Here is a 69,375-nt window from a genome sequence, read left to right as displayed (position 1 = left end):
TTTTTTTTTCTTACTTTTTTCATGTTCAAACTTGTCTAGACATGTGATGAACATGTGATTGGTTACGTCAGAGAAGGTAACCAACAAAGTCAAACATGTCTATGCATGCACTGTTCGCGAAGCGCTATATAAGTCTGCCCTCCATGACGATTCTTCGCACAGATCCTCACAGGAGGAAGGGTATGTTACACTTTTTCCCTTTCGCTCCGATATGTGGGAAAGTGTGCTTATATTTATTCTTATTTTCAGCTTCAGTCTGTGTGTAGAAAAGAATAAGTGAGTCAGAGTGAGAAGTCACCACAAGAGAAGGTATGACATCTATTTTGGATAAGCTCGATGAACTCAAGAAACCTGGAGATGGAGATATTCAGAAAATGAGTAGCCCACCGAAGAATAAAAAGCTGGAGGTCTTGGATTTGCGAAAGATTGACACGGTGTACGGCGAAGCGGTCTATGTAGAAGTGTTGATGGAGAATGACAAACGTGTAAAGTTCTACCTTCCTAGTCGCTTTAAGCGTTTGACAGAGGATGATCTAGAGGAGATGAGACAACTGCCAAATCTTAAAATTGAGCAAAAGAAGAGATTCAAAGATGGCAAGAGAGTTGCTTCCCCCGACATTCTATTCACTCATGGGAAGAAAAAGTGATGATACATCGACATATCGGCAGCTCTCATCCTGAGACACTTCTCTCCACATCATGGTGACCTGTCACTTATGTCCTCAACACGAACGTCAGTACTATGCAACAATAGAGGGACTCCAAATTCATCTGGCAAACGTTCACGAACTCCAGACACCCTGCATACCATTTTGTGAGACTCTCTGCACACTACGGAATTACACGAAACGCTTCGAGTTGCATCTACATGACAGAGACGAGGCGGGGCATGAAGTGACAACGTTTTTTCATGAGTATGAACACTATCTTGCTAATGTATTGCGACACTTTGGATTCCCACTACGCTACTTCACATTTCTTAAAGAAGAACTTGGGCGACATACGCCCGAGGAGGAGTTACGACTTGAGATTCATTTTGTACCTTCTAAAGTGAGAACTGTTTGGTCAGAAGGAGATAGAAAACTTAGAAATTCAAGGCTCCGGTTTTTTCTCTTTCGCATTCTTGCTTGTATTCTAAACATTGGACGTTTGGCTCCTCAACTAATTGGATGTTCCCAATTTGAGTTACCGAGTGAATTGAAACGAAAGTATCGTTCCCTGTTGAATGTGGATTACGGACTACATGAAGATGAAGAGAACATGTGTTTTGTCTTCTCCGTGATTGCTGGACTACGTCCTGCCTCGCATCACAGGCGGAGGGCATCTTCCTACAGACCATACATAACACAGTATGTATTTCCTGATACATTTCCCGTAGCTTTCCCAAAAGATGTAGAGATATTTGAGAAACGTAATGAAATTAGCATTAATGTGTGCGCATACGAAAAGGAAGGAAACTACATTTACCCCATCAAAGTTGTTGATGAGGAGCGTCAGAAACATGTGGACTTGTTACTAGTTGACTCTCATTTTGTGCTCATCGCAAATTTTAATGGATTGTTTGTTCCAAGTGGACAATTTCTTTGTAAAAGATGTACAATGGGCTTCTGCTCAGAGGGAAGTCTGAAGTGTCATTTAAGTATGTGTAAGCAACAGAAAGTAGCCAAGACCATTTACCCAAAGAAGGGAGAGACATTAGCATTTGCAGGGGAACATCTCATGTCAGAAGTTCCTTTCTACTGTGTGTATGACTTTGAAAGTGTGCTGTCACAATGTCTGGATTCAGGAAATGTGTATGAAGATCACATCCCCTCTTCATTTTATCTGTTAGTGATACGCGCATCCGACTCATATGTCCTCCAAAAGCATCTGTATCGTGGACCTAATTGTGTCACTGTCTTTATGGAGCTACTGCACAGACTCCATGACGATATTTTGGGATGGATACGTGCAATTGCCCCTCTAGAAATGACCGCAGACAATGAGCAGCAGCATGCCACAGCAAGTCACTGCAATGTTTGCCAGGAATCTTTTGCAAAGAAGCAAAAAGTTCGTGACCATGACCATGTAAGTGGAAAATTTCGACAAACTTTGTGTAACACCTGTAACTTAAAACTGAGAGTGCCTCCTAAGATTCCAATCATTGCACACAATGCCAACTATGACTTGAGTTTTCTTTTGTCTCACTTGCATTTGCTTAAGAAAGTCGACATAAAGGTGATTGCCAGTAGCTCCCAAAAATTCAAGGCTATAGACGTTGGCTCTTATCGATTCCTAGATAGTTTAAACTTCCTGAATGCAAGTCTCGAAACATTAGTGAAAAATCTACGTGAGAAAGGCGAAGACAGCTTTCGTTGTCTGCGTCAATTTTTTCCAAACGAAGAACATTTTCAACTAGTTGTTCGCAAAGGAGTGTTTTGTTACAATTTTGTCACCACTTTCAAAGCCTACAATGAGCTTTCTCTACCTCCTCGGGATCAATTCTTCAACACTTTGAATGGGACAGAAGTAAGTGAAGAAGATTATTGTCATGCACAGAGGGTCTTTGAAAAATTTCAACTCCGTAATCTTGGAGAGTATTCAGACCTATACTTACTCACAGACGCACTGCTTTTAGCAGACGTGTTTCAGAGCTTTCGCAAGTGGACACTTGACTTTCACAAGATTGAGCCTTTTCATTTTGTGTCTCTGCCTGGATTAAGCATGTCTTGCGCCCTAAAAATTAGTAAGGTAGAGCTAGAGTTGATTCACGACCCTGACGCATACCTGCTGATTGAAAATGGCATACGAGGAGGTATTACACAGTATTCGCTGAGGAAAGCGACTGCAAATGTACCAGGAACAGAGCAGTTTGACCCCAACAGCCCAAGTAGCTTGATCCACTACATAGACGTTAATGGGCTTTACGGTTCAGTAATGAGAGAACCACTACCTTACGGAGGTTTCGAGTGGCTCACAGAGGATGAAATCGCGAACTTGGATATAACACACCTCCCAGATGACGCACCAATGGGTTACTTCCTCGAGGTAGATCTAGCGTATGACAAGAAATCCACCAACGTCACAGAGATCTGCCAGTTGCCCCCGAGAAAATGTCAGTTCCCTATGATCTGCTGTCAGAGTATCAAAAGGAATTGATGAAGAAGTTTCACCTTCCTGAGAAAGCTACCGATGCAAAATTACTGTTGACATTATTCGACAAAGAGAGATATTTTCTACACTATCGCAATCTGCAGTTGTATATGCATTTGGGCTTGCGTCTCACCAAAGTTCACAGGGTTCTAAAGTTCAATCAAAAGCCCTTTCTCCGATCCTATGTGGACTTCAATCACGATCTTCGAAAACGAGCTACGAATGCCTTCGAAAGCTCCCAAGCTAAGATTGCAATTAATAGCGTGTACGAACGTTCGTGTATGCAGGTTAGAAAGTTTGTAAACTGTCGTCTCACAGTAATCGACGAACAAGTGCTCAGACTCCTACGCAAACCAAACCTAAAGGAGTTCCGACCGCTGAGCTCTCATGTCATCCTCTTCCAATTCTCTCAATCTGTGCTCCGCATGAGACAGCCACTGTACCTAGGATTCACGATACCGGAACTGTCCAAGCTGAAGATGTTTGATTTTTACCACAACCACCTTCTTCGTGTAGCTCCAGATACTAGACTTTGTATATGGACACATATTCCTTCATCATAAAGTTGAGTGAAGAGAAAGCGCTTCTCGAACTAGCTGACAAGCATCTGGATAACTCTAGCTATGACCCCGATCATCCGTTATATTCCGCGAAAAATAAGATGGTACTGGGAATGTTTAAAAACAAGATGCCTCGTGATCACATTCTCGGTTTCTGTTGTCTAAAACCAAAACTGTACGCTCTCGAACTGAGTAGCAAAAAGCAGTACAACCGTGCGAAAGGTGTGAAACATTCTGAAGCACAGAAGCTTCTTTATTCCCTGTACACCGATGCTCTTGAGTATGGCAGAATACACTCTATTAAACAGAACCTGATCGTACACAAAGATAATGTAAACAAAAGTGTCTCAGTGACAAAGATTGCTCTCAACCCTTTGGATACAAAGCGTTACATTTGTTCAGATGGAATTGAAACGTTCCCTTTTGGTTTTCACACCTAATCATATGTATGCATCGGACAAGTGTAAACAAAGATGGAAGCATCAGGATGGTAAATGATGGAAAAGCCAATTACCATCAATATAGATGTTACCCTTTCTTTATTCTTGTGTTTTTTTCTAGCAAGTGTTTAACACTAAAGGAGTGTTGATTGTACATATCTTCATTTGACTTATTCAGTGCACCTTTTTTCCTAAGTTTTTTTATGTGAATGAGAGAGTTGTCACTTCCTTAAATAATGAAACTTTTTCAAAGTGTTTGCAAAAAAGTGGAGCTGTACTTTGCAAAACAGCTTGTTTCAGTTCTCTTGTTTTCAAAGTGATGATGAAATTGTGACTGTATAATACTTTTCGCCATTTTTGTGAGCTGTCTGATGTAATGTATCCTACTTTCTTGCTAAGATGACTAAATAAAGGCTCTTATCTTTTTAAAAAGAAATTTATTCACTTTTAGAGTACACTACAACATGACATGTTATCTGTTTTTCGTGGTATGTGTTTACGCATAAGTATTGCTATCAACCTATCATTGAGTTTAAAGTTGGTGTGTGAGAACCTCCGAGTACACTCTTCAAGTAGAAACCCACAACAGAGAAGACTACCTACATAGAGACAATAAAGTCCACATGTGGCTGAGCCGCATCCCTGAAGTCGTTTCCTGTTGTAGTGAAATGAAGATGTTGGGTGTATGAATTTGTAGAACTCCTTGTATAGTGGTCGCATTCCGTAGCTATCGAAATAAGAAATGCTCCTATCGTTAGAGATATGGAATAGAGTCCAGTGTTCTCCCGGGGAAGATCTTGGAGCTGTATTCACCACATAAAGACCCGGTCCAGCTTTTTGCAATGCAATTTCATCGCGAGCGAAAGTTCCACGAAAGCATGTCCTTGTGCAATGGTTCCGAGCAAAAGCTGCATAAAATTCCCATTCTTCCATTTTGATTCGTTTATACGAATTTAACGCGTCTGTCTTTGTTGATTTCCAGAACACGAGGTGTCTGGGAAACAAAGAGCACCGTGACAGCTTCTGTGAGGTTAGCAGCAAATGTCAATGTGAGACGAACATTAGCTTGAAGCACTGGACTTAGTGACTGCAGTTCCACATCCGGTGTGAGGTGATAATAAAGCATAAATGTCTCTTTTGCATATGCAGCCGGAGCTAGAGGTATATCCTTGCTCATAAGTTTGTGAAGCAAATTCATGTATCCCTTTGCATAGATGTCTCGTTGAAAGTCGAAGTCGTCGGTGTAGTGTTGACTGCCAACGTCGAGCACTGCTCTTTTGAGTTTAAAATTTTCAAGCTTAAAAGGGTTCCGTTCTCTATGACCCTGATATGCTTCACTCTTGACCATCAATACGGTCAACTTAGAAGGAACTCGTTCACTATAGAGATCATCAAATATCACCTGAGATTGGTTTGGAGCGATTCCCAGGCAAAAATCTGGAGTGGGACCACTTCGAAGTGGATTATCGGACAGGAACCACTTGGAATGTGGAACCATTCTCTGGCTGGGACCAGTTAAAAGTGGAACCAGTTTCACGGTGGTGCCACTTGAAGTGGAACCAATGGAATTTATCCAGTGGTCCCCTCTGCTATGTGGTCTCGGATCCGACCACTTAGCAGATGGGACCACTAAATGCACGACCGGAAGTAATGCGTAGAAAAGCACATACAGTTCAAGTAACTATTGTTTATTCTGCTATGAGCATACACTAAGGATAAAGAAATAATCGATACATCTCTCACGTACTTAGTCGCACACTCAATCACTCACTGCGTTCAGACGAGGCATGTGCTTGTGTTGAATTTGCGATGCACTCACGGACAACATGAACAACAGGGAACACGGCGTTTTGTTGACCACCTGACACCTGTATTTTCTCAGAGAAGATGACACCTCCGTCCATGTAGGTCGCGGCATGTACCATTTTCCTCTTCACCAAACGATCCTAATCTCTATACTCGTCTTAACCATGTTTCTCAGGTTCCTCTAGCTCCTGAAATAAAACATATAATCAGTAGCAGTCGAAGCACCACGGTAAGCACTTATACCTCTTAACATCGGAAGAAGCATTATGTGCAGTCCGTTTGGCGTTTCATCGTCCGGTTCTTCTGAGGACGCCGTGTCTTCCTAGCGTCGAAACTTCTCCGAGATATCGCCAGTATGCTTCACATGAATCATTGTGATCACGTTGTCTTAGAAAACGCACTAAAACCACGTAAATAGTGCACAGGAGATGCCCGATCTCTGCCACGGCAACCGAAGAGAAAAAAACGACCTCGCAACGACGCGTCAAAGTTCAAACTGACGCTGACGCCTGCGCCTGCGCACTGCGCTCGCTTTGCTCCCTCTCGCCTCTCGCGGCCCGCCGTTAGAATTTGAATTGAAAGCCTCCCGCCGCACCGAAGCGCCCTCATAATTATTGCATCTGCTTTGGGTCACCCCGTGCAATTACCTGTTTGTTTTTAGTTCTTCTAATTATTTGGCGGAGTGTGTCATCTTTTGATTGTGCCTTTTGACATTTTGGTGGTACATTTTATGACATTTGCCTTTAGATGAGAATATGAGCACGAATTGAAGTTACAGCATATATTTTATCGAAGACGTAAACGGATAAAAAACAAGAAATATAGATCATACGTGTGCTAAAATACATCAAAATAATGACTAAAAAAGCAAAAAACAAAAACAAAAAAGAAACAGAAGGGTATATGGCAAGAGTGGACTCTTCTTCCCCTAACGGATCTCAAAGGGGGAAGCTGCCCAGCTTGGAACCTCAAGTGGTCCAATTGACCATTGTGGGAACAAAATGGTACCTGTGAGGCTCCCACTGTAAGTTCTGGAACCATTTGAGGCCAGAGTGGTACCACTGATTTCACCAATGTGGAACCAGCCACCCCACTTGTAATCCTTGCGAATCCAGCTGGGACCATCAAGATTCAACTGGAACCATTCCGGGACCATCCACATTCAAATGGAACCAGTCCAGATTCAAATGGAACCATTCTGGAACCAGTCCAGATTTTTGCCTGGGTTGTCCTATACTTAATCTCTAAACCTCGAAGAAGGTATGTGGCGGGTGTCGTTTGAAGTCTTCTTTCAATGCCAACGAGCACGCTTGGAGAAACCTGCACACGTCGGAGGTAGAGCACAATTCGAGAAAACTATATTGTATGCTTTTCAGTCTCGCTGGGACCAGAGAGGAGCCTAAATTCGTCAGTGGCTTGTCTTAGCACCACTCATATGTCGGTGTTATTAAGGACAAATTTCTGTTGCTGACAGACGTCGCTAAAGATAGGAGAATAAAGATCACAGAGAGTTGATCCTTTGGTGCGTTTATAGAGTGCGAAAAGTCCTTTTGCTTCGTTGGGGATAGCAAAATTTTCAGATTCTCCCACTGGATCTGGTTCGTAAAGCATTGCAGACAGGGTGTGAGTTTGAGTAACATTGTTTGCATTTGTAACAATGTCCAAGTAAGAACGATAGGCATAATGTTCGAAATTAGATACCAGTGTCGAATTAAGATAAATGTGGACATGATGAAAGAGAGAAGATGCAAATGCTTGTACAGGAATAACGTTGTCAGTTGTCACTGTACTGCCAGTTGTAGTCAATGCTGCGTCTCCATTTTTACGCACAACTCTACATTGAATGTGTAAGAAACTCGACTGGAGATCAAAGAAGCTGCCACCGAGACCTGGAACATTATATTCAATCACACCGCTCGAGGTAGGTGCAGAAATGGGGAAAAACTCCACATATTCTGACTTCTCCAGAGAAAAGTTTGTCGGTGGAACAGAAAACAGGTCCAACTGATTCGTTGTGCAGAAGCAATAATTTTTATGTACTAAGGCGATGGTAGACATCTTTTTTTTCCTCAGGTGGAAAAGTCAACCTTTCTTCATTTCTTCGTTGGTTTTACTGATCGATCAATTCTGTTGCCCTTGCTTTTATTACGTTTCCTACCCTTCCCTCTGAGTCTATGCAGCAACTCGTCACGAGTTGAATGGATGGTGCGACCAACCCCTTTCCTTAGTGCCTCCTCCAAACGTTGTTCCCTGTTTCACTTCCTCCGCTATGTGACGTCCTGTGTCAAGAAGTTTCCGACCTACATAGGGCACTACTTGTCTAGTCAGTATAGGTATAAACCGCTGCACCAACTCAGAAAAAAAGCCAGATCCAACTTGATAAAGAGGAGCTGAGTAATGTGGCAATGGTTGATCTCGTCTACCGCTGCCGAAATGCGATATACAACAGGGTGTCTGAGTTATATGCATTTTCGAAAATGTAATGTTACTCCCACACGACCAGAACCAGCAATGAAGGGAATGAAATCACCTATCTCGTTTGCCAGTTCGATTTGAATGCTAGTCAGCTCCTTGACAGTCACATATTTATAGTAAAGATTTGTGAAAGAGTAGGACATAACCTCATTCCGACTCTGCAGTCTAAATGGGAGAAGTCGAAGAAGGGGTGCTGTTATATCACCTACAGCTTCACTTTCGATGATATCGCTGTAAACAAAAATGTAATTTTGCGCTGGGGAAGAGGCAGACATCACGCTGAGCAGCTGTGAAACTGGAGAAGGTTGTTCATTTTCCAAATCCAAGCATCAGAGCTAAATATGGGTGAAATGCAATGTAACCCTCATTGGGACGTTCCAGTTGACAAACTCCATTATAGGAATTGTAAAATATGAGACGAGCATCTTCTGGTAGGTGTAAGTTTGCTCGATATGCGTGATTTATTGCATCGGCGAGGTCCTTCCCTGACTCATAATACCCTTCTGGAACTTCGTATTTGGTTGCACGTGAACGATATGTGATTAGGGTGACTTTCTCTTCAGTGTCCACCTGATATTTCAATACTTTTACTAGCTGGCCTTCATCCAATTCCGAAGAACTGATAATCTTTTCAGGAAGGCCAAGCTTAGCAGAGAGAGTTGAAAGAGTGGAACGACCTCTCCACCCCACACAATTCTATTCTGATTAGCGACGCAAGTAAACATGTAGAACCCATGGCCCAGTGGCTTAAGCTGCTCGTCTGACAACCTAAAGGACCCAAGTTCTATTCCTAGTTTGTTTCACCATGACGTCATTATTGTTTAATCTTATCATTGATATCATATCACTAAGATTAACTATGTGATGTCACTGATAGTGTATCCACTGATTAACTATCTTATCCACTGACCTCACTGATATTAGGGCGGAGCGGCTGCAGCCTGGAGTGACGTCATACGTCCTTGATGACGTCATTTCCTGGCTGTAGAGTTAATCTATAGTACTACTGGCGTCAATCGTGATCATGATTTTCTCGCGACGTAAAGCCACGAAATAATATATAAGCTAAACCTATGTAAACATCAGCTAGACATGCCCTCTAAACATATCAGCTAAACATAGGCAAGGATATCAGCTAAACATAGCTAAAGTTATCAGCTAAACATATCAGCTAAATTTCACCACAGTGTAGAGAACCCCATGTGAGCAAAACAACCCACAGAACGACCAAATGGCGTCAATCATGACCATGATTCTCTCGCGGCGTAAAGTCACGAAATATTATATCAGCTAAACCTACCTAAACGTCAACTAGACATGCCATCTAAACATATGAGCTAAACATAGCTAAAGTTATCACATGAACATATGAGCTAAATTTCATAAGTTTAGAGAACCCCATGTGAGCAAAACAATCCACGGAACGACCAAATGGCGTCGATCATGATCATGATTTTCTCGCGACGTAAGGCCACGAAATATTATATCAGCTAAACCTACCTAAACATCAACTAGACATGCCATCTGAACAAATCAGCTAAACATAGTTAAAGCTTTCAGCTAAACATATCAGCTAAATTACAGCACAGTCCAGAGAACCCAATGTGAGCAAAACAATCCAAATAACGGCCAAATGCTGTCAATCATGATCATGATTTTCTCGCGTCAAAAAGATACGAAATATTATATCAGCTAAACCTACGTAAACATCAGCTAGACATGCCATCTAAACATATCAGCTAAACATAGCTAAAGGTATCAGCTAAACATATCAGCTAAATTTCAGAACAGTGTACAGAACCCCATGTGAACAAAACAATCCACAGAACGACCAAATGGCGTCAATCATGATCATGATTTTCTCGCGACGTAAAGCCACGAAATATTATATCAGCTAAACCTACCTTAACATCATCTAGACATGCCATCTAAACATATCAGCTAAACATATCAGGTAAACACAGCTAAAGTTATCAGCTAAATATATCAGCTAAATTTCAGAACACAGTAGGAAACCTAATGTGAGCAAACCAATCCACGGAACGACCGAATGGCGTCGATCATGATCATGATTTTCTCGCGACGAAATATTATATCAGCTGAAGCTACCTAAACATCAGCTAGACATGCCATCGAAACATATCAGCTAAACAAAGCTAAAAATAGCAGCTAAACATATCAGCTAAACACAGCTAAACACTTCAGCTAAGTATATCAGCTAAATTTCAGCACAGAGTAGAAAACCCCATGTGAGCAAACCAATCCACGGAACGACCAAATGGCGTCGATCATAATCATGGTTTTCTAGCGACGTAAAGCCACGAAATATTATATCAGCGAAAGCTACCTAAACATCAGCTAGACATGCCATCTAAACATATCAGCTAAGCATAGCTAAACCTATCAGCTAAACATATCAGCTAAATTTCAGCACAGAGTAGAAAACTCCATGTGAGCAAAACAATCCACGGAACGACCGAATAGCGTCGATCATGATCGTCTTTTTCTCACGACGTAAAGCCACGAAAAATTATATCAGTTAAAACTACCTAATCATCAGCTAGACATGCCATCTGAACATATCAGCTAAACATAGCTAAAGATATCAGCTAAACACAGCTAAAAATATCAGCTAAACGTATCAGCTAAATTTTAGCACAGTACAGAGAACCCAATGTGAGCAAAACAATCCACGGAACGACCGAATGGCGTCGATCATGATCATCATTTTCTCACGACGTAAACCCACGAAATATTATATCAGCTAAACCTACCTAAACATCAGCTAGACATGCCACCTGAACATATCAGCTAAACATAGCTAAAGGTATCAGCTAAATATATCAGCTAAATTTTAGCACAGTACAGAGAACCCAATGTGAGCAAAACAATCCACGGAACGACCGAATAGCGTCGATCATGATCGTCTTTTTCTCACGACGTAAAGCCACGAAAAATTATATCAGTTAAAACTACCTAATCATCAGCTAGACATGCCATCTGAACATATCAGCTAAACATAGCTAAAGATATCAGCTAAACACAGCTAAAAATATCAGCTAAACGTATCAGCTAAATTTCAGCACAGAGTAGAAAACCCCATGTGAGCAAACCAATCCACGGAACGACCAAATGGCGTCGATCATAATCATGGTTTTCTAGCGACGTAAAGCCACGAAATATTATATCAGCTAAAGCTACCTAAACATCAGCTAGACATGCCATCTAAACATATCAACGAAACATAGTTAAAGGAATCAGCTAAATTTCAGCACAGAGTTGAGAACCACATGTGAGCAAAACAATGCACGTCACGACCAAATGGCGTCAATCATGGTCATGATTTTCTCGCGACGTAAAGCCACGAAATCTTATATCAGCTAAACCTACCTAAACATAAGCTAGACATGCCGTCTAAACATATCAGCTAAACATAGCTAAAGCTGTCAGCTAAACAGATGAGCTAAACATAGCTAAAGCTATCAGCTAAATTTTAGCACAGAGTTGAGAACCTAGTGTGAGCAAAACAATCCAGAGAACGACCAAATGGCGTCAATCATGATCATGATTTTCTCGCGACGTAAAGCCACGAAATATTATATAAGCTAAACCTACCTAAACATCAGCTGGACATGCCATCTTAACATATCAACTAAACACAGTTAAAGCAATCAGCTAAATTTCAGCACAGAGTTGAGAACCCCATGTGAGTAAAACAATCCACGGAACGACCAAATGGCGTCCATCATGATCATGATTTTCTCGCAACGTAAAACCACGAAATATTATATCAGCTAAACCTACCTAAACATCAGGTAGACATGCCATCTGAACATATCAGCTAAACATAGCTAAAGATATCAGCTAAACATATCAGCTAAATTTTAGCACAGTACAGAGAACCCAATGTGAGCAAAACAATCCACGGAACGACCGAATGGCGTCGATCATGATCATCATTTTCTCACGACGTAAAGCCACGAAATATTATATCAGCTAAACCTACCTAAACATCAGCTAGACATGCCATCTGAACATATCAGCTAAACATAGCTAAAGGTATCAGCTAAATATATCAGCTAAATTTTAGCACAGTACAGAGAACCCAATGTGAGCAAAACAATCCACGGAACGACCGAATAGCGTCGATCATGATCGTCTTTTTCTCACGACGTAAAGCCACGAAAAATTATATCAGTTAAAACTACCTAATCATCAGCTAGACATGCCATCAGAACATATCAGCTAAACATAGCTAAAGATATCAGCTAAACACAGCTAAAAATATCAGCTAAACGTATCAGCTAAATTTCAGCACAGAGTAGAAAACCCCATGTGAGCAAAACAATCCACGGAACGAACAAATGGCGTCGATCATGATCATGATTTTCTCACGACGTAAAGCCACGAAATATTATATCAGCTAAACCTTCCTAAACATCAGCTAGACATGCCATCTAAACATATCAGCTAAAGCAGCTAAAGGATTAAGCTAAATATCAGCATAGAGTAGAGAAACCCATGTGAGCAAAACAATCTAGAGAACGACCAAATGGCGTCAATCATGATCATGATCTTCTTGCGACGTAAAGCCACGAAATATTATATCAACTAAACCTACATAAACATCAACTGGACATGCCATCTAAACATATAAGCTAAAGCAGCTAAAGATATCAGCTAAACATATCAGCTAAATTTCAGCACAGTGCAGAAAACCCCATGTGAGCAAAACAATCCACAGAACGACGAAATGGCGTCAATCATGATCATGATTTTGTCGGGACATCAAGCCACGAAATATTATATCAGCTAAACCTACATAAACATCAGCTAGACATGCCATCTAAACATATAAGCTAAACATACCTAAAGTCATAAGATAAAACAAATAAGCTAAATTTCAGCACAGTGTCGAGAACCCCATGTGAGCAAAACAATCCACAGAACGACCAATAGCGTCAATCATGACCATCATTTTCTGGCGACGTCAGGCCACGAAATATTATATCAGCTAAACCTACCTAAACATCAGCTAGACATGCCATCTTAACATATCAGCTAAACACAGCTAAACATATCAGCTAAAAATATCAGCTAAATTTTCGCACAGTGTAGAGAACCCAACGTGAGCAAAACAATCCACAGAAGCACAAAATGGCGTCAATCATGATCATGATTTTCTCGCGACGTAAAGCCACGAAATATTATAACAGCTAAACTTACGTAAACATCAGCTAGACATGCCATCTAAACATATCAGCTAAACACAGCTAAAGAATCAGCTAAGGATATCAGCTAAAGCTATCAGCTAAACATATCAGCTAAATTTCAGCACAGTGTAGAGAACCCCATGTGAGCAAAACAATCCACAGAACGACCAAATGGCGTCAATCATGATCATGATTTTCTCGCGACGAAAAGCCACGAAATATTATATCAGCTAAACCTACCTAAACATCAGCTAGACGTGCCATCTAAACATATCAGCTAAACATAGCCAAAGGTATCAACTAAACATATCAGCTAAACACAGCTAAAGGTATCAGCTAAACATATCAGCTAAATTTCAGCACAGTTTAGAGAACCCTATGTGAGCACAACAATCCACAGAACAACCAAATGGCGTCAATCATGATCATGATTTTCTCGCCGCGTAAAGCCACGAAATATAATATCAGCTAAACCTACCTAAACATCAGCTGGACATGCCATCTAATCATATCAGCTAAACATATCTAAAGTCATAAGATAAACATATCAGCTAAATTTCAGCACAGTGTAGAGAAGCCCATGTGAGCAAAACAATCCACAGAACGACCAATGGCGTCAATCATGATCATTATTTTCTCGCGCCGTAAAGCCACGAAATATTATATCAGCTAAACCTACCTAAACATCAGCTAGACATGCCATCTAAACATATCAGCTCAGCATATCAGCTAAACATATCAGCTTAAAATATCAGCTAAATTTTAGCAGTGTAGAGAACCCAATGTGAGCAAAACAATCCACAGAACCACCAAATGGCGTCAATCATGATCATGATTTGCTTGCGACGTAAAGCCACGAAATATTATATCAGCTGAACCTACCTAAACATATCAGCTAAATATAGCTAAAGGTATCAGCTTAAACATAGCTAAAGGTATCAGCTAAACATAGCTAAATGTATCAGCTAAACATTGCGAAAGGTATCAGCTAAACACAGCTAAAGGTATCAGCTAAACATATCAGCTAAATTTCAGCACAGTGTAGAGAATCCCATGTGAGCACAACAATCCACAGAACGACCAAATGGCGTTAATCATGATCATGATTTTCTCGCGTAGTAAAGCCACGAAATATTATATCAGCTAAACCTACCTAAACATCAGCTAGACATGCCATCTAAATATATCAGCTAAACATATCAGCTAAACATATCAGCTAAAAATATCAGCTAAATTTCAGCACTGTGTAGAGAACCCAATGTGAGCAAAACAATCCACAGGACCACTAAAATGGCGTCAATCATGATCATGATTTTCACGCGACGTAAACCCACGAAATATTATATCAGTTAAACCTACATAAACAGCAGCTAGACATGCCATCTAAACATATCAGCTAACATAGCTAAAGATATCAGCTAAACATATCAGCGAAACACAGCTAAAGATCAGCTAAGGATATCAGCTAAACACAGCTAATGATATCAGCTAAAGCTATCAGCTAAACATATCAGCTAACTTTCAGGACAGTGTAGAGAACCCCATGTGAGCAAAACAGACTACAGAACGACCAAATGGCGTCAATCATGATCATGATTTTCTCGCGACGTAAAACCACGAAATATTATATCAGCTGAACCTACCTAAACATCAGCTAGACGTACCATCTAAACATATCAGCTAAACATAGCTAAATGTATCAGCTAAACATATCATGTAATCACAGCTCAAGGTACCAGCTAAACATATCAGCTGAATTTCAGCACAGTGTAGAGAATCCCATGGGAGCACAACAATCCACAGAACGACCAAATGGCGTTAATCATGATGATGATTTTCTCGCGGCGTAAAGCCACGAAATATTATATCAGCTAAACCTACCTAAACATCAGCTGGACATGCCATCTTAACGTATCAACTAAACACAGTTAAAGCTATCAGCTAAATTTCAGCACAGAGTTGAGAACCCCATGTGAGTAAAACAATCCACGGAACGACCAAATGGCGTCCATCATGATCATGATTTTCTCGCAACGTAAAGCCAAGAAATATTATATCAGCTAAACCTACCTAAACATCAGGTAGACATGCCATCTGAACATATCAGCTAAACATAGCTAAAGATATCAGCTAAATATATCAGCTAAATTTCAGAACAGTGCAGAAAACCCCATGTGAGCAAAACAATCCACAGAACGACGAAATGGCGTCAATCATGATCATGATTTTGTCGGGACATCAAGCCACGAAATATTATATCAGCTAAACCTACCTAAACATCAGCTAGACATGCCATCTAAACATATAAGCTAAACATACCTAAAGTCATAAGATAAACAAATAAGCTAAATTTCAGCACAGTGTCGAGAACCCCATGTGAGCAAAACAATCCAGAGAACGACCAATGGCGTCAATCATGACCATCATTTTCTGGCGACGTCAGGCCACGAAATATTATATCAGCTAAACCTACCTAATCAGCTAGACATGCCATCTTAACATATCAGCTAAACACAGCTAAACATATCAGCTAAAAATATCAGCTAAGTTTCCGCACAGTGTAGAGAACCCAACGTGAGCAAAACAATCTACAGAAGCACCAAATGGCGTCAATCATGATCATGATTTTCTCGCGACGTAAAGCCACGAAATATTATATCAGCTAAACCTACGTAAACATCAGCTAGACATGCCATCTGAACAAATCAGCTAAACATAGTTAAAGCTTTCGGCTAAACATATCAGCTAAATTACAGCACAGTCCAGAGAACCCAATGTGAGCACAACAATCCACACAACGACCAAATGGCGTCAATCATGATCATGATTTTCTCGCGGCGTAGAGCCACGAAATATAATATCAGCTAAACTTACCTAAACATCAGCTGGACATGTCATCTAATCATATCAGCTAAACATATCTAAAGTCATAAGATAAACATATCAGCTAAATTTCAGCACAGTGTAGAGAAGCCCATGTGAGCAAAACAATCCACAGAACGACCAATGGCGTCAATCATGATCATTATTTTCTCGCGCCGTAAAGCCACGAAATATTATATCAGCTAAACCTACCTAAACATCAGCTAGACATGCCATCTAAACATATCAGCTCAGCATATCAGCTAAACATATCAGCTAAAAATATCAGCTAAATTTTAGCAGTGTAGAGAACCCAATGTGAGCAAAACAATCCACAGAACCACCAAATGGCGTCAATCATGATCATGATTTGCTTGCGACGTAATGCCACGAAATATTATATCAGCTGAACCTACCTAAACATATCAGCTTAAACATAGCTAAAGGTATCAGCTAAACATAGCTAAATGTATCAGCTAAACATTGCGAAAGGTATCAGCTAAACACAGCTAAAGGTATCAGCTAAACATATCAGCTAAATTTCAGCACAGTGTAGAGAATCCCATGTGAGCACAACAATCCACAGAACGACCAAATGGCGTTAATCATGATCATGATTTTCTCGCGTCGTAAAGCCACGAAATATTATATCAGCTAAACCTACCTAAACATCAGCTAGACATGCCATCTAAATATATCAGCTAAACATATCAGCTAAACATATCAGCTAAAAATATCAGCTAAATTTCAGCACTGTGTAGAGAACCCAATGTGAGCAAAACAATTCACAGGACCACTAAAATGGCGTCAATCATGATCATGATTTTCACGCGACGTAAACCCACGAAATATTATATCAGTTAAACCTACGTAAACATCAGCTAGACATGCCATCTAAACATATCAGCTAACATAGCTAAAGATATCAGCTAAACATATCAGCAAAACACAGCTAAAGATCAGCTAAGGATATCAGCTAAACACAGGTAATGATATCAGCTAAAGCTATCAGCTAAACATATCAGCTAACTTTCAGCACAGTGTAGAGAACCCCATGTGAGCAAAACAATCCACCGAACGACCAAATGGCGTCAATCATGATCATGATTTTCTCGCGACGAAAAGCCACGAAATATTATATCAGCAAAACCTACCTAAACATCAGCTAGACATGCCATCTAAATATATCAGCTAAACATATCAGCTAAAAATATCAGCTAAATTTCAGCAGAGTGTAGACAACACCATGTGAGCAAAACAACCTACACAACGACCAAATGGCGTCAATCATGATCATGATTTTCTCGCGACGTAAAACCACGAAATATTATATCAGCTGAACCTACCTAAACATCAGCTAGACGTACCATCTAAACATATCAGCTAAACATAGCTAAATGTATCAGCTAAACATATCATCTAATCACAGCTCAAGGTACCAGCTAAACATATCAGCTGAATTTCAGCACAGTGTAGAGAATCCCATGGGAGCACAACAATCCACAGAACGACCAAATGGCGTTAATCATGATGATGATTTTCTCGCGGCGTAAAGCCACGAAATATTATATCAGCTAAATCTACCTAAACATCAGCTAGACATGCCATCTAAACATATCAGCTAAACACAGCTAAACATATCAGCTAAAAATATCAGCTAAACACAGCTAAAGAATCAGCTAAGGATGCCAGCTAAGGATGCCTAAGATGCCATTTAAACATATCAGCTGAACACAGCTAAAGAATCAGCTGGATATCAGCTAAACACAGCTAAAGATATCACCTAAAGTATGACCTAAACATATCAGCTAAATTTCAGCACAGTGTAGAGAACCCCATGTGAGCAAAACAATCCACAGTACGACCAAATGGCATCAATCATGATCATAATTTTCTCGTGACGTAAAGCCACGAAATATTATATCAGCTGAACCTACCTAAACATCAGCTGGACGTACCATCTATACACATCAGCTAAACATAGCTAAAGGTATCAACTAAACATGTCAACTAAACACAGCTAAAGGTATCAGCTACACATATCAGCTCAACACAGCTAAAGGTATCAGCTAAACATATCAGCTAAATTTCAGCACAGTGTAGAGAACCCCATGTGAGCACAACATCCACAGAACGACCAAATGCTGTTAATCATGATCATGATTTTCTCGCGACGTAAAGCCACGAAATATTATATAAACTAAACCTACATAAACATCAACTGGACGTGCCATCTAAACATATAAGTTAAAGCAGCTAAAGAGCTAAACATATCAGCTAAATTTCAGCACAGTGTAGAGAAGAACATGTGAGCAAAAGAATCCACAGAACGACCAAATGGCATCAATCATGATCATGATTTTGTCGGGACATAAAGCCACGAAATATTATATCGACTAAACCTACCTAAACATCAGCTAGACATGCCATCTAAACATACCAGCTCAACATAGCTAAAGATATCAGCTAAGCATATAAGCTAAACACAGCTAAAGAATCAGCTAAGGATATCAGCTAAACACAGCTAAGGCTATCAGCTAAACATATCAGCTAAATTTCAGCACAGTGTAGACAACCCCATGTGAGCAAAACAATCCACAGAACGACCAAATGGCGTCAATCATGATCATGATTTTCTCGCGACGTAAAGCCACGAAATATTATATCAGCTGAACCTACCTAAACATCAGCTAGACGTGCCATCTAAGCATATCAGCTAAATTTCAGCACAGTGTAGAGAATCCCATGTGAGCACAACAATCCACAGAACGACCAAATGGCGTTAATCATGATCATGATTTTCTCGCGGCGTAAAGCCACGAAATATTATATCAGCTAAATCTACCTAAACATCAGCTAGACAGGCCATCTAAACATATCAACTAACATAGCTAAAGTTATCAGCTATACACAGCTAAAGACATCAGCTAAACATATCAGCTAAATTTCAGCACAGTGCAGAGAACCCAATGTGAGCAAAACAATCCACAGAACCACCAAATGGCGTCAATCATGATCATGATTTTCTCGCGACGTAAAGCCACGAAATATTATATCAGCTAAATCTACCTAAACATCAGCTAGACATGCCATCTAAACATATCAGCTAAACACAGCTAAACATATCAGCTAAACACAGCTAAAGAATCAGCTAAGGATGCCAGCTAAGGATGCCTAACATGCCATCTAAACATATCAGCTAAACACAGCTAAACCTATCAGCTAAACACAGCTAAAGAATCAGCTAAAGCTATCAGCTAAACATATCAGCTAAATTTCATCACAGTGTAGTGTAGCTAAATTTCGGCACACAGTAGCGGACCCTGTGTGAGCAAAATTAATCCACGGTCCGGCCACTGTGACGTCAGTCATGATCACGGTTGTTTCACGAAGTTAAGCGACGAATTATTATAGCAGCTACCGAAACATCAGCTAAAAATATAAGCCAAACATAACATCTAAACATCTCAGCTAAACATACCAGCTAAATTTCAGCACACAGTAAAGTATCCCATGTGAGGAAAATTAATCTACAGACTGACCATACTGACCGTCACTCATGATGATAGTTTTCTCGCGACGTAAAGCCACTAATTATTATATCAGCGAAACATATACGCTAACTATAGCTAAACATATCAGCTAATCATGTCTGCAAATTATACCTGAACATAGCTAGATTTATCAGCTAAGCATCGTTAAAGATATGAGCCAAATTTCAGTACACGTTAAAGAACCCTCAGGTGGGCAAAATTAATCGACAAACCAACCACTGTGGCGTCGCTGATGATCATAGTTGTCTTGCGACGTAAAGCCACGAATTATTCTATCAGTGAAACATTTCTAAACGTATCAGGTAAATATAGCTAAACATATCAGCTAACCATAGTTAACATATCAGCTAAATTTCAGCGCGCGTTAAAGAGCCCTCAAGTGGGCAAAATTAATCTATAGACCAACCACTCATGTGCGGCATAGTTGTCTTGCGACCAGGGTTGCGGAGTTGCCACCCTGAGTTCGAATGATTCCGAAATCATTGGAGATTGATCAGAGCCCGGAATGGAATCGGAATGGAAGAAACTGTCCTAGGAATGGAATGGGAATAGAATTACTTTTTTCGCAGGAATGGAATTAGAATGTAATGGTCTTGGCTCCCCGGTGGTAGTTTTGGTTGCAACCCCGTGGTTTCACCCTCGCACCTTTTGCACACACGCACCACACATGCACAGGGTCAAGAGTGAGTGAGTGAATCAGTGTGTGAGTGCCTGGTGGTGGTCATGTCTGCCTCGACACGACATGTGAGGCAAAGAGGAGAATGCAGTTTGCTTATCTTAAATAGGAGTAGAGTTCGTGCCGAATTCAGCCGCAGCCGATGAAGCAACGTCTCCTCGCTGCCTGGGAAGCGGCCATGCACAGCATGCGGGTAATTAGCGGGTCAATCGATCGCAGGAAGGTATTGGTACGGATAGCTTCTTACTGAAAGAGTTGCGTGCAGTTTACAATCAAGCAGTGGAATTGCTGTCTGCATATAGATGGTGGAAGGGGAGGGACAGCTGGGCTGCTCAGCGTGGAGGCACGCTGCGGTAGAGTGTGAGCACGGTCGTTTCCAGAAAATCCGACATGGCTCGGAATCCACAGGAATACCACGCGGTGTCCCAGGGATAGAATTAAGTGCGGAGTGTGATAAAAGTTCGGATACGAGCATACGCTGGAGGATATCCAGGATACACGTTCGGAGGTGGTGATCATGGTGTACGTGTTGTAGGATTCAGACTCCCTGAACCCCACCCGGGTGTAGGACACGACCCGTCTCTTCGCACGCCGAAGAACCCAGACATCGATTCATGCTGTACAAACATTGTTTAATGAGAAAGGCAAAACGGGGTCGAGCTGCATCCCAAGGCACAGCGCGACCAGCATTAACCGTTCCCAGCGGCTGTGCATCGTCCACCAGGCACGTACGTCCACAGCCAGAGCTCGCACATCGAAGCACACCCACACTCTGCGTCTCTCGCCTCACATTTGACCCTTTTTATCAGTTCTGTCTCCCGCGATAAGGTCGTGCGCGTACTGTTGCGCCCCCCCCTCTAGCGGAATGCATCCTCACATCCCTCCGCCCTTACAGGAGCTGTCCACCAAAGAGTCGCACATCGGGGGCATCAGGAAGGCTAAAAGTACGCTCATCCGCCGGGCAGCTGGGGCCAAGGGGACCAACCAACAGATGCGGCTGATAAAGATGGATCAGCTCCAACGCGGCTTGGATGTCTCTCGGGCCTAAGGGAGTGAGAGCTGGATGGACGACTTGTTGCTGAACACGAGCAAGGTGGAGGCCACCAACACGATCCTCCTGGAGTATTTCAAGAGTGGACAGGACAGAGGTGGGACATTTCTACCGAGGTGTATACAGCGGGGGCCTCGCTCGTGTGTCGATCAGATAGCGTCATTTCACGAAAAGTTCCGGAAGTGAAGCAGAAGCGTCGGTCCGCAGAGGGTGGGGTATATCCCGCCACTGACGCCGTGAAGAGAATCCGGCGCCAGTGTTGCCGTCCGGAACCGTCCATGTCGTCACATGATTGTTCGCCACAGGACGGAGCTCCCTCGGACGATGGAAGACCCGAACGTCATGAGCGGGAGACGAAGGAACCCCAGGGGGTCTGGAACCTCGACGGAGACCTGAAAAAAAAATGAAAACGTCACCTTGGTTGCTTACGTGGGCGAAGGTTATAGCGGGTAGTCCCGGGAACCCAGCCCTAGGCAGTAGTCTCCTCAGGGGATTGGTGAACAAGCCTGGGTGGACTTGAGGAAGGGCGGCCTTCCGATGTTGGATCGGGTTCCTCTTTCCCACCTGCCGTTGTCCGAGATGCGCTGTCGAAAGGCCTTGAGATCTTGTCCGGACCTGGTCTCCTTCGCGGCGAGTGACCTGACGTTGACCTTTGTTATACTGGAGGGACTGCTCCAATCTTGCTACCTCGCGACTTTCTCGTGCCAAACGAATGGCAGTAGAAATTCTATCGCGAAGATCATTAGCATACTTCGCGTACGAACGACCAGGCTGTGCGTCCAATGTTCGCAAAGTGTTTTCGAGGGGAACACAATTTCACGCCCGAAATTCAAATAAGCCGGGGTTAATTCTATCGACCTATTTTCCGCCGTACGAGTGGCAAAGACAAGCTTCGTAAGACAAGCGCGGCCCAATGTTTACGCCGTTGGGTAAAAGATACCAACATCATCTTGATGTTACAATCGCTGTTATGTTCGTCTGAGGATGACGAGGTATACGTCTCCTGACGGTATACGTCTTTACGTGACGTATGCTCAACGCAGAGCAGCTATCGACAACACATTACTTGTGAAGTACGAGACCTGTGTTATCCACAATGAGCTGGTCCGGGAATCCAAAACGGGAAAAAATGTCCAGCACTCTGTCCCAGATCCGAGCTGACACAAACTGCAACAGCGAGCAAAGCTCAACCCACTTCGTGAAGTGATCTGTAACAACTAACAGATACCGGTTACCATGGGGACTTCAGGGATAAGGACCCATTATGTCACATGCGACTACCTGCAAAGGTTTCAGGCTAACAATCGGTTGCAGCAAGGCGGGAGGCTGCCCTCCGTGTGGTATAGACTTCTGGCATATCGGACAGCTGCGTGTATATCGCAAAACATCCTGTCTCATGCCAGGCCAAGTGTGTACCGTGTACCCAACATTGCAGAATCACGGAAGCATTTGAGGAACAACTTACGTAGCTTCCTTGGATCTACGATCCGGAAGGGACTATCACCAACATGTTCAGGTTCAGGTTCAGGGGCGCCTAAACCCTTTGTAATCAGGGCGGGCTCCGCACGCGGGCCACAGGCAAAAGGACAACACAGAAACAACACAAAAAATGAAGTCACTGTTCCATAGGGTTCCACATAGCTGGCAAACACCCTTCATCTTCTAGGCGTCGTTGTGCATTGTGTTTCGAGGCTCCGTCGATAGATGTCATTGGCTCTGGCAGTTTGTCGTTCCTGGGCTGGGCGAGCGTTGTCGGCGCGTTGTGGGATTCCTTTCCGTTCTGGTCGCTTGGGGCGTTGCTTGTCGTTGCAATTTCCCTCTCCCGCTGTGGCTTGGCTGAGATGGCGCGTTGGTCCCCGTTTGTTTGGTCATCTTCGGGGTTAATGCTGGTCAGGTCGTCTGTTCTGGTCCGTTCGTTGGTCTTGGCCATTGCCTTCTCCCACGCGATGAGGTGTCTTTTTGTGCCGGCGATTGTTTCCACTTCACATTCGGGAGTAAAACCCAGTGCTGCTTCAAGGGCCTCTGGCAGGCTGTCTCTCGTCTCCTGTAGCTCCGGGCAAACCGAGAATATGTGTCGTATGTCTTCGTCCTGACCAGTATCGCATAGGAGACAGTGGGCGTTGTCAGTGTCAAAGAGCTCGCTTCGTCTCTTCCTTGTCAGGAGGGAACCAGTTCGGGCCCGAAAGAGGAGGCCGCTTGCCCTGTCTCCTCGGTAGAATCTTTCTGGTGCTGGTGCGCACTTGTTGTGACTGTAGAGGTTCATGCTCTTCTTTTTAGCTGTGGATGTGTGCCATCTCTCCTCTTCTATCGATCTCATCTCCTTCCTGATGATGTTATCCCACTCCCGTCTGGTCCTTGCTGTGTGCAGTTTCGTATTGATGCTGTAGATCGTGTCTAGTTGGCTTATTTTTTTTTTTATCCAGTTAGTGAGGATGCCACTGAAGCGGAGGTAGCGAAACAGGCGAGCGGTGTACGCCAGGTCTGCTCCATGTATTAGTCTTCCAAGATACCGCGTTTTTGAGCGGGCTTCCCGATACGAGAACGTGGACCAGCTTAGTTCCCCTTCAACGGCTGGGTTGGGTGTGGCGAAGGATCCTTGTCAGAGCCATCTACCCACTTCCCTTTGTTGGCGCTCCAGTTGATCGACTGTGGTCTTGCGGAGGCAAATTACATCGTTGGCGTACGTTGCCACATCAGTGTATGCCATCAGGAGTACAGCTGCTCCACCAAAGCTGCAACGTCCTTACCTAGAACGCGCACCACGATAAACGGTCCAACGTTGCATATATGTCATCCTGTGCCCGACATGCGAGCGGGACCGAGGTCACTACGTTATCAGAAAAGATTGCATGGTTAGAATTCGCTTGCCACTTATCATTGTTTTCAGCAGCCGACAACAGAACTGAGTCATTCCCAATTACTGCCGCCGGCATCCCGGGTTTCCCTGCGGGGGTTGTCTGGGGGTGCTGGTGATTTGCCGCGTGCAGTTACGACGAAAATGACCGCGTTCGCCACAACCGTAACAACAGGGTTGCGTTCCTGTGTTATTACCCGTTCGAGAGTCGCGCCTGTCCTGCCGCGGTGCATGACGTGCATGGCAGACTTCACGCGGCTCTTCTCGTGCAGACCTCGTCCGGTCCCTTTGCTCATATGCAAAGGGGTCCAAGGAGCGGTATACCGCTCCGGCGAACGAACCGCCGTGCGTCCCAACAGTCCCGCGGCGGTTTAGTTCCGCGTCTAGCGATCGTCTCGGCCCGTTCCATGCACAAGTAGGCTCCAGTGTTTGCTCCGTCCTAGGCGGTGGGCGGTACTGCAATTCCGCCAATAACTCTGCATGAATGACACGGGCTTCCTTAGCAAGGTCATCAAGCGAAGAAAGGCTTCGCCCTCGCAAATAAGGCTCAAAACGAGGGTGGCACTGTCGGATTAGCGCGGGCCACTTCCTCGCTTTCTTCCACGAGCGGTTCAGCTCTGCGATTGCCTCGGTATATTCAAACAGGCTCTCCTCCGTGTGCTGCGTTCGGGCCATGAGTTCCTTACTCATACGTATTACGTAATCTGGGGCAAAAATTCCTCCCGAAACAACTGCTTAAATTCAGTCATGGACAGACATGGGGGTTGAGACCGGTGCCATAAAGCAACTGAGCTTACCAATGGAGCGGGAAGTATCGGTCGCAGGACGCCTTCGTTGGTTGCTCCAACGGCTGTTTGGACAGCATCCAAGTCCGCAAGAAAGGTGTCGCTGTAGCCCGAAAATGTTGGTACCGTCAGGTTCAGGCGAATTGAGGTTGCCGAGGACGGTTGAGCGGCGGACGTGCCATTACCAAGCTGGCGCATCAGCAATGTACAGAGGTCTGCCATCTGCCGAAGCAGGTCCTCTGCGACTGGCGGTTCGTCCTCTTCGCTGTCGGGGTCGGCCTTTTCTTGGGCGGCATGGCCGGCAAGAACACGGAGCCAAACTAAACAACAACAAACGAAAACAACACGACAGCAAACAAACGCACCGGCAGAAAGTGATACAAAAACAAATGCACTAGCGGTCCGTGCTCCTGGGCGTGCGGCAAGACGGGTCGGCCACACGTTGGGCTCCAATTTGCAGGGTTCTGGCCCCCCAGAACCCCACCCGGGTTTAGAACCCTACCCGTCTCTTCGCACGTCAAAGAACCCAGACACCGTGTCATGCTATACAAACACTGTTTAATGAGAAAGGCAATGCAATACACTTACATCACAACGATGTCGAGCAGCACCCGAAGACACAACGCGACCAGCATTAACCGTTCCAAGAGGCTATGAATCGTCCACGAGGCACGTACGCCCACAGCCAGAATTCGCACATCGAAGCACACACACACACACTCTGCGTCTCTTACCTCACATTTCCCCTTTTTATCAGTTCCATCTCCCGCGATAAGGTCGTGCGCGTACTGACGCGACACCAGCGGAATGTATCCCCACTGTGTCAATGATTCTAACGTGAACATATTCCGCACAACTGTACCTGGTTGGGTAAGGCATAAGAGGATGAACGTGGCTCCAACGTTCATCCTCCTAGTGTCAATGATGACAGTAGTGGAGTATGAGGCCAATGCCTGCAGAGCCTCTTTATTGTCGGTCAAGATTCTCCAAGCTCTGGGCGACAAGGAGGAGACGTGTCTCAAAGCGGCCAGTATTGCGAATGCATCGGCCTCCGCAGATAACATGAGGGGGAGTTTGACTCCGTGCTCAGTTCGGTTCTCTAAGATGCAAAAGGCAGCAGACGACCTATGTCCGTAGACTGAAGCATCAGTGTTGTTCAGTTTGGTGCCGGTGGTGGGTATGGATGTGGTGCAGGGTCATTTGGAGGCCACAACCGTCAGCACAGCGTTCTTTGTCCGAAGCCCCGGAATGGACGTTTGCACATTGGGGTGATGAAGTGTCCACATAGGTGACGCAGAGGAGGTCAGGGCCCAAGTTGAGGGGATGTCGCCCCGCAAACGAAGAATAGCTTGACCGAATGTAGACGCGGGATAACGTTGGGCAATGTCGCAGAGGTGATGAGCCGGATGGCTGACAAGATAACGCCAGTACGCGTGCAGGGCGACACTATCACAAAGGACAGGCATCGATGATTCCCGCGCCTCCACCAAAACAGAGAAGGCTTCCGTAGGCTTCGGCACTCCCAAGCAAAGGCGAAGGCTTCTTGCATGAATATTGAGCAGCTCCCCCTCGTGAGTGCTGGAGATCCCATACAGAATAGGTAGGCTATAGCGCATGGTGCCAAGCAACCGTGAACAATGCACACGATGCAGGGCATGTTTTCGTAACGTCAATGAAGACAGCGGCCGTTAGGAGCCCATCAGACTTTGGATAGGGGAAACGAGATCGATGACATTGTCAATTGCTTATGGCGCTTGCCGAAAGCCGGTTATGGTCTCAGAAAAGAATCGGGTGCTCTCAAATTACTAGTTCAGTCGAGCGGACACCATCCCTTCTATAATCTTTCCGAGATTCCGACATAGCTCGTGAGAGGAGGGCATCAATGGTGTGTGGAGACTTGCCATGCTTCAGGAGCGGCTCTACCTGCATTCCTCCATTCTGCTGAAAAAGCATCATCAGACCAATAACCATTGTAAAGTCTCAGGAGGGCGTGACGGCCATGCAAAGGGAGAAATTATGAGCGCCTTACACGTAATACAGTCAGGCCCAGGAGATGTGTGAGGGGGTGATTTCCTTAGGGCAACCTGTAATTCCATGAAGGAGAGCGGTAAATCCAGAGATTCCTCCTGTGAAGATTCCAGGACGACCGGGATGGCACGAGCTGACGATCCCAGTGACACTGAGATCCCGGAGATGTTCGTTATGCGGGCAGAATAGCCGTTTGCAACGTGTATTCCCGAACGTGCGGTTGCAAGCGCGTGTGCTTAAACGTCCGAGTTCACTACGAATACTATACTATTCGCATAAGTATGTAAAACATTAACTATTCTATAGTGTCACCGTTCTCAGAATAATGTGTAACCTTGCCAGCCAACATCGTCTGCAATGTCGACCACCCACCCCACAATAGGAGACCTGAAGGTGATGTTTCCTTTCGTTTCGCTTAGATTGTCAAATAGGGACACCGGAGGCCTCGTGATGTACGCTATGAACTGCCCGAACCACCAGGCGTAAGGGTCTGTGTCAAGCCTAACTAATTCTGTCGCAATATCGTCAGGAATACATATAAAGCTTCCACGTGTGTTACTTATGTTCACAGATTGAAAGGTTTTAATATGGAGAAAGAATTCTCTCTTCGTGGTAGCGCTATTTTCCCTTTCGAAGGGAGATGCTCTTCGTTGTGTGTTTCAAAAGCAACGTCCTCAGCGAACTCATATCAAGCTCAGAGTGCGCTGTATGCGCTTCAGATTAAGGAAACAGTGTCCGCCATATGTATAGGGCCACAGGCTCACTTCACGATACTGAGAAGTTTTGTCGACGTGCATGTTGCGTATTCGTTTCACAAATATCGAACTCTTATTTGGAGTATACCCAGATGACTCACACCAACTCAAGCTCCAATAATATCAGTCATGGTACGATGGGCTATTGGACTTTAAAAAAAAATGCATTTGTCGCTATACTGCGCAACGGAAAGTTTTACTTACCAGTTGAGGAAGAGCTAACGGTAAAAGGGCTAGGGCACAGACGAGCCGGTACAGCCGTCGCCCCACTTAACCGTAACGCGCGATCGCGTGGCCCCACAGGCGTCAGCGTCGCCAGGCGTGGACACTGGGTTCGAGACACTAGATAGTTCCACACAAGCACCCCCTCTCGACGGTGGCTTCAGATTCCCGCATGTTTCACCTACTGCCCTTACCTACTCTGGGCTAACGCTCGTTCCGGGCGCGCGCACCAGCTGCGACTGAAAAGGGACATTGGGAAGGGAATGCGCGCTTGCTCCATGCGGAGAATAAATTAAAAACTAAAAATGAGCCTCCAAAGACGTCACTAGATATGCTTTCAGCACCAAGGAAGGAGTCAAAGATTCAGGAGCGGTGATAACGGACAAGAGCTGAAGCTTCGTTCGTCTCAAAAGAATGTTCATAGAATTATATCAAACCTATAGCCCACTCACAACACTTATTTATTCCTTTTATCGCGGCAAGGTAGAGTGCATCAGATAAGCGCGTTCACATTCGCAATCGTTCGTGGCCGAAGCACCCGTTGGGTGAGGGCGCACAAACACAACATCAGAAGGTGAGAGCATATCGAGACATTGCCGAGCCACAGTCGAGAGGCGGCGCCTCTGTGCAATGATTCACATGTCTCGAACACAACGTCGAAGGTTGGCCGCTTGTTGGCCGGATATTTTTCGTTTGTATATAAGCTTAGAATAGATGTCAAAACGTGTATCCTCGGGAATATTACGATACCTTGGATAGAACAGCTGCTGCAGCACTTTTCTATTGTCTTGGCGGCAAGTTTCACTCAACGGCCGCGAGAGGGCGCATGGCGTCGCTGTCCACGAAAGCTGGGAATGTGTGCTTGCAGCTCCTCGTTCCCTCACTCATTGGGTGCGTTTTCTTATTCAACTCTGGCAACTCAGAGTTACTCTTAGCCGGCGAAAAATAGCCAGAGTAGCCAGAGTAGCGGAAATGACGTCATAACTCTGCGGCGAAAATTAGCCAGAGTATAGCCAGGAAGTGACAACCCTACTCTACTCTGAAGAAGGGTAGCCGTCGTTCTGACGTCACACACAAGCTAGCAAACGACGATGCGTCGTCTGCTACCAACCGTCCTGTTGACAGACAATATGGGTGGTGTTCAATTTCGAAATGTAGGACAGGTTAAAAACTGTCGAGCATTTTCAAAATCTGTTGGAGTGCACGCATCTGCGTTAAGTTGTTAAACAGAGTGTCTGCCAGCACTTCCACATCGTCTCGCCAGTCCGCCATTTTGAGCGCAGAGTAACTCTAGCCGCTCGAAAATTACGGTCAAAGGTGGCTACTCTGGAGTCACGTGATGATAAAGTCTCTCACGTCGTTACACATCTCCCTGGCTACTCGGGTTGAATAAGAAAACACGCCCATTCTCGTCTATTCGTTTACTCTTTCATACTCACGAGTGAGTTTTGCTCATGCTCATATTGGTGTCATCACAGGTAGTCCTGATACACCGTTTCGGAGTGCCGGTTGTGGGGCTGTGTGCTGGGTGCGGAGTACTCAGACCTGAAGGCACATGGAGATCGCGCAAAGCACAGCAAGGCACTGAGACATTTCACGCCCAGTCAACAGACAGTTCGCATGGCCCCGAGGAAAGTCGAGCCAGCGCACGAGGCTGAAGGTAGGTCAGAGTTTTTTATTGCTGAACACGGTTCAGTGCCGACCGCCGATCATCTCGGGGAAGTTCACAAGAAGTCTTTCCCGGACAGTGCTATGGAAAAAGAATACACAGACACAGAAGACGACACACGCACGTTCACAGCAAGTTGCTGTGTCTGAGAACTTGCGTGTGTCGTCTTCTATGTCCGTGTCTCTCGGTCTTCTTCACGGATCTACATCAGCTAGCCTGCACCCTTTCCCTTGTTTCATAGGTCCAAATGTTCAGTTATATGAAGAACGTGCTTTTCCCGCTCTTCAAGGAGGAGCTTCACCGCGCCTTCAGGCAGCTGAGCTTGAAAGAGAACAAGTTACGCATAAAATGAAGCCGGACATTGTCGAAGCCATTCTCGCAATCCGCTCCGGTGTGAGACGGCACGCGAAGAGCTGCTTCGAGTACGACCTCCCTCCCGAAGTTGTCAGGAACATTGTAAAGAAAAAATGAACGAGAATGCGAAGCAAGCTCCTGAACACCATATATACAGGTGCAATCTACATCATTCACAACATGTACAGGCACTTTTCAGCGTTTAGCCGATTTTAGCGGCTTCTTCGCAAAATTTAGCGGATTCTGGCGGAATCGGTTGGCTACTTTGGCGGATCTTTCGTTTAGAATTTTGGCAACACTGGAGCATGCAAAAGGGCCCGCAAGATGGGTTCCCAGGTGACTTATACATGAAAGGAGGGAACGCTGTGTCGACGCGTGAACAGGGCTTCTGAGATGTTATGAGGAGGAAGGGGAGACATTTTTGAAACTATATCACAGACGAAAAAGGCAAGCACAGAATGACGTTGCAGCTTGTCACCGAAACCGAAGAAGTTTCGACTTCACGGGAGTGTGGGGAAAGCCCTCTTGATGCATATTTTGGGATCACAAGGGTATCACTGTTGAGCATTATATGCATAGGGAGTATAAGGTGAATGCTAAAACATAAAGTGATATGCTAGTAACAAATGTGGAGCCCGCTATAAGATTACAATGCTGTGGAAACAAAAAACAACAATGTAGGAAATCAAAGGAATCTGCAGCACAGTACCAGCTCGCAAATGAACGATTCAAGATGGCTCAGACACACACAGGGGCACGAAACAACCGATCAAGGTACTTACGAATGAAACGTTATTCCCGTGACAAAGCTGCATTCAGTTGAACGAGAGCCGCAGCCGTAGTAAGAACACGTTAACATAACGTTGTTTCCGGTATGGTGCTCGCATTTTAGCAGTAAATGACTCTGGAAAAGTATGAAAAAACACGGAAAGCAGCGAGAGCAACAAAGCGTTGGAAAACCGAAACTTTAGAGAGGATCACGTGGTGGACAGCAAGTACCCAGTCAGAACATTCTGTCCTACGGGTGTCCATAGGATATACTTTCACGGAGATACGGATATCCGCAGAATAATGAAATTCCTCCAGCGGAGATACTACGGAGATCCACTTGGCCGTGCTTCGAACTTGCTACGAACGTGCACTTTTTGAACATAACTAGGAGATACGGACAGAAACAGGAGCTCTCTGGGATGTAGCGTGTATCTCGAGCGCGTGTTACTTTTTTTATTTTTCAGAAGTCAGTATACGCTTTGTAGTAAAATATAAAGCGTGTTTCCGACATGTTTTTAACATCTGCCACCGTCGCCACTCGTTTCACTTTCTGTTGCTCCGCTTTACTTCCCATGAGGGAAAATCAGCGCGGCGTTTCAAAAAAATAATAATAATAAAAAGAAAAGAAAGAAGACACAGCAAGAAGAGATTGGGCCACTCAGCCGAAATGCTTTGGAAATGAAGTTGCATTCACTTCCAAACAGGGAACAGACACTGTACATTGGTGTTTGGTGGTTCTACACAATCGAGAGCCCTATTCGCCTGTTTGTCCTGTTCCCCTGTTCGCACATTGTTTGGCGTATTAAGTCGGCGTAGAGGTAATATGTCTGTTTCTTACTCATGTAGCTTGAGAAAGTGAGTTGGTTCATGGAAAGCCGAATTTCTGCAGTGCTACATCGTCCCGCGTTTCTCTCTCCCTTCAAATACGTGATCCGTACAGCATCCCATCACGGAGCTGATTCGGACAATCCGTGAAACGGCCGCAACAGGACCTCCTGCGGATATACGGCTACGGATTTCCTTCCATAAATATCCGAGGAGAGTCCCACGGAGGTCAGTTTTCGGATATAGACATTGGGATCTATTTCGGACGTTCGTAGGAGATGGTGTTCTGTCTGAGTAATGGCGGTGTTGAGATGAGCGACTGCCATGGGGGTCCCGCGGACATATGTTCGAAACGGCCGTTCCAGTGTTTCCTTCCTCCATGCTTCTCCACCACAGCTGCTGGCAGACTTCAACATTAAGAAAGACATTGAATAAAGACCTTCTAGCCTACTCTCGAACCGTGTTTCCGTACCCTCGGCAACAGATGGGTTTTGTTCTGTTCTTGGCTGCCACAAACCGTGGTTGCTGCCGTGTTTGACAGGGGTCGTGTGTTTAAACTCTGCAGTTTTCGACTATGTGGAGTGCGGGGTGTAGTACGCGTTCAAAACTGTCCGCAACGCATAGCGTTCTCCGTGAAAAGCAGCGGGTGGCAGCCCAGCGAGGGCAAGATGGCGGATACCATGGTTTATGTCGATGACGTCACCGACTCTTGGTGGCGTTTTGCGGGTTATTTCGAAAATTCTGCAAGCGCGTTATGTTCACTGACGGCATTAGATTGTACATCTTCAAGTGAAGTTAATAATAGTACGAAATAAAATAAATTTTCTAGTTCGTATTGGCAATTTATCAACGTTGATGCTTCCAAGTTTCGTCCAGCATTCATCTAGTTTTGAAAATAACAGATTTTTAGCTGCACGTATGAATATGTTTATTCTTTGCAACGGCGAAAATGATAACGCCTCTTCGACAGCGCGGAGGGAGGATCGCTGCCACCCGACAACGTATCTGTTCTGCCGACGACTCGCACTGGCCATCCTTCAGTTCTATCATGTGATACTGAGGACGCATTATGTTACTAAGCGTCCGCGCATTATGTTTACTCATTGCAAATGAGTGGACCTAACCTACGAAATGGCTTCTCCCAGACACATTTTCTTTTTTCTCACTATGCTTACCACTCGCTGGCTGTACTACTTCTACAGTACACGGCTTGTCTTGTACTGCTTGTCTTGTAGTCTTGTACACGGCTACAGTACTTAAAATTTGTTAATGCTTCTTGCCATAATCGTACGTAACCATGAGGACCAAATAGACGGAGAATAGAAGAGTTGAGGTAGAACACACAGTGGTCCTACGTGTTTATTTCTAGCAACAGTTACAATACTTTGCATCTTTGTCCCTTCATTGGAGATCTTTCGCTACAAGAGTAGAGGGCAGAAAAAATACTATCATGTCGAAGAGGGCCATTGCAGAGTTCCTCAGCTGCTTCAGAAGCAACGTTCGAGCACAGCGCATAGCACATCGTTGCGAACAGAAGTTTTTCCTCGCTAAGATGCAGGAGCCCCTTTATGCGGTGGTCTGAGCGGAGCACACGTGACTTCCAGAAAGCATCCCACACGACTTCCAGAGATACTGCTCGAGAATACAGAGAGTTCGTGCTAGACAAGGATTCGCCACCTGACCCATAGCACTGCCTTCTGTTGTGCAATTCGTTCTCGATGTTCGTTGTACTCGAAACGTTTGCAACAAATTGGTCGAAGTATGCAGCTCCTATTATTATTCCTAATCCACCGTATTTCACCCCATCTAAGATATCTGATTCGTAGAGTGGCAGCATAGATACATATGGAGCTACAGCCAGGATGTGCGTATTGTCGTCGAAGAAATTGTACGTGGTATGGTCCACGATGCGAAGAATCTGACGATTGTCCGATGTACTGTATGAGAGTCTGTCAATATAAGTAGCTTTCGCAGCACTTACCCAACTCCGAGCAAGCAAGGGTCCAATATCTTCTATACGAGAATTAATAGTATCAGCCGTGGTGTTCCTAAACAATAAACCTTGGTCTTGCACGAATACGATGAAACTTCTTGGAAGACCAAGAAATGAATCGGTGATAACCTTAGCTGTCAATGTCTCTCGAATGTTTTGCGCAATGACATTTATGTCAGCGATTACTGCTTGACTTAATTCTTCGGCCATATACTTAGCAAATATGCACGAACCCAAAAACGTTTCTGCCAATGAAAGACACCTCGCGGGTGTCTCTTCAAGTGCTTCATGAATGCTGCCATAATAAAGAACGGCAAGATCTTTGCTCATGAACGGAGCTAGGTGCTGAATGACCACCCAACTGATGTACATGTGCACGTTACTTTCTCCTATAGACGCATAAAGTTTATCTAACCCATCAAGATACTTGGGGTTGCCGAGGTAAACTAAGTATGGTGTATTCTTTGAAATATTTAAGCCTTCATTAATTTCTGGGAATATTCGAACTGGTTTGATATTGGGAGTAAGACGCATTATATCCGCTACGGTATACAAGGATAAAGTGGTTGTAAGCGCATGCTTGGCCATATGTCGGAATACTGTGTCCTCAAGAGAAAGAAAACTCAAGTAGCTCAGGGTCACTGGCTCATGCGAATTAATGCTTCCAAATATATCGACGAAAGACTGAAAGTAGTCGCGGTATTTTCCATAACCTTCCAGCTCTTTTCTTTTCTCTATCATCTTCGCTAGACTCGATGAGGGTAGCATTTCTACGACGACATTTCCAGCGTCTAAGTTTTTCCTAATTGTAAACAACGGACTGATCTGCAGCGTTGTGTACGTCTGAATCATTACCGCTATAGCATTCGCGTTTTCCGGGATCCGTGGCCAATAAATTCCCACAGAGTGTAAGACGGCGAGGAACTCATCCAGCTCCTCTTTCCCTTCTGTTACAATGGCTGCACACCTCTGATAGATTGCAGCAGCTTGATGCACTGCCGTTTGTCCATGCCTTGGGACTTGCACACGACGCATCGTCTTTGCTACGGCATTCACGAAGTACTTCATATGTTCTTTGTAGACAGACGTCTGCGCATGCTGCGTCTTCCATCCGGCACAAACGTATTGGTAAAAATTGTCGCAGGGGTCTTCTGACTCGTTGATAGATCGGGAGAGGAGACTGCTGTATATTCTGCACGATTCCGAAGTACACACCGTAAAATGAACCACGGATCTTTGTGCATACGTAATGCTGCCACGGAGGCCGAGCACAATGATTATGGCAAGTACGATGGCTGCGACAATGGAGAGGGCTTTGTACGTACAGTGCAGCTGAAAGATGGTTGGAAAAGGCTGTTGAGATGTTCCAAGTAAGGTAGTAGTTGGCTGCGTAGAGGAGCGGGCGGATGACCTCAGAGGACGAAGGGCTGGAGGATTCATGGCACTCTAGAAAAAGTACTGCCACTACTGAAGATAGTGTTGGTAGAAGATAGTGAAGGCCAGTTGTGTGAGTTTCCCAACGTCTTTCCGCTGCCCCTTCATTCTGCTTGACATTCTCCAATGGAATTCGCGTTGATGTCTGTCATTTGGTATTATGTTGTGACATCAAACTTGACTTGACAAACCCGCGGCCATGACGCACGTGGATTTCGAGATGTTCACCTGCGGGTACATGCAATTTAATAACTCTGTTTGGTGGTGGCTATGCAGCTAGGACTAACCCTAACAAAATTACTTGGTAGGCTACATGGTCCATGGTCTTTATATTAAACATACCCCCCCCCCAAAGTCTTAAAGTGCTAGTATAACCTTTCTGTACAATGTACGGCTACTGTTCTGGCTGTGTGGGTCAGCATTATACAGGGTGTGTTTTCATTTTTTAGGCGACTATCCTTGCATTTGCTGACCAAGAGCGGGAGAGGCTCCGCCTCCTGGGTGCCGGCCAATAGGTGGACGTGGACGTCTGCCGTCTGCAGTGAAGGGCCCGGCGCGGCGCTGTAGAACGCAAACAGTATAGCACACCGAGGGGACAAGCAACCAGACGCGCATTGGCTGCGCGATATATAACATGACCCAGCAGTGAGGGAACGCAAAGCGACTGCGATGATACGAAGGCGAAAAGACCCGAAAGTTAGGGAACGCGAGGCTGAGACGCAAACTTTCTGAAGCTTTCGTAAACGTACGTTCTGACGACGTAGTCATCTTAAGAGATGGCATTGGTCGAAGTAGATTTTGCAGACAAGTTTTTGAAGAACGAGTTTCGACATGTTTGTGACGCTCGCGATAAGGCCAACCTCCATGGAGCGAATTTCTTTCAACGACGTTCACTCGGCAGACTGCCATGCGCGTTCCGCCGCCAGTTGTTCGCCGGCACCAGCTCCATGGGGCGAAAAACCAGAGGGCGTCGTCGGAAGGTTATGCTCTGATGTCACCGTTGCCAGAGTACAAGGTGGCAGCTTAGTGGAATCAGTTGCTCATGCAGCACTTCAACAACGGCCTAAAAAAGTGTGTGCAGTCTACCGAAAGGGGCATATTTAATACTGCGAAAAGAAAACATGTTTCTTGGCAGACAATGCGTGGCACTCTAGCGGGGCAGTAGGCGAGCAGACGACAGCACACCCCATAACAAGAAGGCAATTCACGAGATCGGACGACCACGTGCAGACGACATGGCAGCGCAGCTGGCGCAGATTCATAGCTAAAGAGTTCTTTGATTGGGGGGGGGGGATATGTTTATTAAGAAAAAGAAAGGAAAGGTCAGCCAGACGAGGGTCGGCTTGCTATTCCAAACAAAAAGGAAAGGGGAAGGAAAGAAAAATAAGAAAAGAAAAGGGGAAGAAAAGAAAAATAAGGAAAGAAACGGGAAGAAAAGGAGAAGAACAAAGCAAAGGAAAAGGAAAGGAGAAGAAATGAAAAGAAAAGGAAAAGAAGAAAGAGAAAGAAGAGGAGAAAAGGAAAAGAAGAAAGAAAAAGAAGAGAAGAAAAGGAAAAGAAGGAAGAGGGAGAAGAGAAGAAAGGGAAAAGAAGAAAGAAAAAGAAGAGAAGAAAGGAAAAGAAGAACGAAAAAGAAGAGAAGAAAAGGAAAAGAAGAAAGAAAAAGAAGAAAAGAAAAGGAAAAGAAAAACTGAACTAAAATACAAAACTAAACTGAAAAGTCACACACACAGTCACACAATCACAAGGCGTTGACAAGGTTCGAAGGAGGAGCGTTGTGGTGACTGCCCACTGGGCCGAGAGAGAAACACAGGGCTCACAGGGAGCCCAGGAGACCCGTGTTACGCAGAAAGCGGAGCACCGCTTTTGTGACTCTCCACTGGTTAGCTCGCTGCACAGGGCCAAGGAGTGTTGCGAGAGAAACGACTGTCCGTCCGTCCGTGCACCCAAGCTCTGAGAGATGTTGCCAGAGCACGGCCCGATGATGGTGGTGACGCTGACAGTGGAGGAGCTGATGAGAAATATCGTCTTCTACACCGCAGCAGGGGCAAGTGGGAGATGAGACGCGGCCCATTTTGAACAGGAGTGAACGGGTGAGGGCAACGTTCAGCCGGAGACGATGTAGAAGGGTCTCCTCCTCGCGGGTACAGCGGCAGCCGATGACAAACTCCAGTGAGGGGTCGATGGACTGCAGGAACGCATTATGTCGGATAGCGTCTACAAGAAACTGGCGGGTGCCGTCGCCGCAGAGACGCCGTATAAGCAGACGGCACGCAGACAACGGGAGCGGTAGTAGGGGCACCGGCGTGGCCGCATCAAGCGCGGCGCGTCTCGCAGCCGCGTCAGCACATGTGTTTCCGTGTAGCCCTGTATGCCCGGGTACCCACTGAAGGCAGATACGGTGGCCGACCGAGGAGAGTTGGGCGTACTCCTGGAGTACCATGGTACGCAGATCGCTCACGACACTCGGGTGGTATGTGGACAGGAGCGCCAAAGACGCCTTGCTGTCTGTGAGGACGACCCACGCATCAGGCACAGATTCAGCGATATACCGCAGAGCGGCCAGCAGTCCGAGCAGCTCCGCATCCGTGGAGGACACTCACAGTAAACTTTTTTACACTTTTTTGGTGTAAATGGCTTGTCCCATGGCGCACACCTTTTTGGTGTTGCCTTTACACTCAAATGATGGGTGTTTTCTAATACAGCCTTTAGTTAAGTGTATTCCTAATAAAACACTGTTATAATGGGTGTTTAAAAACAAAAACACCCTTAAAATGGGAGTATTCTATTGAAAGCACCCCTTATGATGGAATTATTTGCTAGCAAATATTCCCTCGCAAATAGTGTAATAGAAGCCTCCGCGGCAGCATACCGACAGCACTGGCCGAGACATACAGTTCGACGTTCTTGCTTCTATGGCAAGGAGGACCGCGAACACGGCAGACTTCCAGCCGTGGTTCCATCGTAGTTAACGTAAACCGTAGTGCAATGCGTCGCAGGCACGCCTCGTTAGCTTGGTAATACTGTGAGACCAACGTGAGTGCAGAGGCATAAAGAGACCTCGGGCACCCTCAGTAGCCTATATTGGCGTGTCGGATGGATCATATACTGAAATAAAATTTGTTGGGGCACGTTGGTTACATGTGGTGGGGTGCGAAACGTTTGTAACGGTGGCGGGAATGTGTTTTTGCAATTAACACCCACGCTTGCAACGAGTCAAAGATATAAGCTAAATTTCCAACATCCCTCCCTGTCAAATACCGTGTTTTTAACTCAGGTTATCGCCTATAATGTGATTACTTGCTGAGCGCAGCTGTGAAACCATCATAATTTTTCTCTCACGAAATAAAACACCATTTTTAACACCATATTCCCAATTCAAATGGGGTGTAAAAAATGTGTATTCGACGGTAAACACCTGTTTCAACACTCGACTTTACACCCTTAATGATCGACATTGGATAAAACGTGGTGTATGTCGATATTACACCTTTAGTAATGCTCTTGTTGCACCCTTTGCGGAATAGAAAAGGGTGTTTTTATAAGGATACACCTTTTTTGAGCAAATAAAGGTGTAAAATGATTTACTGTGCTGTGTAGGGAAGTCGGAGGGCGAGGTCACGGTTTTTCTGCGAGACGTAGTAGGCCGCTGCAGATGACTCATTCGCTACCGATCCATCAGTATAGATGGCGCGGCTCAGAGGATAGGCCGAACTGAGATGCTCGAGCGCGAGCTGGCGGGCTACTGTCACAGGCACATCGTTCTTCCTCTGGAGGCCGGGAATAGTGGAACAGGTCTCGGGTCTTGCAAGCGTCCACATCGCAGGGGCGTGCAAGGGCAGGGAGAACTGTGCAGGGACGGACCCTTTGAGGCGACCGAGAGCACGACCGAAGTCAGAGGCTGGGCAGTCTTCGTCGACGTGGCGAAGGTAGTGGAGAGGGTGCCGAGTAAGGTACCGTGCGAGAACACTGAGGGTTGCCCCGTCCCGCAGGACATCGATCGACGGTTCACGTGCCTCGGCTAGGACAGAGTATGTCTCGGTGGTCGAAGGGACTCCCAAGCAGACGCGGAGGCTCCTGGCTTGGCTAAAGAGGAGATCTCGATTTCTGCTTCGGCTGATACCGTGCAGGATGGGAAGGCTATACCGGAGAGAACCCAGCACGAGGGATTGGTGGACACGGCGGAGGTCAGAGAAGGATGGGCCCCATCGCAAACCAGCGAGGCAACGAAGAACCGCCACGTAACTGTTGATCTTGGTTGTAAGAGCCTTAATGTGGCGAGACCAGGAAAGGTCACGGTCGAGTACCACGCCCAGGTACTTGCAGTACGGGACAAATGGCAGTGGTGAACCTTCAATGACGAGCGGGAACCTCGTGAATGATCGACGAGTGAACACCATGGCCACAGTCTTGCTGGGTGAAACGGAGAGACCGCGGTCGGCGAGAAACGCGACGATAATATCTAAGCCTCCCCTGCAGTCGATGCTGAATGGTGTCGCGGCGAGCGGCAGATGTCCATAAGCAGATGTCGTCGGCATATAGCGTGAGGCGCGTGTGGTGGGGCAGCAGGGCAGGAAGAGAGGCCATGATGACATTGAAGAGCAGGGGGCTGAGCACACTTCCTTGAGGAACGCCTCGGCTAACAGGGTGGGGGTGAGTGTCCCCCTCAGTGGTCCGAACAAACAAAAAGCGGTCGCTCAGGAAGTCCTGGATCCAAAGAAGGGGAGCGCCTCCGATACCACTTTCTTGCAGTGTCGCGATGATGGCGCTATGAAAAACGCTATCGTACGCTTTCTTTACGTCCAGGAAGACGGCACCAGTCATGCGACCTTCAGCTCTTGCCTGCTGCGTCTCAGTCACTAGGTCGATAACATTATCTATCGCCGACCGACCCTGCCGAAAGCCTTGCATTACTTCGGGGAAGAATCGCACGGTCTCGAGGTACCAACTCAGGCGGCGGAACACCATGCGTTCCAACGTCTTACCCACGCAGCCAGTAAGGGCAATCGGACGGAAGGAGTCAATGTTGCGGGGTGATTGGCCAGGCTTGAGACGGGGAACAACCATAGCGGTCTTCCAGACTTGAGGGACGTGGCCCCTTTGCCAGCTGGCGTTGAGCATCCGCAGGAGGCAAGCACGACCTGAATCCGGAAGGTTCCGAAGCGCTTTATAGGTAACTCGGTCCGGCCCGGGGGATGTGTGCTGAGGAGAGTCCCGCAGCGCAGAGTCCATCTCCAGAAACGAGAACGGAAGATCCAGAGCCGGCTCCGCGGACGACGCCAAAGCAACTGGAATGCCGCGGGCCGATAGTTGGTCGGCTGAGGGATCGGCTGCGAGGCGAGCGCAATATTCCGTAGCAATATCCAGCTCCGTGCGTGCGGTGGCTAGGGACAGGGCACGGAATGGGTGCCGGAGCGTGACAGGAGAATATAGTCCCTTCATTACGTTCCAGATCCGGGTCATGGGGGTGCGGGGGGAGAGAGAGGACGCAAAACTTCGCCAGCGGTCCCGCGCAAGCTTGCGTAAATGGCGCTGGACGGCCTTCTGGATTCGACGCGCGTCTTGCTGGTGTGCAGGGAGTTGGGTTCGACGGGCTCGTCTCTCAGCACGGCGACGTAGGGCACGGAGTCTGGCGTATTCGCTGTCCACCGCAGAGAACTGCGCAGGTATACGGAAAGCCGTCGTAGCCGCCTGTACAGCGTTGGTCACGGTGTCCCGGAAAATGCGCTCGTCTTCCAGCGTGCCGTTCAGAGGGACCGAGTCGATGGCCGCCTTGTACTTCTGCCAGTCCGTTCGCCTGACAGGATGGGACGTGGCGAGTTGACGCCCTGACGCCTATGACGTCGATCAAAACGGGGAGATGGTCGCTACCGAGTGTGTCAGCATCCACGCACCAGACCAGCCGCCGCGCTAAGCACGCTGAGGTGACAGTGAGGTCCAGGCACGACGAGAGGAACGCACCGTAGAGAAACGTGGGTGAGCCGTCGTTGAGGACGTGCAGACACAGAGAATGTGGTCTGCAAAGAAGCTTGCGAGCCGCTCTCCTCTTGCATCGGTGTGGGTACTACCCCAGATGGCATTATGCGCGTTGAAATCGCCGCATAGCACGTAAGGCGGGGGAAGGCTGGCGAGGAGCGCAGCCAGATCATCGACATTGTAGTTGACTGCCGGCGGGAGGTATAGAGATATTAATGTGACATCCAGGGAGCCCAGGCGGACTGAACAGCAGACGTACTCGCCGAAACCTTGCGCCTGCACGTCGCGCTGAATGGCCGGAGTGTCAGAACGAACGAAAATGGCAGCGCGGCTTCGTGCACCATGGGGCTCCGAAAGATGAGTGACATAGTTAGACAGTCGAAAGTCAGGCGAGAGTCCACATTCTGCGATACACATGACAGGGAATTTATGACGCCATGCAAACTGGCGGAAGTCCGATATCTTCGACCGTAGCCCTCTGGAATTCCACTGGAAGATGGCCGTGGTTTCGTAGCGCACTGACGTCGAGTGGTGCATCCAATTATCCATTATGGGTGGCAGGGGCACGAAGGCAACTGTTGAGCAGTGGCTCTAGAGCAAGCATCACTTGGACTGCTGACAGACCAGCAGACGCAGGAAACTGGTGAACGATGGCGAGCAGCGCAGCGAAGAGCATGGCAGTTGACGCTTCCGGAATCGAGGACGCGGGGCGAAAATATCTCGCATGGGTAGATTGCCGGCGAACGCTCCCATTTTTGACGCCTCGAGCAGGGCGTCCGACGCTGAAAGAAGTTCGCAGCTTTTTCGCTCTACATTAGCTCCATGGAGGTTGGCCTATAGGCTGTGGTTTCGCACAGACGTGGCTCCCGAACGCGCTCACGGCAGAATGTGTGGTTAAGAACAAAAACCTTGTCTAGTATATGTGCGTGCGCAATACAATCGTGAGCCTGTTCTCACGCCTTTATTGCGTGTGCACGATACAGCTATCGCTGTTATCCTGCACGTGGGCTGCGATTTTTTTTTTTTTTTTTTTTTTGCAGTTGAGTTCTATGGCCAGGAGGCCATCCTCTCAAGAATGTGTGAAAATACGAGCTGAATAATTATCTAAAAGTCATTATTGGACTTTTTAATTGAGGGATTTCGAGCAAAAGCGAGATCGCAGATTGAGAGACTATACTAGTTGCTAGACATTTCAGTTTTAAATCATCCTGAAACACGCACGTGCGTTAAAACATCCATCCCCGAATTCTGATATGCGAATGAGCCGAAACCGAACCCGCAGCGACCGGGAACGCGGGGAGCACAGAGCTCATTTCACGTCAGAAGGCCATGTGATTTGGAGCGATGGAGATGATTGGAGTAGGTTCCGCTCAGCTGGCCAGATAAAGCCACCCAGACACCCAGAGCTCCGTCAGCGAGGGTGATGCGCTCCTTAGGCACGCTTTTCTAGTTATGGCTCATTTGCATACCAAATCCAGCGATGGATATTTCACGGCAAGCGCTTTTTCCTCGATTGTTAAAAATAGAATAGAATGTATTTCAAGGAGGATTGTCTCCAGGTTCGATTATCTCGCTCGAATTTCCTATTTAGAGTTCATTAATGAATTTCAGGTAATTAGTCATCTTTAGTTACATACTCTCTTCCAGACGATCTCAGACCGGATGTCGCTAGGTGGTCAGCTGCAAAAAACGACATCTATGTTAAAACACTAAGTGACTACGACGTCTATGCTGCTCTCATATATTTTTTTGAGACGCGGGGATAGCCCCCCCCCCTTTCCAGTCAGAATCATCAAAGTGGCCAGGTTAGTAACGTTGACCAGTGCTTCCTTCGTTCTAAATTTCATCGTTGACTCTTTATGAGATAAATTACCGCTATGCCATCCCTGGGAGGCTTTTTCCTTTTTCAAGGGGAGCAGTGGCAGAGGTCATTTCCAAGTGCCCCTTTTACTACAAGCCAATGAAGCCCTTCAAAGTAAGAATAGAATTGGAGATAGCAGTGATGGCCAGTAGTTAACTACATGTAGTTAAACTACCTGATTGTAGTTAAAAAGTAGTTATCAACTACTTGCAGAAATGTAGTGGCAACTACTAGTTAAACTACTATTTCGAGTAGTTAACTACAGTAGTTAGGTTACTGCAAGCTCTAACTACTTCCGATTTTGCCGCAAGCTTTACGGCACGATTGTGCTTCCGAGTTTTACTTTCAGCTACTTGTTTGATGAGAACGGAGGTGCAGAGCAATTGTGCCGTGCATATGTACTAAATCTTCACTTTTAATGCTTGTCTAGTGAAGCCTCATTTGCTGTGAAATAATTCTGCAACTCAGTTTATCGCGTAGGCATAGAAAGAATCCCGCCGCAAGCTTTGACGATCGTATTTGACGATCGTAGCGGCCTGCGTAATACCTTGGTTACCATCCTGGTGTGTACATAACCATATAGGGTGGCTATGTCATCGACCATCATGACTAAGCGAAAATATTTTATGGTCCACAGTGGTGCAATCGGCACCCATCACAATATTTGTGCGTGGCGCATTGATCTGTGACGAAGGAGCATTAGTGTATAGGGACCGTGCGACACCTAAAGGGGGCGCGCTGCTCCGTCGCGACAGCGCCGCCAGTGGCGGTCTTGGAAGTATCCGACGTGATACCACGCCGCCCGTTCTATGCATTCTCAAATGGAACCGTAGCTTGCGTGGCGACCGCCGTAATTAGAAGGGCTAATTTTCGAAGTGCAAATAATGTGGAACCTTTCTGGGACGCGAACGAAGAGAATGGAGACAAACTGCACAGAAGCAACCACCGTATTTATAATGTATCTAACAGTGCGTAAGGAGAACAGCCACTCGCGTCTGTCTGGAACACCTGCAAGTGATACGTCGAGAGGATGGTTATTTGACGACTCACAAAATCCTGGCTTGCTAGCGAAGGCTATATACGTTTGTTTCTCTGATTCCAGCCACTTGTAATGTGTTTTTGACTGAGTCTTGTATTCCTTTCGTCCTCTTTGCACACACATAGCTTCGTCACTGAAATCTACATCGTGCGTCCGTTTTATCCATACAAGTAAACACGTGAGGTCACAACTTATTGTCTGAACTTGTACTGCAGTCTTTCCAGTATCTTCAGATACAATAACGCTAAAGAGATCATTAAAAAAGAAATTATATGAGTTTTTGCCTCGGCTACCGCCGTAGGCTTGCGGCACGACAGCTGTGAAATGGTTGGTGCATATATACTAAAACTAAACCTTTTGGACAACGTAGAACTTCCGTTCTCACTGTGAGACTCGTCAACCAGATTACCGGGAACAATATCGGCTCTGGGCACCGGCGATGAAACACCTCAATCAGTATCACGATCCAGCGGCGTTTCACCTTCACGAAAGTGGCAACTGTAAATCGTTGATCATTTTGCAGGTCCTCATTCAGTTTCATTGAAACTAGGACAAAAGAAATAGAATATGTTGTGCACACCTCATGCAATGGCCGAACGCGCGTCACAAGCGTTATTCGCTGCCAGTCTAGTGCCCTCGGTGGTATTGGAAGCATAGAAATCACGAGAAATGAAACATCAGGTCCCTAATGTGAAGAGTTCTTTTAGGTGCTGGCACACTTAGCGATGCAACAGTTCCAGTGTGGCAAAAAAGACACCCGCAGTTCACATGTAAACAAAGCTGGCTACCCGGCGGCTATCACGCAAGGTACTTTCTCCGGAGGTCGCATCGCGGCGCCACCAGTTTGTCGCACACTCCCTATATCTTGTACATTGTCTGCCGTATGTTGTACACATCTTTATAGCGGAAGCTTTCACTCCATAGAAAATATTTCCGCAGCAAGCTCTTTTGTCAGAGCATAATATACAAGAGACAGGCAGTGGATTTTACGACAGTATGTGAATTAAGTGACGTAGGCACAAGAGTATATTTTAAGTATCATTATCACTGCTTGTGATTCATATTTAGGTGTTCAAGAACACTACAAGGGATTGGTGTTGATGGACAATGTTAAGTAGTTATAGATGTAGTTAAACTACATTGCAGTAGTTAAAGAAGTAGTTTTAACTACTCCCCTGAAAAGGAGTTGACACTACTAGTTAAACTACTCTATCGCGAAGTAGTTAGTAGTTATAGTTAAACTACTATCGAAGCGGTTAGTGGCCATCTCTGGGAGATAGTGCTTTAAATGTGTCTTAAATAGCTTTGGCGTACTTACTGCTCTGCATGCGGTAACTCCTTTCATTTCCTAGTACCCGATTCCCTCTCATTAGCCGTCATGCCATATTATTAGAGGAAATTCAGCATTTAGGTTTCCAAAAAGCTGAGCTTTGTCGACATGCCGCAAAATTCGAAGATTGAGTAAAAGAGGTGGACATTCGTATCTGCGCACGTACAAAGCTGTACTTTGGACGAAGTCCATCGTAGTCAATGTGTATTACGTTCTGCCTTCAGTAGTTATTGATGTACTTTAAATACTTTTACAGCTACAAAGCTACAAAGCAGGATTACATCTAAAAAGCAGGATGAATTCACACAACGACTGCACGTACAGAAATTGAACGATTGCTTGGCGGCACGAACTTTAAGAACAAAACTTTAACGCACGGCGTAATGCATGTAATGCACGTAATGCACGGCGGCACATCGTGCATTTAATTGTGTCTTTCTATACTTAACATTTGTCACGTCTGTCACGCACTGGGTGCTTCCGTTCACACGACCTCGCTGAGTGGAGCGAGCTTTTCAGTTTTTCGCACACTCCTGACACAACGATACTGGAGAAGCCCAGGAGAGAGGACCCACTATAGTGCTGGCGTAAGCGCAGTGAGTCTTCCTTCATCCAAAGCATGGTTTCCTTTTCTTAGTTGATCCTTTCGGGAAGGGAACTGCTTTCTTTGTACGGTCGATTTCTCATCATACGCTCTTGATCACAAGATTCATTTGGCTGTTCTAATTAAGAGCGTCGTGTCGGCAGAAAAAGACACTGCGTGTGCTGCTACTGAGGCTTCAGTGGCAGCTCTACTGTCCTAATATAACATATTAAAATGAGGAAGCTGATTTTGGAGCAAATCGAAAAAAATCGAACATGATGACATAAAGACTGCAGTTCGAGGCAGACATACATGTTATAGCGGCATATTTTAGGTTCTTCGTGCTCAAAATAAACAGACCCTCAGTTTGACCTGGTGCATCTGGTGCGCTTCCGATAGAACAAAATGTTAAACAGGGGTCACTTCCACGTTAGTTCCAGAGATGGCTTGCTGACTTAGTGCTCCCTACTGTGAAAATTATGGCGGCAATGATGTGAGGAACAATAAAACAGTTTCGAAAACAATTTCCTCCTACAAAGGTGGAACACGAGAGATCGGCTTATAAGCGTGAACGCAAACCGAACCCACATACCGTCACAGGTGGAATTGTGTCCGAAACCTTCCGAAGGAAGTGGAAGGGGGGGGGGCACAGGAACTTGAAAACGGTAGCATAATAGAGAAGATACTTAAACTGCTTAAAGAGGGATGGCAAGCCTTCATGTCGGAACATCAGGGGTAGATAAGACTCGTGCATCCTCTCAGTAGTGCCTGTGCACCAACTGACACCTTCACTTTTATTAATTACTGCATTTGAAAACATTTAGTACGAATTCCCACGGATTTAATACGAATTTAATACGAGTAGCCGCTACCAGTAGCGGCATGGTGGAAAAATTATTTCTTGCAGCTTCCAACTGGCGACACATCGGACGGCCTTGCATCATAAAACATGAGTAACATTTTACGTTTACGTGATGGAACGCTTGAAGTTTTATTCAGTCGCACGATTCGTACGTTAATTAGAGACTACATTTCCGGTTGTGTATGGCTGTTTATCGAACACCTTTTAATCGTCATGGGGGAAAAGTAAGTGCAATTAAAGAAAGGTATTTTGCCCTACCTCACGATTCAATAGCAGACTTGAGCACAGCTTCCTCAAGCAAATGACCACACCTACAACGTGTATATCGAATAAACGCGGATTCTTCTTCTTCTTCCTCTAACTGCCGTGGCGTACAGCCAAAGGCAAATAGGCCACGGTATGGTGAACTATACCATGGGTCAATAGCCGCGTTTACATGCACGCATAGGTCGACTAAACGTGTTAGTCAACTTCTCCCCGCCTAGTCGACTTGTATTGGTTTACGTGCGGGAGGCTTTGGCGACTGGAAGAATGCCGCACGCCAGGCGACTTACGAGCGACTTATCCGATAGAAGCGCCCTCTTCAAGTGCGACAACAAACATTCGGCTGTGGCCTGTGTGTTGGCCTGTTCATAATTGCTTTTTTTCTCAATAAACATATTCCCCCCCCCCCGTTCATAAAATAATAGAAGACCATGTTATTTGCAGTTCGCCACCGTCCTGGCTGCCAGACCTCCAAACCACTATGAGTGACACCCAGCAGAGAGGTTCCTGGAAGCCAAGTGGCTACTTCCAGCAGTATGCTTCCAACAAATTCTATGAAATGATGGTTATGGCAATGACTACTAAGCATATATATGTTGCCGAAACGGGAAGAAGCCTCGAAACATCTGCAGCTGTATTGCAGACATTTTTTGGCTTGTCAATTGCAATATCATGTTTAGGGTACCCTCAGATTAGAATGTACTGGGCAAAGAACACAAGAGTGCTACTGGTCACAAACAACATGGCAAGGGACAAGTAGTTCAAACTGAGGCCCCGACTAAAGGTTGTGAACGACCTTCAGATAACTCCATAGGCGAAGGAGAAAGACAAGCCCTGGAGAGTGAGGCCCCTCATTGAGAAGGTGCTGGAGGGATGCTAAGAACTCCCACATGAAGAGCTTGTCAGCATCGACGAGCAAATAATCCCGTTTTGTGGAAGAACGCAACTAGGACAATTTGTGGCAAGGAAGCCAAACCCTGAAGCTCTGAATAACTTTGTTCTTGCAACTCCAAGTGGACTTGTTCTCGATTTTGAGATTTATCAAGGCAAAAAAATATCTGCTAAGTCCAGGCTGTCCTAGAATAGCCGAGTCGGCTGTGGTGCGCCTTGCAAAAACCCTAGTTCCTGGGACGCAGCTTTTTTTTTTACCGCTGTTTCACATCACCAGCACTGTTAGATAATCTTGCCGAAAAAGGCATTTGAGCCACGGGGACAGTGATGAGGAATCGCATATCAAAGCGGGTGAAGCTCTCGTTCGAACAGCAATTCACAGCAAAGCGACGAGGAACCTCAGAGGTATGGACTCGCAATGATAACAAGCATGTTGTTATTCACTGGTACGACAACAAACCAGTGACGTTATTGTCCTCCATACACAGGAAGGAACCTGAGGACACGTGCCACTCTGCAAAGAAAAAAAAAACATTGATGTTCCTAGGTTACGCATTGCACAGGTGTACAATGCCAGAATGGGAGGTGTCGACATGGCTGATAGAATGGTCAGCTATTACTGCATGTAGCCCAGCGGAAAGACGTGGACTATTCCTTGCATGTTCCATTTGTTCGACATGGCCCTGAGCAACTCATGGATACAAGAAGGATATGGAGCTCATGAACTGAAAAGCAAGAGTACATTTTAAAGCCCTTGGATTTTCACCATTTTGTGGCTGAAATCCTTGTTGTACAAGGTCAACAAGAAACCACAGACGACAGTGATGCAGACTGGTTCCTGTCAGCTAAGAGAGCACCACTGCCACCACCTAAGGCCAGGCAAAAACACTTGGGCACATGCCAAGACTTACTGCAGGTTCTAGTGCTGCAGCATGAAAACAATTTTTTTTTTCACAAAATGTCAAATGTTCATCAATACGTAGCGAAAGAACGACTGTGTTTTGAAACAGTACACAGTAGCAAGCAGACGTCAGTCGAATGTGAATGTACATCACACAACCATGTGCTTCTGTGAATAGAAATGTAATTTTTTTTCTCTCTCTCTGACTCTCCCAGATGCTGTCACTGCGGTGCTCTAGAGGATCTAGAGAGAAGGGACGAGAGTCCAGCTGACCAAGAGACCCGGAGAGCGCGGTTCGGGAAGGTTGGTAGTGTGGGCAATAAAGAATAAGGTGCTCTAGATAGAGCACCTTATTCTTTCCCAGGTAATAAAGAATAAGGTGCTCTAGATAGAGCACCTTATTCTTTATTGCCCACACTACCAACCTTCCCGAACCGCGCTCTCCGGGTCTCTTGGTCAGCTGGACTCTCGCCCCTTCTCTCTATCAAACTTGTTTGGTCCCTGGCCAAATCCAGCCCACCAACGCTCTGCCCACAAAGCTCTTTAGACCTTTATGGACACAATAGGACTTCGATCCTTATTGTGAAGGGGCTCATTATTTCATTCCCCACATCCCTACCAGCGATGGGGTAGAGTATCGCCTCTAGCGATGAAACTCCCCGTTCTTCATCTTAAAAATAAAGTTGCAGCTGTTGTCTCTTTGTTGGTGTGTTCTAATCACTTATTCAATAAATATCCACTGCGATGTCTCTATAACTGCATTATTCTCTATGCAGAATATGCACACTGTACCTATGATGACCTAATAACTCACGCATGCGTCCACTCGCAGTGTCCCAGGTAATTTTTATTGACGAAATAATTTCAATTTAAAACAGTAGATTTTAACGTAGGGTACGTTCTGATATTCTTCTTGCAACGTTTTAGGGTGTGCGCGTCCGTGTCTAATGTTCGTCTTTACGAACGGCTAGCAAAGTCGGGACTCTTGATTTTCTTATTCGGAACCCAAGCAATGAGAAAGGGGAAACAATTGAAGCCCGATGGATGTGCATTGTCACTTACCTGGATGGCGTTTCACACACGTTCCAGATTGCTGGAGTTTATTTTCTCCAAACTTCTGACGATGTTTATTTCTTTCCAGACATTCTGTTTTTTTGTTGTTGTTTTTTTTCTGCGACTGATTCTTCACTCATAGTTTGCCGAAGAACGACTGTGTGGTGGCATACTCAGTAGTCAGTACCCACAACAACATAGTCGCGGGATGGCGTAAGTATAGAAACACACAGACATCATGGCGAGTTGTATGCCTTCGAGTCACGGCGTAGAACTGCAACGTCGTGCTCTCTGTGCGTGAACTTTATTTCGTAAAGGAAGAGTGAAACGCGATCAACACAAAGGTACGCCGCGCAGTCGAGAACTGAAACACTAGGTAGTATATCAAGGGAATGGCGGCGCAGTGATATTGGATAAGCTACCAAAGCCTTGCGGCGGTGCTGACGTAATTGACACTGGATATCAGACCTCGCTTGCTTTTTTAATGCGTTAGCATTATAGAGTCCTCGCTAGGCAAGAATCGCGGCGTGTTGTGTCTGTAGCCACAGAAGTAGAGGGGTGCTCCGAGGGGAAAGGAGCAGATGGCACGTGGATATCCCGACGCAGCGCCGGCGTGGCGGCAGTGGCAGCTGCAGCGTGCAGCTGTCAGTGTTGCCAAATTTGGGGAAAAGTCGCTAAATTTAGCGAATTTCGGGGCCTGTCTAGCGACAAAATTTTGCATTTTGGATTAGTGGATTTTTTGTTGGCTTTCTGGTACGTTTAGCGATTTTTTAGCGACACGGATATTCCTTTATGAAGTCAGGAATAATCGTGATTTTCCTGTCATATTTCGGTGGGCAACAAGCTCTCGCGAAGAACAATATGTTTCGCCAGCCCTGACAGCACTAGTTTCTTTTGGGTAGTTTCCAGTTTGCCCCTTTTCTGACGCGCTGCGTGGACATGTCTTCGTTTTCCCTTGAACGGAGGGTTTTATCGTTTTTAGTGATTGACTACAGACGTATGCGTTTTCCAAAATGCCTCGACCAGAAGTCAAGAGCTCGGAGATGCTTCCAACATTCAAGAGAAGGCTGCGTCTATGTAGTTAAAGACAGCGACACAAGAGCCCAGTGCATCTACTGGTAGTGTGAGATTTATGCGAGGCTGTCAGGCATAAAGAAGCATAGCAAGTCGGAAAAACATGAGAAGGCATCGGAACCTTTTGCACGCAATAAACAAACCACCATTACGTGCCTCCGATGACAAAGCCAGAGAAAGTTCAGCAGAAGATGTTCAAGGTTCCGAATTTCATTTACTTTCTTTCATTTTTATCCACTCAAACTCGTTTTGTCATGTCCTCTCTTGGCCGTCTAGCACACATCCGGTACGTCTATCACCACATTGTTTCATAACGCGCGATGAACAAAAAGGGCACAGTGGTGGCAGCGACTTTCAGTTTCAATTTTAGCGACTTTTAGCGACTTTTCGGGATGCCAATAGCGACTTCCTGTGGATGAGATTTGGCAACACTGGCTGTGGTGGTCGACAGTTTCAAATGTGTCTGCGTGGGCTCGCCGTGGACTATGAAAGCTGTGGGGAGGACCGCCGACGACAGAAGGCTAAGGCTGCGAGACGGCGCCGCCAAGCTGAACAGGAGCAAACCCGAAAGGCTCGTTTGCCTGCGGATGCTGTCTTGCGTTAGCGTTGTGTAAGGTCGTGTGAAGGGCTGTGTAGCGTTTGTGGAAGGTCGTTGAAGGGCTGTGTAGCGTTGTGAAGGTGAGTGCCAAAAGGGTTTTCAAGTTTTAACGTGGCGCCGGCAGTGCAGGTGCAGCTGTGGTGGTCGACAGTTTCAGCAGTGTGTCTACGTGGGCGCGCCATGGACTATGAAAGCTGTGCGGAGGATCGGCGACGAAAGAAGGCTGTGGCTGTGAGACGGCGCCGCCAAGCTGAAGAGGAGCAAGCCCGAAAGGCTCGTTTGCCTCCGTATGCTTTCTTGCATTAGCGTTGTGCAGGGTCGTGTGAAGGGTTGTGTAGCGTTTGTGAAGAGTCGTAGAAGGCTTTTGAAGCGTTGTGAAGGGGAGTTCGAAAACGATTTCAAGTTTTAATGCTAACGCATTTCCGTCGGATCCACCATACTGACCACATTAAAAAAAAATCTGCCTCTTACTTATCGATGCACCGTGTATCTGTCAATAGCACACATGAATGAATATACGATACCCATACAAGCATTTCTAAGCCATTTACTTCGTGATTTGGCATTATACTTTTAGCGTTGGGATCACTGTGATTAGAGATGGGTAAGAACCGAAAGCGTTGCATCTGAGTGACAGATACCCCATCCAAATGGCGAACACTTCAGAATGAAAGACCCTCGTTCACAATAGACATTTCATGTTGCGATTTCACTTTTTTGATTATTCGAAAAATTAAAAAAATGAGGTTATTATTTTCATTCTTCTTTTCTTTTTCTTTTATTTGCTTCAATCGTTGGTATTCCCTTTTCCTTTGTTGGAACCTAAAGACGTATTTTCAGCATTCCGGTATTTTCATCGTAAAACTCCTAATTCACAAAATTGAGAAGTCACAGTGACATATATATAGTAACAGTGTTATATTGTCTTGCGTAGGCACGCTCGTGGGGTAATTTTTCGGAGAAGAAATAACTTTCTTCCAGGAGCTGCAAGAAGTTAGCATGAGAACTCAAAAGTGTAACTAAGTTACTGTTACAACAACTCATAACGAAGTTACTACGGGACTTCTGACGAGAGAAGAAGATAAACGTCTGTAACGCCTCCTAAAATGCAAAGCCGACGGCACTCAAGTTCCCCCCTTCTTTCATGAGTTCCCTGCCAAGGGCGGTGTAATAAAGCACGCCAGGCCAAATTAAATTGGCTGCTGATGGACCCATTTGGCAGCGATTGTTCCGCCAGTCGCCCCATAATAGCGACTTCTCTCCTGCCGTTACCCAAGATTCAATTACAATCGGTTGCCTTGATCCAAAAATTTCATCTCGTTGCGCGAGATGGAAGGCAGGTATTCGAGCAACATTCTGAGGCAAGCAATTTTCTTTTGCTCCGTGAAAGTGCGGTCGAGGGTTCCACATCGATCACATGACGGAGATGTGCCGAAAGTAATATGAAGCCCTAAGGTAAATGCGATAAAATGTACATAGAGCTTCCCAAAGGATGGTGGAAAGAGTCATTCGGTGCAAGTGCTCTGAAAGACGGCTTCAGATCTTCAGACGTGGGCGTCACACATGTTTGAACGAACAACGGTACACTCTTAAAACGATCACCTCTAATAGAGATGTAATATATATATATATATATATATATATATATATATACATGCGTTTTTATCTCTAAAAGTAAAAGGTATAGGACAACCTCTAACTAGCGTAACCCAGCACTGACACAGCATTGCACAACGACGCGTAATACAGGGATGCGTTTGGCTGTCAAGATCGAAAGTATGCCGAAAATACACTGAGATTAATTCTCAAATCTGCTCTTTCTCTGCGCTGTGTACGCGGTAATGTTTGTGCACATACCCCCAGGAAGACAATTGTAAATCCGGTCCTTTCGTGTCATTCCCCACACTTCCCCATCCCCTTCACGAATGCACGAACAATATCACTCTCGTGCACGCCGTAGTGGACAGTTTCCGTCCATTGCTTCCGTAACTGACAAAAGCTACACGCTTAATCTGCGCCTTCTGAAGTTAGAAGCCTCTTTGAAATTACGTAGCCATATGTCGGGCATTTGCAATAGGAAATTTCAAAGAAGAAGTGTGGACGAGCCAGAACTTTGAAGCCCTCTCGAGAGTCATCCTTGACCCTCCACGATTTGCCGTTTTGATCGTTTGCTTAAACTGCAAAGAGTAAAAGGGGCCGATGTCAGGATAAAAGGCAAAATCATTCTTCCTTTGAGTTTTCATCGATTGCCCAATTGCCCTCAGGGAGACGCGGCACGAGGCAGAATCTTTCTTTTTTTTTCCCTTTTAACTGCTCAAATAACTTTCTTATTTGAGGCCACAACTTAATAAGGAGATCGGACTCGTTGTCTTTTATTTGAATATCTTTGTTGTTATGAGAAGAACAGGAAGAGCACGCCGACTGCCGCGCTTCGAAGTTGATCTAGTAATTTCTGGCCAATAACGCGAACCAACCGAAAATTATACTTTTAAATAAAAGTATTGAATATAATACGCACAGCCTCATCCAGACTGTGTCCATGCTTAGAAAACAAGCACGTATCACGTTGAGATGAATAATAATAATAAAAATTCGCTGTACTCTTGCGTACAGCCAAACGCGTACGGAATGCGATAGCATATAGCAGGAGACGAAGGCCGTCCCTGCGTGACCGTACGTGATTTACGTGCGGCCCAACGGCAAACCCAACCATAGGTTGCCATGGGCCTCGTGTAGAAACACGGGTTTCGCCTGCAAACGCGTTCACTTCTCGTTAAAGTCACTGTACTCTTTGGAGCGCATTTCTGAACATCTGGCCGAGTGTAATGGTGGCACGCTTTGTCGCACGACGCTTCCTAGCATTACCGGCCGCTCGCCGCTTGCGTTACTCATTTTTGGTTACCACGTCTGCATCTCCCGCAGCAGCATCTCCGGCATATTTGCGATCTCTATTCGCTCCGAGATCGAACGGTGTAGGCGCGCTGCGGAGGACGGAGAACTACCATTGCGTGGACGCGTCGTCTGCTTTTGCACGTTTATTCCGCGTTTACTGCAGTAGGTGGAGCAATGGGGAACCGTACAGTATCGTACTACCGCGGCTCAAGTGATCTACCGGCGAATATACACAAGAATTACGGAAAAGAACCACCAACTCCGAACATCGGCCCGCGTGTTATCCACACTAGAAAGGTGATAGTGTCAAACCCCTATAGGTCGATCTCGCAGCGATCTTGCGCGAATGCTCCGCAGCACACCGCCTACGCTGTAAATCCGCGGCGTTCGTGTTGCCAGACGACCTGGACGACATCACGGGCAGACACTGGGCGACCAGCGGCATGGCCGAGTGGGTAGAAGCGTCCGCTCGTATGTGCGGCAGCTAAGGTCGTGTGGAAGATTAGGAAGTGGTGGGTTCGAATCCTGTACCACAGGCTGTGCTATCCACGACCATCTCTATAATACACAACCATCACACTCGCACCTAGCCCCAACGCCACTGATGTAGTTTCGTCAAGCGGCCGCCGCGCGTTTGTGGCGCTGAATACGGGACCCTCGGCAGACGACGCATGCTATGCGGATACCGTTGCTGCCGTCATTCGCGTTTGGTTTTTGCTATTTTTCACGCGGTGGACAGTGTTTGTCTCCAGTGCATGGTGCAGACGTGATGGTGTACTGCACCGTCCCGCTTTGCAAGCCGAAGAAAGCATTGTCGAACACAAGTATTTCATTCCACGAGTTCCGCTCAAAGGCTGTCTTACGGGAGAAGTGGCTCGAAATATATCGCGGCGTCTTGACACAAGTAACTTCATTGCGAATTGCGATTGTTTCATTTCATATATGGTGCACTTTATGGATGGCAGTGTGTACCATAAATAGTTTTATCTAATATAGCTGAGTACCTTTTATGCATCTCTCTCTGAAAAAAAAACGAATAATGAACCGTGGCCTCCGACCAAGGGTGGACATAAATGCACTTTTTGAGTATTTAAATATAAATACAAAATACTTTGTTGAAAGGGGTGTTTAAATACTCTTCATAAATACTTTTCGATAGGAGTATTTAAATATAAAATATACAGTATTTAAATGCCGTAACTAGTACCATAAATACTGTAATGAAGATGTCATCTGGAATTACAGAAATAACGATGAACATAACAACAAGTCAGCAAGGAAAAATAGTTTTTGACTGCATCACTTAGGATTCTTGTGTTCGGCCGTACAATCAGATTCGCAAAGGAGAACAGCATCTTCACCGGTGCCGATGAGCAAAGGCTTGCATTAAATTTGATGAAGATGCTTCGTACAACAAAGTAATCAGCCGCGACCATTGTCTGCAACAACAGAGAAAAACTCTCCATCTAAAATCGTTTTTCGCCTGCATGCTAGCTCGAACTCTGCGTGTTCCCGGCATTTCAAGGCCGAAGACTTTACCATCGGCGCAAAGCGCAAAATTCTCAGACGTGGCGCCGTGGCTACGGTACCTACGTTTAGTGATCACGAAGTTTACACAGCCTTGCATCTCCCAGGAGTGCAAAACAAACACAAAAGAGGCACCAAAAGGTAGGGTCGCAGAAAAGCCACCATCAAGAAAAATTCTCAGAGTGGCTTCTATCCGAACAGCATAATAAAGGTTAGCAGAGCATTGTAATGGCAAACCGCAAAAGAAGAAAAAAAAGTGTAAAAGTAAAATAAAAAGGGACCAATAAGTAGGAAAACAAAACAAGCAACTGCTGATTTAAAACTGAAGTGCTTGCTTATACAACAAGCACTGTCTGTTGGACGTCGTAGCAGGTGTCAGTCATCTCTTTGCCAGGAACAGTTTCTTCTTACGGTCGCATTCACCCATTCTCTGTAACTGCCCTGTATGTTAACACGGAACATGAAACGTAACGTGAAACGTAAAGTCTGAACGCGCTTGCGTCTGACAATCATAAACGCATGATAACTGGCTCAACACACAAGGTGCTGCTGCCAAGTTTATGTGTACGATGTACGGCACATAGTGCCCGAGTTTCACAGTTTTACATGCCACCTACGCTTCAGAGCACAGCCTTTTTCTGAGTATTTAGTTTCAGAACTCTTAGCTCTACACGAACAGAGAACCTGCGACAATACACAAACATGTACGCACGAAGAATTAACCACAAGGACCACTCATATTGCACACAGCTGAGCTACAACAGGCGCTCTTCTGGGTCCCGCAAGTGGCGCCCCTGGCGGGCGCTCCGCGCGTAAATACGGCACTTCCGCTCCTCGAGGCGCGGACGGAAGTCCCATAGGCGAACGGGCGAGTGTTATGGTCGTGTATTATAGCTAGATGGTCGTGGTACTATCTAAGGTTTTCCCTGGGTTTTGCGGTAGACTTTCGAGACAGACGAATGTCGGAGCAATTGCCCCCTGAAATCGTCCGAGGACGCATACCAACCCCCCTGCCCCCCCTCCTTCCTGTCCTCTCTCCATCTGCCCACATCTGTGCGCCGCTGAAACCCATGGTTGCTTCGTGGCGCTAACGATGAGACTCAACATCAACAGATGAGATTCTGAGTCACGCTGTCTTGTCATTGGTTTCGGTAGGCACGGTGAGTTAACAGTGACGTTATCAGCTGTCTACAAACACTGGCTACTTTCGGGACCGTCAACGTAAAGACGTTCCAATCCTCTAAATGTCTTCTAATCCTCCTAAATATCCCAACTGAACCGGCACCGGGACAAAGAAATATACCAGGGGGAGCACCGTGACGCGACGCGGACACATAGGCCCCAAAAGTTATGCTATCGCACGATAATCCGTGGCTTTACATCACAAGACAGCTACGATCATGAGCGACGTCACAGCTTACTGTACGCCTGAACTTGTACAGCTCCCTTCAACCTTAACTTGAACGCGGCTTCGGGTGGCGGAGCGGGAGGAGAGACATCCTAGTGGGATTCAGCTGAACCATTGGAAGAGCGCGTTTCGGGCTGTTCCACTCGCGGTGTAGGAGTGTCCGTTGTTACTCAAACGCTTCGAAGGCGTTCGTTGCTTTCTGAAGATGCTGTTATCGAGATCGCGATTGTTTGTGTTTTTTATGCGAGATGCGCGCTGGGTGATATCGCTAATATCGGCGATATCCGAGGCGTGGCCGGGTTGACAGCATGATCTCGTACACCCGAATTGAACTTCGGTGACACTGTATGAACTTGAAACGCGATAAACGAGGATAGACAGAACTCCATCACAAAATGACTCAAACGACAAATGACTCAAAAAATAATGCAGAAGGGAAGTCAGTCGTAGTATATGCGAGGAGTGATTTACTAATCCTGACATACGGCACCGGAACGGCAATTGAAACACGACGTGTTGTGCCTTTTCATGTCGCTATATTTCTGTCGCTATATATAACTACTGGGAACCGTCACCACATCCTTGTATAATTGAAAAACTGGAATACAGGTTGACATACTTTTTGCGTGACAGCTACACGTAAACTTTTGTTAGAGGGAATGATTTGAGGGTGATGGCTAGGCTTTCTTTATTCACATCACATCACATCACATCACGCTAGGCTCCTACCTGCAAAATGTCAACCACGTGATTCGGGTGTTTTTTTTATATATAATTGGCCCATAATAATGCCTCTCGTGGACCAGCATAACAGCCGCGACCGGGGAGGAGGACGAACTTTTCATTGCTACCAGCGCTTAATCAGCGTTTTCTGGATCAAATGAATGTGTCGATGTTGTGCCGATCCTTGTTTATTTCGTTTCAAGTTCCATCACTGATGATCCATTCGCGGGAACAAGATCGTTCTTAGCTGCCAACGCGGCCACGCCTCAGATATCGCTGATATTAGCGATATCAGCTAGCGCGCATCTCGCATAAACAACACACACTATCACGATCCCGATAACAGCATTCATAAAGCAACGGACGTCTTCGAAGCGTTTGATTAACAACGGACACCCCTACACCGCTAGTGGAACACCCGGAAACGTGCTCTCCCAATATATACGTAGTTATGCTGAATCCCACTGGGGTGTCTCTGCTCCTGGTCCGCCGGTCGAAGCCGCGTTCAAGTTAAGGTTGCGGGGAGCTGTACCTTGCCACTAGTGTTGGGACCCGGAATATACCGAAATCCCGGGATCCCGGCTGTTTTTGACATCCCGAAATCTCGGGATTTCGGGATTCTTTTTTTTTTTTTTTTTGCATTCTACATTCGCAGTATTGGAGTAAAACAGGAAAATTCCGGTATCTAAGGACTCGTGTATACTGCAAATGTACTGTTGGCATAATTGCGGAATAACTGCGAATTGTTTAATTTTTAGCACAAATTTGAAGTGCTTTGCCCTGCACAAAGTGCTTTGTCCTTAGCTGCCATCGAAGCACACTGATAGTGTACGCATATTTCCTTCCTTGCGCGGTGCGGTGAGTCGGCTTCGAGTTTTCACGCCTGTGACACCAGAGCACCGTGCCACTGCCAGGCGTGCGCTCTCGTAGCGGGGAGCGGCGAACGGAGAACGGCGAGAGTTTCCACACCGAAGTGCCGTCCTCTTGAGATAAATCGACGAGGGTGAGGGAAGCGAGACTTATTTGTTCTTCTTTGTTCTTCTTCTTCTTGCGCCACGGACCCTCGTTTTGTTTTTCGCTTTGCTTGGTTGGTCGCTGCCGTCCGCCGCCGTCAGTCACGCAAGGAGCCACTGCTTGGACGGCGCCAGAGAACGGGCCTCCGGCGTCCTCCAAGCGACGTTGGTGCCGTTGCGGGCTCCCGCCCGGTAGTGGGTACGCACCTTTAACTATAGAGGGGTATCGTCGGAGTCGTACTCATGAACAACTGAAAAGTGAAAAAAGAAAGGCCGGTGATCACAGGGTTCAGTTGAACTTCTACGATGAGTACACAAAGGAACAGTAGCGACTTCCCCGCAGAAGCCAGGTGATTTAACCACCGTGTGGTTTTACATATTGCGTGTGAAATGAACGCGAAGTACAGGAAATGTAGCAAAATACTGAAAACTTTTGGGATCTCTCCGAAAGGTCTACACACACGTCTCCCTCAACCTCCCTCATGAACCGCTCACTTGGTAAATATACTATTTGGAGTTTCGACAGCCAGCTTTTAATGCGAAAGCATTATTGGCCCACCCCTCGGAAATTCCTGTGGTCTGCGACGAAAACTCTGCTCGGACGATAGCTGGCTCCACAGGAACAGTGGGGGCAGAACCGTTTATGGCAGATTATTCAACGTGACTCCTCCCCTTCTTTCGTATACAGCTCTGCATACGGAGGGTCGCTTGAGACCACGCTGGCGGCTGCACCCCGTATATAGTTTCAGATCATGCAACTGCGCGAGGGTGATACGAGGAGTACCTAGTGTATAGCACCGGGCATGTCTGCTAGGGGAGGTTATCACGAGGCAGCTGCGGGCATTGGTATGCTACGTTATATTACATCTTGCAAGCCAGACTGCCAAGGCGGGAGAGCGACGTCTTGCTTCGTCGTGGCGTGAGCCTGCCGACATAAGTAAACGGTCGTTCTCGGACTTCCCATGTTGCTGGCCATTGTCTGCTCGTTGCAGTAAATCCAGTTAGGCTTGTCGTCATTCCCACTAGTCTCATGTGAATGCTTCAGATCGTTAAAATCAATTGCTCTTGAAATACACGGCAAAAAAATTTAGTGTGATTTATGCATCATTCACTCGAGGTGCCTGCCGCCGGCAACGACACGACAATCGACTTAGAGTTTGATTGTGAACTTGACACGCTGAAACGTACCGATTCTGTTTCTACAGGACTGAACATACCGAAGCGTACGGATTACGTTAAGTACTTCAGCACTCATAAGCCGTTATGTCTATATGCTAAACCAGTGTACACAACGAAGAAGAAACAAACAAGATCGGCATGAATAAAAAAGTTATCCTCCCAATTCGGTTCAGTGTATCTTATTTCTTCACGCCAAACCTCACAGCGCGTTATCCTCTCTATCATAACACATTGCAGTTATGCTCCTACATTTGACCCATATCTGCAAACCATTACGCTCAATTTAAAATTATCCCCGCATTTTCGTAGCAGTTAAACGATTGCTATCGCCTTACTCCTCATTGCATTTTACAGCCACAGCTGTTAGTGCTTCGTTTCCTGAGATCGCGCAGTCGGTGCCGCCCGCAGAAAGAAGGAGTGAGAGGAGGAGAGTGCAAAGGAGTGCCATCGAAATAACGGGTACTGCTGATGCACAAGCTTTGCGGCTGCAAAGCGCAAGGCCCGGCGGCAAGCTTTGCGGCTTTGCAATCGCGCGGCCGGAGTGGCACATGCGGGACGGGGTCAACGCTTCACCTCTAGGCATGGTGACTGCGAAGACGTGGATGAGGTGTATGCGAAGCAATTTGAGAGTGGACTCATCGTCGTGGCCGACTACTTTTCCTCCACCAAAACAGTTACGCGAGCTATAACATACCTCACCTACGCCTTAGCAGTCCACCATATATGCCGTCGTCGACAGTGCTGCTGGGGTACTCTAGCGTCGACGCAAAGATCACCAGCTTCATCACCGGTCTACAAAAAGCGTTGATGTTGGAACGGGCCACTAGAACAGGGACCGTAACAACCTCGCACCTCTCTGTTCCGGTCGAGTGTTCTTAACACTACGCTACGCTGGCATCTTTCCGACGACTTGCCAAGGAGCCCAATTCGACTAACGGGACATGCACTCACTTTCTTCACATTCTCTCCCACTTTTTTTTAAATAAGCAAACAGATACATACAACACAAGCAGAGGACGAAGCAGCAGCATCTGGTAAATATGATGGAAAGTAAATGAAAGGTAACTTCAGTTAAGCGAGTGTCATTTTGAACGCCATATTCAAGGTTATGAATACAATGGTGGTTGTAATGTAAAACATAGATCAGCGGGCCAATAGTGATCGTAATGACGTGTTCACTAGTGAAGCCGCAACGATAAATGAGGAAGGGAACCTGAATGGATTCGAACACAAAGCAAAACAAAATGCTGACTAACGGAGAGCATTCTGACGACGTGTTCTGAAGAACTGGATGTAGGAGGAACTGGACCAAGGCTTGTGTAACCAGTATGAGACTAGCATATGCACTGTTAAAACAGAACCAAGCCGGTCGAGTACGCAATCACCGCGCCAGCCTGGAATCTAAAAAAAAAAAACAGAACTTCGCCACATAACACGCTCCTAGCCAACGATCGTTCCAAATGACATCGTCCCCTTTCCTGATATGTTGAAAATGGGGAGAATACGGCTGTTTTTGAACTCAACAACAACAACAACAGATAACAACAACAACAACATAATCGATGAATGGATGATGATGATGATGTGGGATGTTTCCCTGCGTTGAGTGCAGGACCCTACCCCATTCCAAAAAGGTTCACATGAAAGGATGACGAGGGAAGGAAATTCCTACAGTTCGTGAAGGAGGCCGGTGGCCCTCAGACAGGAAAGAAAAGCGCCAAGTGCACGGCACTGATGTCCAGGGTTACTCCATGGGCCGAGAACTTTGCAGATGTTGAATGGCCTCTGATCCAGCATTTGAAGTTGACAACAGATAAATTAATGATGATGAATGGGGAAATTCGCCACATGAGGTGCGGGCCACCACCCCAAGGCACAATGGGAAGGATGAGATTTGTCCTGATGATGAGGTGATGAACGACGCTGAATAGGGGTCGATAGTCAGTGGATTCAGTGAGACAACATCAAAAGAACGCTAGGCACACCACAACACACCAAAACACACACACACAGCGCACAGATACGCGGGCACATCATAGGGTAGAGAGGAGACCGGAACCCCGGAGAAAAATCTGGAAGTACTCAAGAGCGTGGCGATGGTCGATCTGGTTAGACCAAGGGCCGAGGATGGTTGCCAATGTGAATGGTGCTGCCGCGATCAACTAGAGGCAACACTGCAGAGCTGCTCATTGGGAGGTGTATGGCAGTCGAGAAGCACATGCTTGGTATCCGCCAAAACAGCACAGCGAGAGCAGAGCGTAGAGTGTAAGCAGCTGATCAGATGCTTGAATGGGGGGTGAATGCAACCCCGAGACGAAGCCTGTGCACCAGCGATGCAAAATGGCGAGGCACACGAGAAGGCATGATGAAGCAAAGGTCAGGGTTTCACGCATTGTTTCAGGCATCAGAACTCTTGATGGAACGTCACGTGACCATGGCGCATGTGCGAGAGGCCTCACCACATCATTGAGGAAGGTTCGCCTATCGCTCTTGGGGGGAGAGGGGCGTAATCCGCACGCTTGATTGGTAATGGTACGCAGCTGCTGCAGCCCCGTCAGCCTCTTCATTGCTGCTTGCGTAGGAACCCAGTGGAAGTAGATAGAATGCACGCTCATCCATGGGCGTTCCCATGATTTTTTTCAGGGGGGGGGGGCAAAGCACTTTCAGGGTGGGGGCAAGAGTGCAATCCGCCACCACCCTACCACATCTTTTTCTGGAGCCGGACGTTGCGCACTGTGTGGGTGTCCGAGGTTCGTATCATGACATCTGAGAATAATCATTACGACCTATGACAAAGAGCGCACTATTTTCACAAGCGACCTTGGAGTTCCAAGGGAGGGCCGCGCCCCCCCCCTTGCCCCCTTCTCGGTACGCCCATGCGCTCATCTGAAGACGACTTAGTTCCTCCAGTATTTCCACAACCACTGGCGCCTGTGATCTACGAATACCCATGTTCGCTATACACTGAAGAGCTGCCTTGGAGTGACGGTATATCACCCAGCTGCTGATATCGGCGGATGGAATTGGAATTGAGGGAGAACAAAATGGCATGCAACTCTGCAGATGTGGAGGAGGTGCGGTGCGAGAGACAGTATGCGTGGCGCGATGACACAGTCGGAATTGTAAAGGCAGCAGTGGAGCAGTGTAAGTTGGTAAGTTGGTTGGTTTTTGGACACAATACGCAAAAATATTCGGATTCATCGCATTTTTTTCCCCAAAAATATAGTATATTATCATTATTTTTTTGTATGTATACACTATTTGGTCTTCAATGAATGTGCGACGAATGTATGATAAGGTACCTTCGAGTGACCTGATTTGTCATTTATTTTTGCTGTATTTTTCTCTTGTTTTTTTTTTTCTTAATCCCTGTTTGTGTCTACTTTGATTATTGTGTTACGGTTCTCGCAGATATGCGTGTATGTTTGTGATAATGTTGATTGACTAATATGTAAAAGAATTGACTGATTTGTGTTTGTTTGTGATAATGTGTTCTATATCCCTGCCTAAATTGATGCATGTATGTATTTAGTGGACCCGGCACTAGCTGTAAGCTAAGGGACCACACATTTTTTGTGCCATTCTTAAGTAGTGAAAGAAACCGAATAAACTTGTAACTTGAAACTGGAATCATTCTTAATGATGGCTGGCTCCGGGCGGCTGTATGCGGTGCAGCTGGTTTTAACAGTGTATGTCGAAAATATCCATCAACATGGTGTGTTGTTTGCGCGCTGGGATGCTTTAGAATGGCTGTGGTTGATGACCGCGTTTGAAGCGCGATTACCGCGCACTATTGAAACTGTACACCACTTTTCCTTCACCTTTTGCAGGCAACGACGTCCTTGGAGACTAGTGATGTCTCCGCTATAACTCGTAAAACGCACTTTGTCAACCCGATTTTGGACAACATGTTCTTGCAAAACAGCTCCTAAGTCATCTCAAGCTTATTCATCATTGCCGATCGCAAACTCAGCCCTCGGGGCAAATCCATAGATGACGCGCTTCGACCGAACTTTCCGTTCATAACGAAGGAATTTCGAGCTCTAACAAGGCGATGATGTGCAGCGATATCGCCATTAGTTTCAAACTGGCCCAGCGCGTGGCGTCTCCCTGAGGGCATTGAGGGCTAAATGCCTACCTCTCATAATGATGCCCCATATACCTTCCTCCCATACAATACAGAAAAGGGTATTACATGGTATAACAGAAGAAGCAACTGTGCCTTAGCTTAATTAAGCGCAAAAGCCCGCTGCGATGCTGACCTTGTTAACTGATTGTCTCCAGTTATCTTTCCAATTACGGACGATACGTAGTTGGGAAACGAAGCCCTTGTATCGGGGTTCCCTTTTTTCTGCACGCGTTGACGACATGTATACGCCGAGGGGCAATTAGGAGTAATGATGAGCAAAATCTCGTGGTGGCATTTCGTTTTTGCAAAGACTGGGCTCAAGTAGGCCGTTCGAGGTAGACAACTTGTGTTGGTTGAGCTGTTCTTTATGTTTTCTACGCCTTTCGGGAATGTGAACGCGGGACAGTGGCCCCCTCTTCTTTTCCCCTCCTCTTTATAGTGAAGGTGCGGCAGGCACCACTCGAATCGCGTGAGGTGCGTTCGTTTGAGTGGCAGTGGAGAATTCAGGTTGCCATCATAAACTGAGCTTACTTTGCTGATCTTGAGCCAGTAATGTACATGAAGATAAAACTTCGTATTTCACAGCTTAAATTTAAAATATCGCCTCTGTATTAGAATGGAAAGGAGATACACAGCCTCCATGTCTATCAACTCGTACCGCAATGCGATGTTGTGGTTTTATTTGATTTGTGGACTAAGAGTTGATGAGGAAAACGACGTGAGCTTCTTCGTCTTTGTGTGCGCTTGCTTACTGTTCGATTTCTTGTTTGTTTTTTCTGTTTTTTCGATGTTCGACGGAGTCTATTAAAAGCCGGTCTTCAGAGCAGTGCTGCCAGTCATTCTTTTTCTGAGTGGAAGCCTAGGTTTTCACAACAGCGAATGTAGTGTTGAGCTACTGTCGTGCATTGCGAATCAGCTGAAGGAAGCACGAAGTTCTTTCTTCCCTAAGACCACACCCTTGCGCGTATGCTAGTCAGGAATCCCCTCACCGCATCTATCACCACCACCGATGCTTAAGGGCGAGACACATGTACGACAAAATGCGCGACACGTCGTCCGGCGCATCGCAACGCAAAGCATCCTGGGACGGATTCTCTCCGAAAGAAGTCGTCGCAGCGCGACAAAACTTCTTGGATATTTCATCTCCGTCGGCTGGTTGTCGTACGAAGGTGGTGGCGTCACCAACCAAATGGCCAATGATCATGCCTATCTGGTAGATGTGGTGGGTCCGAGAAAAAATGGCGGATAGTGTGCGTTCAGAATGCGACGAGTGGCTGATTTCGTCGTGTCGTTTATTGAAACACAAGTGATATAAGCAACGAACTGTTCCCGTTCACTGTATTTTATTTTGCGAGCAACTTTCGTTACGTTAAGTAGAGCGTAGCGAATGTAGCTCTCGCCGCGCTGTTCTAGCAACACGGCGGTTCACAGCGATATGTCGCAGGGATGCCGCCGTCCATGTGTCTGCGAATGCAGCATGCGACAAGTGCAGACACGAAATTGTGCGACTCGTCCCACGACGTGTCGTGCGTTTTGTCGTACATGTGTCTCGCCCTTTAACGATGAGGGCACCCTTCACGAATCACGATAGAACGTTGCTCTACGAGAGCCGAGCAACAGGACTTCTATAGTGGTGATGTTCAACGTGAGCACGACATTGACGGCTGATTTTATCTCACGGTGTTTCAATCCGGGAGGGGGAAAGAATAGATTGAAAGAGAGACAACCATTCGGACATGACACCTGCACTTTCTTTCCTGTTCTCCACTAAAACATTGAGTTGGCAAACTATTACAATTTCATCAGGCATCAAAATGTCGAAATATTAGAAGACGCTCCCGCGTTTTCTCATGCGCTGTCTTAAACACGTGCTTCTTCTAGCAATCTCCAAGCACGTGCACGTTTCACTCCCTGTCTTTTCTTTTCTGTTTAGAATACAATAGAGAATAAAAGACACTCGCCTCTGTAGGGTCTCGTTAGTTCGTCGCGCCAATTTCCCGCATAGCCAGGAAATCATGGTTAGAGGCGTTCCCGGGTGAGGTATATCAACGGGGACATGGGCGTTCGATTCAGCCATGTATACAGTCTGCACTTCACTGTGCTCCTGTAACGTATATATATATATATTTGTAAGTGCTCAAATGTCGCCACGCCAAAACTGGACAGCTGTTTCGGCCATAACAAGAAGTCCGAAACAGCTGTCCAGTACTGATGTGGCGACGTTTGACCACTTACAAACATATGCTATGCGTGCAGCCAAAGACCTCTGGCTATTTTTCCCCTAATATATATATATATATATATATATATATATATACCGAGGCAATCTACAACGCACTCATATAGCTTTGACACTGTCCTACACTTGTCAGCCAAATTTCTTCTTTCAGAGTGTTATGAAATCACGCTTCAGGGAGAGAAAGTTATATTTCGCGTACTTAGCATAACCTAGAGCCTGGTTTGAATCGTAATACCGTTAAATTAAAATTGTTAGCTTCGACGAACCGGTTCAAATTGAATCGAACCTTTGTTTTTTCTGCTCTTGACCCGAACCTGAACCCAACCGATATGCTTGAAACGAAAACCGAACCGAACACTCTTTGCCGAGCCGGCTCTTTGCCTGGCTAACCTTTCCTTTCGTTTTTTTTTCTTAATAAATATATACCCCCTCCCGTCCCCGTCCCCCCTGAACCGAACCCTCAAAAATAACGGTTCCATAAAGTGCTGTGTACACACACACTAGCTGGTGCATGGCCATAATGAAGGTGCCTGAGCAATGGGCAGTAGACAGAAAAAAATACAACACGAAGCGCTCAAGAAGCGCTTCATGTTGTGTTTTCCCTGCCTTCTGCGTTCTGCCAACTGCTCAGGCACCTTCATTATGGGGAAAATAACGGTCCCAATCCCTGGTTGTGCGTAGAGTAGTTGGTCTCGAATGACGATTGTAAGCGTACTACGCATGCATCCCTTTCGTCGACAGCGTCAACGAACTGTGATGTGAACGATGAGTTTGTGATTGTTGCCGCTGTACCGTATCTTTGTTGTTGCTATTGCGCTGTCGTTTTTTTTTCTCTCTCTCTCTCTCTTTCTTTTTTTTTTTTTTTTTTGGTGTGGGGGGGGGTGGCAGAATTGGTCGGGTGCCGAATTCAATGTCTTCATATATATATATTTTTTTTTTCAAATTTGCTTATCAACTTATCATTATATTTAAGTTTAACTTACTGTGGAGAACATAACATGAACCACCCAGAGCCGTGTTTGGTGCCCGCATGAGGCAAACCTGTTACCATATCCCCTAAAATACCAGACCTGGCAAATTATAGTCTCTATTATTACATTTTTGCCTCCTTTCCAGCGTTCATAACTTGCATCTTTCATATCGCGTTCATTCAGGTCCATTACCGAGCAGGGCACGTATGGCTAAACCAAAATACCCAACAACGAGTTCCCCGCTCGCACAAATGAAGGAGGGGAACTTCAGGGCAAAATCATTTTGACAGCTGACGTAGAACCTGGACCGAGCGGTCCTGGGAAGAGACCGGTTAATTTGCCGCCATAGATACGCTAATGGAACCCAGGAGCACCGTAATGTGAAGCCTGACTTCGGTACCAATTTCGCTAGTCATATGCGATTATCATCTTAGCCTTTCTGTTTCGCATATAAAAAGTGGTAGTCATAGTGAAGGGTCGCAGGAGAATGTTAGAGACCGAGAGTGGTCATGTCTGAAAAAAATAAAGAACGATGGCTGCTTTGTCATTGCTCGTGTGTGCAAAATGCATCTCGATACCTCGGTACATATCGTGTGGGGATATTATTGATCTGAAAAAGAGAAAACATGCTCACTACAAAAAGAAATCTGCGTAGTTATCCCATAGATTCGTACGGACACGAGGGCGGGAGGAGGATATATTTATTAGAAGAAAAAAACGGGAAAAGGGGGAAAGGTCAGTCAAACAGAGTCTGCTTGCTAAGGCGCAGGTATCGGAAAATGAATGAAACAATTAAAAAACAAAGCAAAAGAAGGATGAAATAAATAAATAAAAAGAAACAGGTGAGAGCAATGTGCATGAGCAGTGACACGAGATAGTATATGCATAGTCTCCTGCATTTTGTACATATTCTTTCACCGGCATAGTCCAGCTGCTGTTCATGGACAATTCTGAATAGAGTTAATGCTCACTCGGCACCGTACAGTGTGTTTATAATCGTAACTGCACAATACAAGGTGCTTTTCTATTCGATAGAGATGTTTTATAACAAAGCTTATCAGAGGAACACATGCTCCTTACGCAGACGGACTTTACGGGCGGACGGACATTCTGTCGAAGGGTGTATGTGAGCAGGGTTGGCTACCGGAAACGGAAACGATAAACGGTAATTACCGAAATTCAACAGGAAACGAAAATGGAAACGGAAACAAAATTGTTTTAGTTTCCGCTACCAGAACCCGAAACGGAAACGAAATTCAAAAGTGGTAACGTTAACGGAAACCAAATTCGCAGGACGTTTCCCTCAGTGTTTTCGCGTTAATATGAAAATTATATATATCCAGTTCAGAAAATTATATATATCTTCCAGTCATCGTCCATTCATTCGTTTATTTTCGGGACTT

The 69,375-nt window shown here is 45.9% G+C and overlaps 1 protein-coding gene across 2 annotated transcripts; it reads right to left on the bottom strand.

The window, feature by feature from the left end:
* Nucleotides 1-33,375: 33,375 nt before the first annotated feature.
* On the bottom strand, nt 33,376-47,456 carry LOC135383809 (endothelin-converting enzyme 1-like). 2 transcript variants are annotated; one of them, XM_064613124.1, is made up of 3 exons: nt 47,369-47,428; nt 43,073-43,115; nt 33,376-35,687 (listed from the first exon to the last, which is right to left on the bottom strand). In XM_064613124.1, exon 3 carries the CDS (start codon nt 35,463-35,465, stop codon nt 33,408-33,410), a length of 2,058 nt encoding a protein of 685 aa, XP_064469194.1. In that variant the 5' UTR covers nt 35,466-35,687; nt 43,073-43,115; nt 47,369-47,428; the 3' UTR covers nt 33,376-33,407. The 2 variants fall into 2 exon arrangements, with proteins under 2 accessions (XP_064469194.1, XP_064469195.1); XM_064613125.1 differs by lacking the exon at nt 43,073-43,115 and having other exon boundaries at nt 47,369-47,456.
* Nucleotides 47,457-69,375: the final 21,919 nt, after the last annotated feature.

This window comes from Ornithodoros turicata, chromosome 2 (assembly GCF_037126465.1).
Source record: "Ornithodoros turicata isolate Travis chromosome 2, ASM3712646v1, whole genome shotgun sequence".
NCBI lineage: Eukaryota > Metazoa > Arthropoda > Arachnida > Ixodida > Argasidae > Ornithodoros > Ornithodoros turicata.
The sequence above is the reverse complement of the archived record's forward strand: the minus strand, read 5'-3'. Positions and strand labels throughout refer to the sequence as shown.

What these genes read in the sequence shown, in the direction of transcription:
- LOC135383809 (XM_064613125.1), bottom strand. Translation starts at nt 35,465, where the DNA reads ATGAATCCTCCAGCCCTTCGTCCTCTGAGGTCATCCGCCCGCTCCTCT.